This window comes from Carassius auratus, chromosome 28 (assembly GCF_003368295.1).
Source record: "Carassius auratus strain Wakin chromosome 28, ASM336829v1, whole genome shotgun sequence".
Classification (NCBI taxonomy): domain Eukaryota; kingdom Metazoa; phylum Chordata; class Actinopteri; order Cypriniformes; family Cyprinidae; genus Carassius; species Carassius auratus.
This window is the reverse complement of record NC_039270.1, coordinates 25,434,549-25,506,637: the sequence shown is the minus strand read 5'-3', so window position 1 is coordinate 25,506,637 and position 72,089 is coordinate 25,434,549. Positions and strand designations below refer to the sequence as shown.

Sequence of the window (72,089 nt, the reverse complement as noted above, 5' to 3'; positions counted from 1 at the left end):
CTTCAACGGGGTCATGGTGAGCCCAAATAGCAGCCACATAGACCTTGAGGGTGGAAGGAGACAGCCTTCGTTCCAACCCCTCTTGAAGAAAGGAAAGCACTGACCCAACCGGGCATCTCCAGGGGTCCTCACACAGTGAAGAACACCAAGTGACGAAGAGGTTCCACTTCAAAGCATAGGCATGTCTGGTGGACATGGCTCTAGCTGAAGTGATGGTAGCTACCACCTGTGGTGGCAAGGTACCTAAACCTTCCGTGACCCGTCCAGAACCCACACATGTAGGTTCCACAGATCGGGACGTGGGTGCCAGAGGGTGCCCCGTCTCTGAGAAAGAAGGTCCTTCCTCAAAGGAATTGGCCAGGGAGGGGCTGTCGTGAGGAGTACAAGTTCGGGGAACCAGGTCCGGCCGGGCCAAAAAGGCGCAACCATGAGGACCTGCTCCTCGTCCTCCCTGATCTTGCACAACGTCTGTGCAAGAAGGCTCACTGGGGGAAACGCATACTTGCGCAGGCCCAGCGGCCAGCTGTGTGCCAGGGCGTCCGTGCCGAGGGTGCCCTCGGTCAGGGAGTAAAACAACTGGCAGTGGGAATTTTCTGGAGAGGCAAACAGGTCTACCTGAGCATCTCCGAAGTGTTCCCAAATCAGCTGAGCCGACTGGGGGTGGAGTCTCCATTCCCCGGGGCGAGACTGCTGTCGTGAGAGCTCGTCGGCTGCACGATTGAGCCTGCCCGGAATGTGAATGGCACGAAGCGACCTCAGATGCTTGTGACTCCACAGGAGGAGATGGCGAGCGAGTTGCGACATGCGGCGGGAGCGTAGACCACCTTGACTGTTGATGTACGCTACGGTCGCAGTGTTGTCCGTACGGACCAGAACGTGCTTGTCCTTTAGCAGGGCCCTGAAGCGGTGCAGTGCAAGACGTACTGCTAGCAACTCAAGGCAATTGACATGCCACTGAAGTCGGGGTCCTGTCCAGGAGCCTGACGCAGCATGCCCGTTGCACATGGCACCCCAGCCCGTGGCAGAGGCATCTGTTGACACAACAACATGCCTGGACACCGGTTCTAGGGGCATGCCGGCCCGTAGAAACGAGGGGTCCAACCATGGGGTGAAGTATCGGCAGCAGGCCGGAGTGATGGTCACTTGGAGCATGCCCTGTTGCCATGCCCATCTAGGGACTCGGTCGTAAAGCCAGTGCTGAAGCGGTCTCATATGGAGAAGCCCGAGCGGTATGACTGCCGCCGCGGACGCCATATGCCCCAGGAGCCTCTGAAACAGTTTCAGTGGAACCGCTCTCTTGCCCTCGAATTGTCTGAGGCAATTCAGCAGTGACTGCGCGCGCTCTTTCGTAAGCTGCGCGAACATGGTGACCGAGTCTATTTCCATACCGAGAAAAGAGATCCTCTGCACAGGGGAGAGTTTGCTCTTTTCCCAGTTGACCTGAAGACCCAGTCGGGCGAGGTGTCTGAGCATCAGATCCCTGTGCTCGCACAACAGCTCTCGAGAGTGAGCTAGGATCAGCCAGTCGTCGAGGTAGTTGAGGATACGGACACCTTGTACCCTGAGAGGAGCCAGGGCTCCCTCCGCGACCTTCGTAAAGACGCGGGGAGACAGGGCCAACCCGAATGGGAGAACCTTGTACTGATATGCCTGCCCCTCGAAAGCAAACCGAAGAAACGGTCTGTGTCGAGGAAGAATGGAGACATGAAAGTACGCGTCCTTCAGGTCGATCACTGCAAACCAATCCATCGGACGAATGCATTCGAAAATGCGTTTAGGCGTTAGCATCTTGAACGGGAGTCTGTGCAGAGCTTGGTTCAAGGCACGCAGGTCCAGGATTGGCCGTAACCCACCTGTCTTCTTGGGTACTATGAAGTAAAAGCTGTAAAAGCCGGACTTCATGTCGGCTGGAGGGACCGGCTCTATTGCACCCTTTGCCAGCAGGGTCGCGACCTCCGCGTGCATGACAGGGGCGTCTTTGCCCACCATTGCCGCGTGGACACCCCGAAACCTGGGGGGACGCCGGGCGAACTGAATCGCGTAGCCGAGCCTGAGAGTCCGGATGAGCCAGCGGGAAGGCCTGGGGAGCTCTAGCCAGGCTCCCAGGAACCGAACCAGCGGGGTCAAGGGGACTACAGGCATACCCACAGTGGGGCAGCGTGGTGGAGCAGACAGCCCCGGCATGGGAGGCATAGCGTCCCTTAGCGGGGGCGGAGTGCGGGCACTCGTCTGACTCCAAGTGGCAAAGAGGGCATGAGAAGGCGAAGCGTTCTTGAGCCGTCTTTGCATGGAAACTGGCAAGGGGAGAGGAGAACAAGAGCGGCGAGGAAGCACCAGTGGTGGGCAGTGAAGGCGGAGGAAGAACCAGAACGGTTTCGGGCAGTTAAAGGTGCCTTCCATGAACTAGTTACTTCCTGGTGCACTTCCGGGAAGAAAGGAACCAGAGGGGGAACCAGAGGGGGGTGCTGGCGATCCGCATGAGCAGCCCCCAGGAACCAATCATCCAGCCTCGAGCGCTCGGGACAGGGTGGAGGATTCTACTCAAGCCCGATGCTCTCCGCTGCCCGGGAAAGCACGGCCGTCAGCTCGGGATCAGACTCAGACAACGCTGGCACTCCCGAGGGAGGCAACGCAGCCGAACCCTCATCTCCCGAGGACTCAAGCCCGCCTTGTGATGCGGCGATCGACATACGGTCCTCTTCGCGAGCCCCGAATGAGATGTCAGGAGCCTGAGAGGGTCCAGCAAACTCATCCGGGAACTCGACCGGCTGCTGCGTATGTGAGGGGGGTGTGGCCCGAGGAGGTTCGCTCGTCGGGGAAGCCCACACGGTAACCCTCAGATCACCCTGGCCACCAGCCGAAGTAGCTCTCTTACGAGAAGAAGAGCTAGAACGGGGTGTGGCAGAGGGGACTCTATACCTTTTAAGGTAATCGAGTCTCGGTCTCAACGCCGAGATGGTCATGTCCCCGCAATGAGAACATGAGCCATCCACGAACGCAGTCTCAGCGTGCTGGAAGCCCAGACACGTGACACAGCGATCGTGACCGTCCCGAGGAGCGATATATCGACCGCACCCAGAAACACACGGGCGAAATGACATCTTTAAAAAGACGCAAATCGGCCCGTATCTCTTTTGTGAGAGAAATTTGTCTCTTTTAGAGGTGTTGAAGCGCTCAGGGGAACGCGGGAGCGGTCGCAGGAAACCCAGACGAACCGCTGAATCGCGCCATCACACCAACACCAGCTCTTGCTTGTAAACACTCCGGTGATTGCAGCAAGCGATGTGCTCGGCTCCGAAGCGAAAGCTTGAATGCGAGTTGCTCGCGTTGCTCCTTATATACCCGCTCTGCGGGGCGGAGCTCGCGATGCAAATTCCGCAGACCAAGGTACTTTGTGTACCATTGGCTCGTTTTGTACCACTCGAAGGTGATTGGGCTCTCGGGCGAGATCCCCATTCGTAACGTCGAACGTGACCGACTGAAAGGGAACTCTGGGAATTAAATCTGTGAAACAAACTTAAAGCTACCACATTTTTGCAAGGATTTATATTTCAATAAAATTTATACAAAATTCAAAGCTCCTTATAATCAGGTTATTAGTTAATGGAGTGATGAGCTGTAAAATGACAGAGCTTAATCATATGGACACAAAGAAACCTCCCCACAATGTGTATCATCAATAAAAACAATTTCATTATATTCTTTTACAAATTTGCATTGTGATAAATGCAGAAGATATTATTTAAAAATTAAGTTTATACCATTAAAGAAATAATCATGACATAAGCATCAAATCCAATATTTTTTATATTACAGAGTGACACTGCGAATAAATAAAATATGAAAATATAGTAAAGACACAAATATCTTCAACATATAAAACAGCCTGCTGCTCCAAGTCCCCTCTCAATAATATCCAGAAAACGGTTTCCTCTTAGACTGTGTGAACAGAGAGACAATCTCCAAACCAGCACCAAGTCTGCATGCTAAATAATCTCAAACCAATATCTAACCTTCCCTTTCTATACAAACTACTTCAACAGCTAACTGCTTTCCTAGAAGGCAACAGTGGTGGATCTAGAAATTATTTTCATGGGGTGGCAAGGGGGTGGCATGCAGACTATGCGAGGTGTCAACACCGAACACCGAAGGAAGTGTCCATGCCTAGTTCTTATGGGCGATTATGATGTTAAACCTTGGTATGAGAATTTCTTGAGATCTGGGGCATTTTTATAAAAAATAAATAAATAAGAAAAATCGAAAATGTACATCTGAAATGCTAACTTGTGCAGCATATTTTTACAACAGCAAACGACTAAATTCCACCCGTGATCGCAAAAGGAAGTTATTACAAACACTTGGGGTTCAAAGTGAGTTTTGAGTAAAAGTTTACTAATAATTTACTAAATTGTCGGATAATGTGTCATACCAGGCGGAGGTGTGAAAGACTCGTTTGGTGAGAACAATAAAATCATGAATCAGGGAGTTTTAAGAGACAAAAACACAGACAAAGCACACAGGAGTGATTACGTGTGAGATCTTACAGAGATGACAAGTGCAATAAATCAATCAGATTAGCCTTCTCTAAAAACACACATCACATGGCCTTAGAAAATATTTACTAAAATTCACAGTTTTACAGATTAGATTGATGAAATTTTCATATGAAGCTTTGGTAGACTTGTGGCTTTAGCTACACTGTATTTCTAAACTCATATCTCACATCAAAATTTTTAAAATACATTTAAAAAATATGTTTTTAATATTTTTATTTTCGTTTTTATGTTTGAGCTTATATATATCTATTATCATAACAGTCTGGGTGATTCTGATTCCTGAACAGTAAACTTTAAAGTGTCAGCTTTGTGAACAAATGTTGATTATGTATATAGTCAGAAAGAATCATGAGAAGAAACCTTTTTATTTTGGGTATGTCATTTCTGTCTCCATGCCAAAAATGGTGGGTGACTGGTAGGGGGTTAAGTGTCTTGCTTAAGGACACATTGGCGTCACACAGTGGATTCGAACCCGGGTCTCTCACACCAAAGGCATGTGTCTTATCCACTGCGCCAACACCACCCGACTTTATTAAAGAGTTTGATTTTACATCTGAGTTAGTTCTGGCTGCAGATAAAGTTTTAATAGTTGGTGATTTTAATATCCATGTTGATAATGAAAAAGATGATTTTGGATCAGCATTTATAGACATTCTGATCTCTATTGGGGTTAGACAACACGTTTCAGGACCTACTCATTGTCGAAATCATACTCTAGATTTAATACTGTCACATGGAATTGATGATGATAGTGTTGAAATTATGCAGCCAAGTGATGATATCTCAGATCATTATTTAGTTTTGTGCAAACTTCATATAGCCAAAATTGTAAATTCTACTTATTGTTACAAGTATCGAAGAACCATCAATTCTACCACAAAAGACTGCTTTTTAAGTAATCTTCCTGATGTATCCAAATTCCTTAGCATATCCAAAACCTCAGAACAATCTTTTCTAGCACTTTAAATACAGTTGCTCCTTTACGCTTAAGTAAGGTTAAGGAAAACAGTTTGACACCATGGTATAATGAGCATACTTGTACCATAAAGAGAGCAGCCCGAAAAATGGAGCGCAGCTGGAGGAAAACAAAACTAGAGGTATTTTGTATTGCTTGGCGGGAAAGTAACATATCCTACAGAAAAGCATTAAAAACTGCTAGATCCGATTACTTTTCTTCTCTTTTAGAAGAAAACAAACATAACCCCAGGTATTTATTCAATACAGTGGCTAAATTAACGAAAAATAAAACCTCAACAAGTGTTGACATTTCCCAACATCACAGCAGTAATGACTTTATGAACTACTTTACTTCTAAAATCGATACTATTAGATATAAAATTGCAACCATTCAGCCGTCAGCTACAGTATTGCATCAGACAGTGCACTATAGACCCCCTGAGGAACAGTTCTACTCATTCTCTACTATAGGAGAGGAAAAATTGTATAAACTTGTTAAATCCTCTAAACCAACAACATGTATGTTAGACCCCATACCATCTAAGCTCCTAAAAGAGGTGCTTCCAGAAGTCATAGATCATGCAACGTCAACTGGCGGCCCGCGGGGCAAATCCGGCCCGCCAGAGATTTCCATCCGGCCCCCAGAATAATACTGAATTCAGGAATAGCCTTGTGAGAGGAAAAAGTTTAGGGCTGGTCCGAAAAATTTTTTTGAGCTTCGAAGCTTCGGTAGTAATGAACATCGACTATTCGCAGCTTAGTCAGGGCTGAACAGGTCTATTAAATTAAGCAATACTTTTAAGGTAGTCTAATATTTTTCTGACTAACAAATTGGCACAGTAAGGGTAGATTTAAATAAAGAAAAACGAAATTTAAATAAATAAAAACGAAATTTAAATAAAGAAAAACGAAATTTAAATAAAGAAAAACGAAATTTAAATAAAGAAAAAATTAATTTAAATAAAGAAAAAAAACGAAATTTAAACAAAGAAAAACGAAATTAAGTAAAACGAGATTAATTTAGATTGATAATAACGGGTAAAAAAAAAAAAAAAAAAAAAAAAGTTTCTATTATTCTATTTTCCCCAATGTCAAAGCGACAAAACACAAGCTCAGACATGCACTTCGGTCCATACAAACTCCGCTGTTCTACGCTCTAGCCAAAGAACAATGGCGTTGCTGGAACACGCGTCGGTTCTATTTCCAGCATGCACGCGTTTTCCGCGTGGCTCGAGTGCGCCTGAGACATGTGTTTCAGTGTGCAAACTCCAACCTGTTAAATGGGAGCCGAAATAAAAACGGACACGCCACGCAGCTGAGATGCTCAAGCAGCCAGAGTGTAGCAGGCCTTATTCAACATCCTAACCGTTTCGAGGGGGATCTCAGGTGTGCAAAATAAATAAATAAATAATAACAATAATAATATTCAAATGTCAAATTTTCCAATCGAATACCAACCCACCGAACGAATATTCGAATATTTGTGTCCGTTCCATATTTATTTATTTTTAAATCTAATGAGAAAAAAAGCAAATGAGGCACACAGGTACAGCATTTCTAACAGTATGAATACGTACTTATCAGTCCATTCTTCATTAAAACTACGGTTCTCTGAATCAACTTTTCGCTTAAGGCTCTTTGAGAGTGCCATTTTTCATTCAAATATATTCAGAAGGTCTTTCTTAGTGTTCTCCACAAACTTTGACCTGCATGTGACAGTGATGGACAGCTTGACAGCCTCACAAATATGAAGCCTAAAATATCGCTATCGCCCCCTGGTGGCTTGCTGCAGTACAGGTAATATGTAAAAAATAACATAAATTTGGAATTAGAATTAGTATGTCAAATAATAACATATTAGGATACAATTCGAATTTTATTTTATATTACAAGTATCTGGTCCTTACAGTGTCCGTAGAGAAAAATTCTGGCCCTTTGACAAATATAGTTGATGACCCCTGTCATAGATCCTCTTCTGACTATTATTAATTCCTCATTGTCATTATGATATGTCCCCAAAACCTTCAAACTGGCTGTTATTAAGCCTCTCATCAAAAAAACCCAACTTGACCCCAATAACTAGTTAATTATACACCAATCTCAAATCTCCCTTTTCTATCCAAGATACTAGAAAAGGTGTTATCCTCACAATTATATTCCTTCTTAGAGAAAAATGGTATATGTGAGGATTTCCAGTCAAGATTTAGACCATATCATTGTACTGAGACTGCTCTCCTTAGAGTTACAAATGATCTGCTCTTATCTTCTGATCGCGGATGTATCTCTCTATTATTTCTATTGGATCTTAGTGCTGCGTTTGACACAATTGACCACAACATTCTTTTGCATAGACTTGAACACTTTGTTGGCATCAGTGGAAGTGCATTAGCATGGTTTAAATCATACTTATATGACCGCCATCAGTTCGTAGCAGTGAATGAAGATGTATCATATCGATCATAAGTGCAGTATGGAGTACTAGGGCCGCTACTCTTCACGCTTTATATGTTACCCTTGAGAGATATCATCAGGAAACATGGTGTTAGCTTTCACTTTTATGCTGATGATACTCAGCTTTATATTTCTTCGCGAATCCGGTGTAACACACCAATTTGAAAAACTAATGGAATGCATAGTCAATATAAAAAACTGGATGACGAGTAATTTCTTACTACTAAATTCTGAAAGAGCAGAGGTGTTAATTATAGGACCCTAAAAACTCTGCTTGTAATAACCTAGAGCACTGTCTAAGCCTTGATGGCTGCTCTGTCAATTCTTCGTCATCAGTTAGGAACTTAGGTGTGCTATTTGTTCGCAATCTTTCCTTAGAAAGCTACGTTTCTAGCATTCGTAAAACTGCATTTTTCCATCTCAAAAATATATCTAAATTACGGCCTATGTTCTCAATGTCAAATGCAGAAATGTTAATCCATGCATTTATGACCTCAAGGTTGGATTATTGTAATGCTTTATTGGGTGGTTGTTCTGCACGCTTAGTAAACAAACTACAGCTAGTCCAAAATGCAGCAGCAAGAGTTCTTACTAGAACCAGGAAGTATGACCATATTAGCCCGGTCCTGTCAACACTGCACTGGCTCCCTATCAAACATCAGATAGATTTTAAAATATTGCTTATTACTTATAAAGCCCTGAATGGTTTAGCAGCTCAGTATTTGAATGAGCTCCTTTTACATTATAATCCTCTACGTCCGCTACGTTCTCAAAACTCAGGCAATTTGATAATACCTAGAATATCAAAATCAACTGCGGACGGCAGATAATTTTTTTATTTGGAGCCTAAACTCTGGAATAACCTACCTAACATTGTTCGGGAGGCAGACACACTCTTGCAGTTAAAATCTAGATTAAAGACACATATCTATAACCTGGCTTATACATAACATACTAATATGCTTTTAATATCCAAATCCGTTAAAGGATTTTTAGGCTTCATTAATTAGGTAAACCGGAACCGGGAACACTTCCCATAACACCCGATGTACTTGCTACATCATTAGAAGAATGACATCTACGCTAATATTAGTCTGTTTCTCTCTAATTCCGAGATCACCGTAGCCACCAGATCCAGTCTGTATCCAGATCAGAGGGTTACTGCAGTCATCCTGATCCAGTACGTATCCAGACCAGATGGTGGATCAGCACCTAGAGGACCACCAAGACAAGACCACAGGAAACAGATGATTCTTCTGCACAATCTGACTTTGCTGCAGCCTGGAATTGAACTATTGGTTTCGTCTGGTCAGAGGAGAACTGGCCCCCCAACTGAGCCTGGTTTCTCCCAAGTTTTTTTTTCTCCATTCTGTCACCGATGGAGTTTCGGTTCCTTGCCGCTGTCGCCTCTGGCTTGCTTAGTTGGGGTCACTTCATCTACAGCGATATCATTTACTTGATTGCAAATAAATGCACAAACACTATTTAACTGAACAGAGATGACATCACTGAATTCAATGATGAACTGCCTTTAACTATCATTTTGCATTATTGACACACTGTTTTCCTAATGAATGTTGTTCAGTTGCTTTGACGCAATTTATTTTGTTTAAAGCACTATATAAATAAAGGTGACCTGACTGTGATAACGTTTGTGCAATTTTTGAAACTACAAACACAAATACTGTGATAACGTTTGCTAAGTACAAACGAAACTATATTTATGCGAGGGAACGGTTGCGTCAACTTCAAGTCACTCCACATGTATGGTAGACCAGAATGGATCTAGTTTGTTTCAATGTGTTTTCGTTACAAAACGCTTTTAACATTTACAGGGCTGACTATGGTCCCCTGCGACTTTGTGGAGTACAACAGTGAGTGTTAATGATTAGCACATTTAAGAAAAAATGTCTATTTCTTCTAAATATTACAAATGTTTGAATTTTTTGTCTAATATTTCCCGGGTTATATTCAAAGAAAATTATAGTGAAAACAAGACACATTATAGCTTTAAATAAATAATTTCACAACAACTTGCATTTACATTTTTTTATTTACATTATGCATAAAGACACTGAACTGTACAAATAAGTTAAGAAACAAAATAGTTTTAATAAAAGTACATTCCTCCAAAAATAAATTGAACCATGATCAATTAAATATCAAATATTTCAACTCCAGACAACAAATGATAGATATTTGAAAGAAAAAAATCGTTACAGATTTTTAGCTTATCGGAGTTTTGTGAGCTGGTGCTGGGGTTTCCTTGGACGAAAAGTTTGAGTTGTGTTTCCAGCCTGTGTGGTCCTGAGGATTCAAAGAGAGTTTCCTGATGCCCAGGGTAGTTATGTAGGTTTTCGACCACCTATTGATTAAACCGAGATACCCTACTAGAGATGGCCTCCTCCTTCTCTGGCCGGTCATACTCTGCACACAATGCTGGTGGTATTGGTATCCTCAAAACATCATCCACATTTGGTGCAGGATCCGCAAAGACTTTATCAAATATGAGGTCCAGCAGGTCATCCACATATTCTGTGCATTTTATAACATTTTATTTTATTTTAAATGAGTAAAATATTGAGTTTTCAAATAGCTTGTAAGAAACAATGCAAAAAAGATATGTACATTTGTTGTAAATTTGTTAAGTAAACTCATTTTATACATACTGAATGTTGCTTGTGTCTTAACTTCTATGACCCGGTTATTATCCCTTCTTGGCCTTTGGAAAGGTCACTTTGAACACCGGTTGACTAGCTGCTGTTGTGGCTTGAGGACGCCCGGCATTCTCATTGTAATGTATTGCAGCCAGGTATAGTCTGTAAGCAATAAACACATTTTCAACATACAATGTCTACAGTGTATGTAAAAGTAAATTTATTTTTACAACAATAACATTACCTGCACAACATTCCCAGAAATGGAAAAATTAAAACAAATTTGGTGTAAACCTTAGTATTACACTGTGGAAAACCTCAATAGACGAAGTCTGGAAGTGCATACTTAGCTTGGCAATATCCTTCACAATTCTCTTGTTGGAGAGAAGTCTCTCCAACTTGAGATATGACAGTGTTCCTAAATTATTGGAAGTGTTACTATAGTATGATATGTAATTTTAAATAAAAAAGGCAAGCTATATGATCTGCATACATTTTTTTTTAAAGTAAGCATTGCTTCTTTAGCCTACATACCAGCAGCTAGCCACTTTTTTGTGTCTCGACTTCTCCTTGTTCCATGTAGACATGCTGGAAAATTCATGTGTGTGCTTATTTTGCATATGGTTTAGCATAGATGTCCATTTAGCCACTCTTTCAAATCCACTGCTTGATGATGCAGCAGTCCAATAGATGAGGTTTTTATACTATGCAACCATTTACATATTTTCTCACAACCCTTCAACTTGCACACTTTTTCAAGCTGCTTTGAAATTCCTGGAGACTGCAGTTAAATACAAACATGACAACACACAATAAGTAGAGCAATGTGTCTTTACATATAATATAATGGTGGTGATATATATATATATATATATATATATATATATATATATATATATATATATATATATATGATCCGCTAACACAATCATCCGCTAATACAGTTTCATCGCAATTATTAGTCTGTAAAAATCTAGAAAATTATATGATGGTAGTAAGGTTATTTACCTTTCTCTACGTGCCAGACATCATAGAATTGGTTGACATTGCATTCCCTGAGGAATTTTTGTATTTCCGGATGTCGGTCAATCACAATGCAGTCCAGAGTCACTCCATGAGCATCCAAAAAGTCAAGACCTCTCTTCAAACCTTCCTTTTCCATGTGGTAACTACCTTCCACTTCGTTACTCTGACAAGTGATTAAAATGTAATTATTTTTTTGCGTTTAAAATAAAATATTCAAGTTTTCCAGGATGTTGCATCAAAGTTTTCTGCTCATTTACCTGGACGAGTTGTACATCAACAACGGTGTTTGTCTCCAGGTCCATCATTGTGTAACTGCCATATTTGGCAGAGTGCCCTTCAAAAACAAAAATACATATTCTCTTATTACACAATGTGCCTTGTCTAGAAGATAAAATTTTATATATTTTTTTCTTTATAAAAAAACAATGTAAATTTGTCCCACAATGTACCTGGTGAGTCAGCCCTCATATCTCCTCCAACAATGACCTTTTCCCTTTGAGCCAACAGCTGTAGCATCTCATCCTGCCAGTTTCTCCACTTGTAAACAATAGCAGTGCATGACGACGAAAGGTGTCTTACTTGAAAAGATGTAACTTCTTAGCTGCAAATATCTGACAACACATAGAGAAGAGTTGGTAAGCAGTAAATTAATAAATGAATAAACAATTTTTTTTACATTATAAATGTTTAGTCTCAAGTAACTGCAGCTATTAATTATTTCATTTACAAATACCTTTTCAATTGTGAAAAATGAAGCACCACTGACATACACAGCAGCAGAAAGGTGAAGGTTTCCAGCTGGAGTACTGCCCAAAATCGTCTGACTGTTCCATTTCCATGAGAACGACAATGGTGGCAGAGTTGTTCACGTAGAAATGTTCCAATCCTTTGTGATCTTATATGACAGCTTCTATGACATACCGGGCACACCTCAAACACTTCCATGATGAGACAATATATTTACACATTTTTTGAATAGGGCTGGATTCTTGAGCTCTGGAAAAAAATAAATAAATAAACTAATTAATTAAAAAACACATTAATTTACATAAGCACTACATAAAAATTAGATATGCTATAATTAAAACAAACAATATTCTAAAGTATAATATAAACTTACGACAAGTCTTTTGGCTCTGTTATTGATGTGTCTGCCTCTGCAGGATTAAATGTTACATCAGTCTCTTGTGCTGTTAGTATTAAAGAACATTCCTGTAGGATATCTTCATCTTCCTCAAGGTCCAGACAAGGTCTCTTTGATTAAGTCTTGAGGGGCGTGGAAGATGCAACAGCTGTATGAGAAACTAATTTTGTGCGAACATCAAAACTTGACAATGTTGTCTCTGTCTGGACACCTGGAATATATAATTCAGCAAAGATTCACTTTCTCTATCGTGGCTATTAAATTGAAATCAAATTTATTTGATTAGTACTTTTCACAATACATTGTTTTAAAGCAACTTTACAGAAAATGAATTTCGAAATGTGCATATAAAAACACAATTAGTTAATACAATTATATAATATTATATTGTATACTATATAATATAAATATAGTAAAAAAAAAAAAACATAGTGATACTCCTGTGGTGTGTTTGAAGCGTCCTCATTGACAGTTGTGTACTGCATAGCGGTGATGTTTCTGTCTGCACGCCAATATCCCTCGTTCTACAGCTTCGTGTCGATGTGCTGGCCTTTGTATAAACATAGCAAGTTTGATGTCTTGTCTTTATAGAAAACATACAGTTTTTAATACAATATCTTTAAAAAAATATTATATACGTGTGGATACACACAATACATACAAGGTTTAAATTATATACACAGACATTCAATGACGACGACAACAACTTTAGACGCATTTGTTATTGAATTGGCTGACATCTTCTGAAATGACTATTTGCTCAAAAAACATTAAATACACTTACTTCTGGAGGTGACGTTGGATTGCGAACAGTAGGCAACGATCCGCACTTGAGGATTAACTTTGAAGCAAGACCTGCTTTGAATTGACCCTCGTTCTCAAAACAGTCAGTCAAAAAATGATTCGCGCAAACATAAACGTATTTTGGAATTTTGAGTGGCGCCATTTCCTTCGGAAATAAAATCCATCCACTGCGTTTTCGGTGGCTCTGATGTCGGAAGTAAGTGAAAACTACTATGTTCATTATTACAAACCACAACAGAACACTTATGTTTCTTAGGAGACATTACCGGCTGTTGTTGAAACAATGGAGGATGGTGTACAGATCACCGAGGGCAGGGTCTATGCCAAACCCAGATTGTCAATCAAACCACGTTGGTGGGGCTTAGCGCAATTCTACGTCACAGTGAGAGCAATCTTAGAACAGGGCGTTCTGAGACAGTGCTTATGAATTATTGAGATTGTAAAAAAACCACTGGGTGGATTTTTATCATTCTAGGGTGATTTTGCTCACACACTGCCAACACACATTTATGGTCAAACCTTTTGCATAATAGGTGCCCTCTAACATTTGTTTCTCTGTACAATGTTATATGAAGCACTATTTCTTAAAACGAGTTATACTTGAAGCCTGCCCTCTGAGAAATCCTCAAAACATTGTTATAAAATTGAATCAACACCCTCCCTTTAGCTTTCAGACGCGACTCGTGTTTATAACAGTTATCTTGGGGGGTAGACTCATTTAAAATAATGTAATCATCAGGTTTTAGCCAAGTTTCTGTCATCAGAGCACATCTAGATTAGGATCAGTGATAATTTTATTTACAAAAAGTGCTTTACAAAGTACAAACTCTAAGAATATGTGCCATATTGGCACTACCCCAGGAGGGATGAAGACCATCTCTTTTCAACAGGTCATGTCTGTCCCAAAAGCACATCAAATTGCCTATGAAACCTTACACAGTCTTACTGTGTGTTCGTCACTGAGTGGGGAGAACCTGTTAATTGTTTTGATAGGAACAGAAGAGCAGTGTTTTGACCCACGACTATGCTGCCTCACAGTCACCCAGTTGCCATGCTGTGATGGCTCTGTTACCCGAACCAAACAATGTACAGGACTCCCTGAGCTACAGCAGGTAGCCTACCAAACCGATGGTTCTACCACCGCACGTACCGCCGCGGCGTCTGTAAAGTGCATTTGCAGCTTTTGACCGCTGAGTGGCACTTTAACCACAAGTTATCAAACAACGCATCAAAGCACCTTTTTCGCAAATAGACGTCAGCTTTGCCTTACCGATGTGTTAAATTTGACAGCTGCAGTCAAGAAAAATGAAAGAAAAACGCTGTAGTTAAAATATTTAATATTCACAGATGAAAGTTTGTTACTTATGAAGCTATGTGCATTTCTTAGAATGAATTCAGGCAGAATTAAATGTCAAGTGCATGTGCTTATATTTTCTCTAAACTACACAGTATTAGACCATATTTTAGATTTGACACATTTACTAGGTGTGCAGTATTATTTCTAATATGAATAAAAAGATATTTGTCTGTACAATGATTAAGAAATTGTTGCGTGTTTTATAAATAATTTTCTTTATTTTAGTAAAACGTGAGGTCCTGTAATTTCGCTCCCATTATTTAGGCCTAATTAAAACAAGAAACGACTAAATTAAACCTGCATGATTTAGCTAAATCCTTAAAACTCTAAAGAATGGACTGATTAATAAAACGTCCTCACATTTAAAGTTCTCTCATTATAATAAGCAAAATGCACACAATGTAAAAAAGAGCTTCATTAATTGACAACTTCATTGATTTTAAAGGGAGCCTTCTTTACTTGCTTTCATATAATTTAAGTAAAAAAAATAATAATTCAGCCGCTTTTAAATGCAGATGTGTATCATATTCCTTGCTGCGTGCCTGATACTGAGTGTGACGCACATAATTTATTCTTATTGGTCTACTTATTTATTATTATTTTTATTATTATTTATTATGGATAATTGCATGTACAATTGATTTACTTCGTAATGCATATGCAAAATGTGATTAATTATTTATATTCAAGTGTTTGTGCGAAAATTATTAATGCGCATGCATGACAGGGAGGTGCCCTCTCGATCACTTGAATTTTTTCTGGTAATGAAATAACTGAAAATTGGGGTGTTTCACATACATGATAAATATATCTACAGAAAGTTTGAAATGTCTTTTAAACAAATTGATTTAAAACGAAAGCATTATGTAATCTGTGAAGGTTGCATTTCTCTCTAAAGCCGCGTCCATGTGGAGAGAGCCAGCACTGTGAATTTATACTTGCAGCCCGCAACAAAACGTGTTTATTAATAAATATTTAAAATGTCTCCTTTTTCACATTATTAAGCTACTTCTATCTGTACGTAACCTGGGACGTTCCGCCTGCAGGAACTTGAGCTGCGTATGAAAACGCTATGGGAACGAGAATGCCCACCCTGCCAGACTTGCAGGTCCCTGCCTAGTGTGTATACAAGGAGCATAGCTAAGGCAAGAGAAAGAAGAGTCGTGAGTGGCTCGCAGATCTAAACCATAAAATCTAATGAATATGAGGGGTGTGGACCGTCCAGCTGCGTTGCAGATGTCCTGTATAGACACACCTGACAAGAATGCTTTGGAGGCTGCCATCCTTCGGTTCAAGTGAGTCTTGACTCCCAGTAGTGAGGGGAGATCAGAGGACTCAAGGTTTTGGGATAGCATTCTGATCAACCACTTAGCATAAGCTTCTTCTGGCCAGAGGCCTCAGCACACCGCAGAGGAAACATGTAACCATAGGCTGTCTGCCCACCAAGAGGGGCATGGTAGCAGTGTTAATTTTGACACAAAATTTTAATTTAGTTTTAGTCTTAGTCTTTTGACTATAATTCTTTTTAGTTTTAGTCAAGTTTTAGTCATCTGATTTGTTTTAATTTTAGTCTTATTTTAGTCGACTAAAATTGCTTGGTATTTTAGTCGACTAAAATAAGACTAAAATCAATAACAGATTTACTAGACAATTTTTTACAGCTGGTATAGGAAACAAACTTAACCAAAATATATAAAACACAAATTCAACTTTATTTCAACACAACTGTGTCTTTATTTCAACTCAAAAGCTTTTATGCAGCAACAAACACTGTCATGATAATGTAAACAATAACTAGCTGCCAATTGACCATCGATAAAAGAAAAATAAAGTTAGGTCCAGGACCTTAAAGCTTACAGCTGAGCTGGACAATAAGTGCATACATTTAAAGTAAATATTTAATAAGTTGGGTGGATAAAAAAAGTAACAAGATTTTATAAGGTATTCATTTGTCTAGCAATATTGTATGTTTTAAATACTACAATATTGCTAGATTAGTATGTATAATGATAGGATGTGAACATTCACGTTTCACATGACTAATATAGAAATATTTGTGATATTGTCAACAAGTAGAACATTATAAAATATACTAAACATTAGTATTAATCAAATGTATGTATCATAATATTACGTATTAGCATCTAACTTGAAGAAGGGGCTATTTTACAGTACTTTTCAGTTCGTAATATTTAATGCTACAACATCTACGCACTGCAGTCTTCCAATTTTGCTTAGCTCAATAAACAAAAGAACATCGTTGTGAAATTACATTTGAGAAAATGTCCAGGTGGCTCGTCTGTAAATGTCTTTTCAAATTGGTTGTGTTCTTGCCATGAATGAGCGCTCCGCGTGCTTTACACTTTGTTTTGTTTTGTTCATTGAAGTGAGCTGTGGACATTCTGTCGCTCTTTTAGACATCACCTCTTCGAATGCCGACTTCCCGGGAGCTCATTTAAAAACTGAAAACCTTCGCTTCACGTCTCAATAAGTCGGGCTCGGATTGGTTCTCTTCTCTCATGCAGTCTCGCCTGTTCCGTTTTGCCGGTTCTTTTGTTCATTCCTCGCATCTCTCCCGTCTGTTGATTTGATTTTCGTCACAGTCTATTTTCGTCTCGTCCTTTATAAGTTGACGATAATGTCAATCAATTTAGTCATAGTTTTAGTCTCCATCAGTGCCTTCTTTTTTAGTTTTAGTTTAGTTTTCATCCGCAAAAATATTTTCGTGACGAAAATAATGCCGAAAATATTTAGTCAACGAAATTAACACTGCACGGTAGGCTGTAATGGCCACCACGTAGACCCTCAGGGTAGAGTGGGTAAACCCTGCAGAGAGGAGGGTTGCAGGAACTCCAGAACTGTACCAACTGGGCAAATAACTGGGTAGAGCTGGCAGTCTTCTCTCCAGAAGGTGAAAGGTTTCTAACTCAAGGCATACAGTTTCTTCATGGAGGGAGTTCTGGAGAACAGGGCTACTAATAGAAGACGGACCCCATCCCATCGTACTCTCAGCAGAACTCCTGAGGAAAAGAATGAAGAAGATCGAAGATGATGCCTCGGCCAAGTCTGCACCATGGCATCCAGCCCCAGTGGAGTTGGATGAATCAGAAAACCAAAGGGCACAGTGCAATGTCATCTGAGTCGCAAACAGATCCACCTGACGTTGGACACAGCTGCCATCAGATGCAGCAGTCAAGAACTGTTTGGCAGTGAATGACCGGCCTTCTCTTACTCTCATGGCTAAGGTGAGGATCGACTCCTCCGAACAGGAGACATCTGTTCCTACACCGTGGTCGAATCCCACATGATGCCCAGAAAAGTGGTTCTCTGTATTGAAGAAAGCACACCTTTCTTGGCATTAAGTCTTAACCCCAGGTCTTTCGTGTGAGCAAGAACGACATCGATGCCAAACCGCCATCCAATCTGATTGAGCTAATATAAACTAATCATCACACCATTTTCTTAAATCGTGAAAGTGTGGGGTGAGAATTCAAGGCTGAAGGAAGAACCGGTATTAATAGGCTTTTGCCCCCAAAAGCCAACTTCAGGAACTTCCTATGCATCTTTCTAGATCGATCATGACAACAGTCCTCAGACTTGATTGTCTGCTTTTAGTGTGAGTGTGCTGAACTTCAGTCCTCTGACTGAGCAGTTCAAAAGACGCAGATCTTAAAATAGGATGCAATCTTTTATCCTTTCTCGGAATGGTGAAGTATTGGCTGTATGACCTGGACACCGCTAAGCGAGGAGGGACTACCTCGATGGCCTCCATCCTCAAACAGTGTCTACTTCTGTTCCATTACCAGAGCCTGCTCGGGGCCCACCAGGGTGGAAAAAGTCCCGTTGAATTGAGGCAGAGGTGAACCGAACTGGATTCTGTGGCCTCTCACTTCAGTGACTACGTTTACATGCAGCCAATAACCCGTTCAAAACCGGGATATTAGCAATAATCCGGTCACGCACGGCCATGTAAACACCGGCAAAAACCCGGATATGCTCATATTATACCTGGGGTACCCCTTTTCTAACGCGAATTTTAGCAGCTTGTAAACGTTTTCACTGTGAAGGACCCACTGAGACATGTTTGGCAGTAGTTTTCACGATGCTAAATAGTCTACTAAGGGAACCAGTCTCTCGAGACTGAACTCTTGTGTAATCAGAGCTGCTGGCTCGGTGCCCTGAAGCTGCGAACCAGCAGGGGACAGTTGAACTAGCTGCTAAAGAGTCCCTCATGGAGGTAAGCACCGGTGAGTTTCCGGGCAGTAACTGAGAGAAGCGCTCGCCAGAAACTGCTGCGCCATAGAACACGGGCAGGGTTGGCAGATCAATCTCCTGAGGGCACTGAGGAGAGGTGGGCACCGTTTAATGCAGTGTACACCGCTCTTCCCCAGAGGGGCATGTCCTCCAAGGTTCTGAGCCAAAGCATCAGGACTCTCAAAGCTGAAGTCTCCTACTAGGAATGACGGCCCTCAGACCCACATTGTCTGCTAGGAAGACTCGATTGACCAGAGCCTGCTCAGACCAGGACCCAATGTAGCACACTTGGCAGGATGCAGGTTCAGAGCAGCTCGAAGCCTTTGGCCGGGGAGTGCCACTCTGACTCTAGACGAGAAGTGACACCCCAAGAATGAGGAGCTGGAACACGATAGGTTGGGAGTGCTCCACCGAGCAGCTCCTGCTGACCACCTCAACCTCCTCAGAGGAAGGGAGGTAAACATGTGCTCTTACTCAAATGTTATATCCAGTGAGCTCCTGTATATCTAACTTCTCAAAGTGAAATAAATGTCTTTATATTCCTCAAAATTAAAAGCCATCAAACAATCAGATGAGTAAACACGGTCTGGCTTGTGATACAATTCATATCGAAATGATATATCTAACTTCTCAATCAGATGAATACTGAATTTAATTCCTCAGAATTAAACACAAGTAAACAACCAGACGAGCATACATTGTCTAGCATAGTAAGGTTCATATCAAGAATCAAAAATTATTACTAACTTCTCAGTAGTCAGATAAATTACGGAGGGGAGGACCACAATGTGAGCTTCCAAAAAAAGCAAAAGCAAAACCCACGATCTAGGGGTGTAACAGTACGTGTATTCGTACCGGACCGTTTCAGTACAGGGCTTTCGGTACGGTGCACGTGTGTACCAAATGACCAAACGCAATATTTTGTGAGCGGAACATATACATTTGCATGTTTCCAAATGAATATATTCAGTGGTGGAAATCTCCGCGTTCTGCACAAATCCCGCCCTGCAGCTGATTCTAAGGCCGGCGACACACTGGCTGCGTGGCGTTTCTGCTGCATGTCAGTTTCGTGGCGCCTGCTTCGCGTTTTCTGTGTCTTTACAATCGTGCCTGCATCACTACATCACTACAGCTAGGAAAAAAAAACGATTGTAATTCAAACGCAGCTCCTGTCAGCATTTAAACAGACCTTTGCCCTTAATTCCGATCGGTCCAACGCAATAACGAAATCTGAGCAGGTCGAAAAACTAATGCTGAACTTTAATCGTAATCATAGTTATTTATTTATATTTTTCATTATATTTTAATATATGATATTGGTTTGAGACTGAGAGTATTTTATTTAGTGGAGAACTTTGCAGCAGTATTTTATTTCTTATTATCTTTTATTTTATATATATTTTATTAAAAGTTTTTTTGAAAGTGTAAACAAATTGTTAAGAATAGTTTATTAGTAATAAACAACCTGCAGTTTAATGTTTGCATTTCTTTCCCTTACTGTACCGAAAATGAACCGAACCGTGACTTGAAAACTGAGGTACGTACCGAATCGTGATTTTTGCGTACCGTCACACCCCTACCGCGAGCACAGCCACCGCTCCGCTCCGGCTCGGCAAAAGCAGGACGGGAACCGCGAGAAACACTAGTGAAGGCTCCCTCCTCAAAGAGAGCCTTCTAAGAGTGAAACAAAGCAGTAACAAACGGTCGCATCACGGGCCGTCAACTCCCTCGAGAGCTGATTCTGATTCTACATCCAAAGCCGTATCTAGAGCCTTTACATTCTTACTGTCCTCAATTAAAGTTTGGATACGTGTCTCTAATTTTGAAATCTTCTCCGTAAACCTAACTATTTCCCTGCATTTATCCCATTTGAATCAATCGAAGCAGACAGAGATAGATAAACTATACATGTGGCAAGTAGTGCAAATAACAATAGTAGGAGAAGCCATTACTCACCATGCTTGATGGAAGATTCTTACTAAAGTTGTTTGATGAACTTTTGAAAAGCTGGGGAGAGTAGTGAGAGAGAGCAGAGGAGAAAAGAAAACAGCGATTTACACGAATGGAAATACTATTGACAAGCTAATGAGTGCTAACTTGATGCAGGTGCACTGCACTTGCAGATTTAGAATAAAAGCGAAAGATCAAATTAGCAGTCAGATTAGATTGATTGATAATATCAGAAATATGGTGGCAATTAAGTTATATTTGATCACTTTAAACAACCAAGGGTGATAATAAGATTCTAACCAGCAGCAAGGCAAGCAGGAAGGCGGAAGGTAGTCTAAACTCAAATAGAATATAGACATTTTCACAAATAGAACACAGAAATAAAAACAGTATAAATAAAAAAATAAACAACAGTTCTTTGTTAGTCATAGTAAGTGCGAACAAACAATAAGTGCTCTCTCAATATTCAAAGTCAAATAGAGACCAATTTTTTTCAAGCATGATCCAGAGAGAGCTATAGACAACTACAAAACCTATCATAACCTACATACTTATAACAGCATATGTTATGTAGCCTAATTTGAACAGTTTGCAACTAGACGGATGCACTGTTACTTCCTCTACAGTCAAAAATCTTTGTGTTATATTAGACAGCAACTTGTCTTTTGAAAACCATATTACCCTTATTACAAAAACAGCATTATTCCATCTTAGAAACATTGCCAAGGTACGAAATATGTTATCTGTTTCTGATGCAGAAAAGCTAGTTCACGCATTCATGACCTCTAGACTGGACCATTGTAATGCAATTCTAGGTGGTTGTCCAGCATCTTCAATAAACAAGCTATAGGTAGTCCAAAATGCAGAGGCTAGAGTCCTTACCAGGTCAAGATAATATGATCATATTACCCCAATTTTACAGTCTCTGCACTGGCTACGTATTAAGTTCCGTATCAGTTACAAATTATTATTACTTGCCTATAAGTACCTAAATGGGTTAGCTCCATAGACTGTATAAAAACATGGACGTAGTATCTGTGACATCACCCATAGAGTCCTGAAGAGTGTTTTTGAAGCTTAAAGTGTGCGGAGCATATTGTTGCCATCTTGGCAGCGCATCACCACGCGACTCTCCCAGACAATCGAAAATGGGCAAAATGATGGGAGCTGATTGTTGCAGCCACGCCCACCTAGCTCATCAGCAGCGGCAAACCACATGTGACTCAAGTGACCACACCCTTAATTATGCAGAAATTAAAGGCTTAGTATAATTTAAACAGATGAGATATAAAAAAAAATCACCCCCCTCACAGTTGTCATGAAGGGCAAAATTAGCTATACTATAAACATGTTTTTTTTCTACTGTAAAGTTGGGCATTTTAATTTGGGGAGTCTATGGGATTGACTCCCTTTTGCAGCCAGCCTCAAGTGGCCAGTCGATGAATTGCAGTTTTAGTCACTTCCTTGTTGGCTTCACGAGAGGGAGAAGGAAGTTGGCGCTTGGTTAGCTCCTGTGTACCTAATAGGGGTTGCCCTGACTAATCGATTAGTCGACTTCAATGGTCTGCCATGACGCTTTAAGCCTGACGTCGACTAGTCGTCGGTCCTATAGAGGGCGCAACTAGATAAATCTTTGAAAGACTTCCACAATTACGCTCCATTTCCCAACAGTTAAAATAACAAATACATACATACTATGAAAGCACTCCACATGCATATGTGATTATATTACTGGACACTCGAAACTGGACAGGAGAACACACATTCTAAACAGCTTATTGTACAGGTAAGTTCATCGCTGTTCTAATCTAATGTGCTTCTGTACTGTAACACACACATAGGCTACAGACTCATTCAGGCTACAGAATCATTCAGCGTGGAAATGTACTGTCAACGCTGTTCTGTGATTTCTCAATAAAATTTCTTGGAAACTGAAAAGTTCTATAATTTATTTCTTAATAACTAAATCCCACAGCTTCGGTAGTAGAGATGCTCCCGGGTAGAATTAATTCACACACACAATCGCTCTCACTAATGTGTTCATAAGAATGTAATCTTTACTTTGCTACTTTATCTGTATCTGATTTAAAACGAGCAGAAATCTGTGAGAAATATAACGACCCAAAGACAAAATAACTGATAAAAAGCAGCACGGGCAGCGCTGTGTCATATATGCCATAGCTGTGCACAAGGTGTTTTTTTTTTTTTTACAGCTCCCAGCTTATGTTCATTAATGATGTCATTAGCAACTAGTCGACTTCGACTTAACTTTCATCACATTAAAGTCGACTTGAAAAAATCACTAGTCGTTCGCTGGATTTAGGAGGTAGAGCTTTTTCACATTTGGCTCCCAAAACTCTGGAATAGCCTTCCTGATAATGTTTGGGGTTCAGACACATTTTCTCTGTTTAAATCTAGATTAAAAACACTTCTCTTGGGGGGTGCTGTGGGTGCTGTAGAGTTGAACACTTGTTTTGTCAGCTGCGTGATTAGTCTCGGTTATTTATAAAAAATTTCATTGCGTGAATATTCTCGGTTATTTATACAAAATTTCCTTTTCATCTAGATAGAAGAGTAGCTCAGCCAAAAACGTTACCTTGCTAGAATGAGTCTGGACAAATATTTGAACAAATCATCTGGTATTTCTTTGCGGAGGGCGAAAAAAGCAGCACTTGGAGATGCAAAAAAGCAGCGGAAGCAAAAGCAATGTACGCATTGTTGGCTTACCGGAGGACACGGAGGGATAGTAAATTGAAGGCTGGTAAATTGAAACTGGAAAGAGCTCACCATTCCCTCGCTCCAAAGCAGGGGCCACCATCCTCAAACCTGTCATTGTTCAATTTTATAATTTCCAAAACAAACAAAGAGTGATGGCAGCCGCCAGTAAGCACGTCACACTCAACAGTAAGCAAGCGTCTTCGCAAGACACAGACACTCTGAGAGTCTCCTTTTTTAACGATTACTCAGCGGCTGTGGTGCAGAAGAGAAGAGCATTCAACGAGGTCAAAATTCTTCTTTGAGAGCTGCAGATGGATTATGCGCTGCTCTACCCTGCCACACTTAGTGTCAAAGTTGGCCACTTGAGCAAGAAATTTGTTTCCCCGGAGGTGGTGACTGCTTTTGTCAACTCTCGACAAGTACCGGCTTAGTTGTGGTGTAATTTTTCAGTGGTCATGGTTTAGACTTTGAGTTATACTTCTTATGTTTTATGACTGCATTAAGAAGAGACCGACAGCGCAGTTCTGCAGATGACTGATTTATGCTGAGCTGACGGTTGGACTATTTTTGGGTGTTCAAAAAGAATACATACCGAGTTAAAAACTGTGTTATTGAGCCAATAACCACTTCAGATCATAGCCCAGTACAAATGACATTTGATTTGGGATTGGAGTCGTGTATGAAATATTGGAGAATTAATATTTCATTATTGACAGATGTTAATATAAGAGAAGAAATAAGGTTAGTAATAATGAAATATTTTGATTGAACGACAATGAAATGGTCTCACCTACTGTTTTATGGGATGCAGGAAAAGCCACAATAAGGAGGAAATTAATATCTATAGGATCAAAGTTAAAGAAAGACAGGCTTAAAAAACAAGTAGAATTAGAAACTGAAATCAAGTGATTAGAAAATGAACATAAACGAAGTAGAAAACAAGAAATTTTTAATAAACGTAAAGAAAATAGAACCAAGTTAGATGAGATTCTAAGCTATAAGTGTCACGGTAGGAAATCCATTGTTTCCACTTACATACGAGTAAAAGTACTTCAAAATCAATCCTAAATGTAACTGGAAGCCAGTGTAAGGACCTGAGGACTGGTGTGATATGCTCAGATTTTCTGGTTCTAGTTCTAGTCAGAATCCTGGCAGCAGCGTTCTGGATGAGCTGCAGCTGTCTAATGGTCTTGTTGGGAAGGCCAGTGAGGAGCCCATTACAATAGTCCACCCTGCTGGTGATAAAGGCATGAACAAGTTTCTCCAAGTCTTGACTGGAAACAAAACATCTAATTCTTGCAATGTTTTTTAAATGATAGTATGCTGATTTAGTTACTGCTTTGACATGACTACTGAAACTATGGTCTGTCAGGTGACGTCCTAGGGGAGGGGGTACTGTCACGGTAGGAAATCCATTGTTTTCTCCGTGTCATGTTTTGCGTTTGTATTTGTACCTACGTAGTCTCCATGTGCTCGTTTGGTTGATTGTTGTCACCTGGGTGTTGATTGTCTCGCTCCAGCTGATCCTCATCTCCACTCAGCTACTTATACTCACTCATCTCTCTGTCTGTTGTCAGATCCTCATTCATGTTACAGCCTCACAAGTTGGATTACCGTCTTCCGTGTTCGTGTTCTGGATTGTGTTCGGGTTGTCGTCTTCGTGTGAGTGTTCCGGTCTGTTTCTGGGTTCATCCATTGACCGTCTTCACATTCACCACCGACTTCACCATCCAGCACTTCTCACGCCACCATAGACCTTCTATCACCATTGCCTACATTCTGGACTCAGTTTTCATCGTACCCATTGCTGTGTTTTACTACCATCTTCAATAAACCATTTCTGATTGCCTGCATTTGCTTCCTCCTCTTTTACGAGTCGTCACAGTAGGATCTGACCATCATGGAAGCAGCAGGCGATCGCTCCCCATCTCATCTGGAGGAATTTCTGCAGGGAGCCGTTGGTCGTATGGATCGCCAAGACAAGGCGATAGATGAGATGGGTCGAGCTTTCCAAGCAATGGTGACGAAGGTGTCCGAGCTCGCTCTCCAGGCTCAACAACAACAACAACCGCCACCGGCTGCGCCTCCCACGCCACCCACACCGCCGATCGTCTCCGGGGGGATTTCCCAGTCCGAACCACGCCTCCCCATTCCAGAGAAATATGCGGGTGAGCCTAAGTTTTGTCGATCATTTCTGTCACATTGTTCTCTGCACTTCGCCCTGCAGCCCTGCACGTTTACCACCGAGGAGATGAAGGTGGCATTCGTCTTGTCACTACTGACGGGGAGGGCTGCCCTCTGGGGGACGGCGGTGTGGGAGAACCAAGACAGCTGCTGTGCCTCGTTCCACGCCCTTTCGGAGGAGATGAGACGGGTCTTCGACCGCTCCGTCGCCGGGAGGGAGGCGGCTAGACTTCTCACGGACCTACGTCAGGAAGACAGGTCCGTATCGGACTATTCTATCGAGTTCCGCACCCTGGCGGCGGAGTGTAAGTGGAACGAAGAGGCGCATTGGGATCACTTCCTGCATGGGTTGGCTGACCGCATCCAACAGGAGATCCGCGCCGTTGAACTCCCCACTTCTCTCAATGGTCTGATTGACCTCGCCATCAGAGTAGACAACCGACTCGACCAAGCCGACAGACGGAGGGGGAGAGCAGTTCTCGCGACCAGACCGGAGGCTCAGCGTCAGCGCTCAGAGGTTGCGGTCAGCCCACCTGGAGATCTTGAACCCATGCAGGTGGGGTGAGCTCGGCTCTCCCGGGAGGAGAGGATCAGGCGGAGATCCCTGGGACTGTGTTTATACTGTGGCAGCCAAGAACATCACATCCAGCGCTGTCCGGTAAAAGACCAAGCCCGATAGTAAAACTGAGGCTACTATCGGGTGGGATCTCTGCTAGGAAGACCTCATCTACATCGACACTCCTTCCGGTGAGTCTACGGTGGTCCACCCACGCACTCGATCATCACGCTTTGTTGGATTCTGGGTCCGAGGGTAGTTTCATGGACTTCAAGTTTGCTAATAAGCTCAACAATCCTCTCACCTCCCTCAAACACCCCATTGCACCTTTTGCACTCAACGGACACAGACTGCCAGTCATCACACAGACCACTCTACCTGTTTCTCTCATCACATCTGGTAACCATACGGAGGAGATTTCATTTTTCATCACGGACTCACCTCTATCTCCCATTGTTCTCGGTCACACCTGGCTCCATAAACACAACGCCAGGATCGATTGGCGCCTCGGATCTGTGGTTAGCTGGAGCGAGGAGTGTCATTTGTCTTGTCTTTTGTCTGCTGGTGTTAATGTTTCGGAGTCTGTGTTTCAGGGGGAAGCAGTGGATTTAGCTAACGTGCCCGCGGAGTTCCCAGACCTGAAGGAGGTGTTCAGTAAGTCTCGGGCTGATTCTCTTCCTCCTCATCGTCCCTATGACTGTGCAATAGAGTTATTGCCAGGTACTTCTCCGCCTAAGGGCAAGTTATATTCTTTGTCTATTCTAGAGACGGCGGCCATGGAGAAATATATATCCAGTTCTCTAGCAACGGGGTTCATCCGCCCTTCTTCTTCTCCAGCGGGGGCGGGGTTCTTTTTTGTGGGAAAGAAGGACGGATCCTAGCGACCTTGCATTGACTACCGAGGGTTGAACAACATAACGGTAAAGAATACCTATCCTTTGCCGCTTATGTCTTCAGCTTTTGAGAGGTTGCAGGGAGCGTCCGTTTTCACTAAATTGGACTTACGTAATGCTTATCATTTGGTCCGCATCAGGGAGGGGGTTGAGTGGAAGACTGCCTTTAACACCCCTAGAGGCCATTTTGAGTACTGCGTGATGCCTTTCGGGCTAACGAACTCGCCGGCAGTCTTCCAAGCACTCGTTAATGATGTGTTGCGAGAAATGGTCGATCTGTTCATATGTTTACCTGGATGACATATTGATTTTTTCTTCGTCTCTCCAGGAACACGTGCAACACGTACGACGAGTGCTTCTGCGGTTGCTAGAGAATGGATTGTTTATCAAGGCGGAGAAATGCGTTTTTCATGCACAGTCTGTTTCTTTTCTAGGACACATCATTTCGACTGAGGGTGTTCGCATGGATCCTGAGAAGGTTAAGGCTGTGGCAGATTGGCCATCCCCAGAGTCTCGCAAGGCCCTGCAGAGATTTCTGGGGTTCGCCAATTTTTACCGGCGTTTCATTTGCAATTTCAGCCAACTAGCCGCGCCTCTGACCGCTTTGACCTCCCCTAGATTGACGTTCAGGTGGTCAGACGCAGCCGAGGCTGCGTTTGCCAAACTGAAGAGCTGCTTTGTTTCAGCTCCCATTCTCGTCACCCCTGATCGCTCACGTCAATTCATAGTGGAGGTCGACGCGTCAGAGGTGGGGGTAGGAGCAGTGTTGTCCCAGCGCGCATCCTCAGACGGAAAGGTGCATCCTTGCGCATATTATTCTCACCATTTATCTCCTGCGGAGGTTAATTATGACATTGGCAATCGAGAGTTGTTGGCAGTCAAACTTGCACTGGAAGAATGGCGTCACTGGCGTGAAGGGTCCTCCGTGTCATGTTTTGTGTTTGTATTTGTACTCACGTAGTCTCCATGTGCTCGTTTGGTTGATTGTTGTCACCTGGGTGTTGATTGTCTCGCTCCAGCTGATCCTCATCTCCACTCAGCTACTTTTACTCACTCATCTCTCTGTCTGTTTTCAGATCCTCATTCATGTTACAGCCTCACAAGTTGGATTACCGTCTCCCGTGTTCGTGTTCTGGATTGTGTTCGGGTTGTCGTCTTCGTGTGAGTGTTCCGGTCTGTTTCTGGGTTCATCCATTGACCGTCTTCACATTCACCACCGACTTCACCATCCAGCACTTCTCACGCCACCATAGACCTTCTATCACCATTGCCTACATTCAGGACTCAGTTTTCATCGTACTCATTGCTGTGTTTTACTACCATCTTCAATAAACCATTTCTGATTGCCTGCATTTGCTTCCTCCTCTTTTACGAGTCGTCACAATAAGGCAGAGGGTGCCCTTAGGTTTATCAATAGAACATACTATGAATTGGGAAACAAGGCTAGCAGGTTATTACCATTTCAACTACAAGAAAGCACAAGCTAGTCGAACAATTCCTAAAATTAAACAACCTAATTCCAGTGATGTAGAAACTAGTCCTAAAGCAGTGGCAAATACCTTTGCCAAATACTATGAACAACTATATAAGGGTCAACATCAGGAATCGAAAGAAGAAAAAAGACATGATTTCTTTAAAAATCTTAAATTAGGCAAGCTGACAATGGATGAAGCCTCTGCGTTAGTAGAGCCAATTAGAGAAGAGGAGGTGAAAGAAACAATTATTAAATTGAAAAATAACAAAACGCCAGGAATAGACGGGTTCGCAGGAGAATATTATAAAGTGTTTGTCGATGACCTCACTCCGGTATTATGTAAATTATATAATTATGTGTTAAATTCAGGGAACTCTCCAGAGGCATGGTCTGAGGCTATCATCACAGTCCTACATAAGGAAGGAAAAGATCCGCTGCAGTTTTCTAGTTATCATCCTATTAGACTCCTGTGTATGGGTTATAAAATACTAACATCTATTTTAGCAAAAAAGAGTACAAAAACATATTAGGAAATTAGTAAAACCAGACCAGACGGGGTTCATTTCAGGTCGCCAAGGGACAAATAATATATGAAGAGCATTAAACCTGCAGTCACAAATGGCAAAGGGTACTCAAACATCAATGCTTCTCAGCTTAGATGCTGAGAAAGCATTTGATCGTGTAGATTGGCAATTTTTAGAACAAACATTAATTTAGATGGGCTTCAGTGGAAAATGTATCTTCTGGAATCCCAAAACAAAAATTAGAGTAAACGGACACTGCTCTGACTTTTTTTAATATATAGAGAGGCGTAAGCCCTTTATTCTCTCTCACCCATTCTCTTTGCTCTCAGTATCGAGCCTCTTGCAGAGGCAATATGACAGGATGTCCAGATTGAGGGAGTTGAGGATGTGGAAGATTTTTATTAGTAAGATTTTAATCAATCAAGTAACCAATGTGAACCTAGCCATTTTTGTTGCTAATTATTATTCCATTATAATCTTATAGGTAAAGTATAGAAAGGAATTTGCCTACTTGCTGGAATGTACAAAACTGATGAGAAACATATGGTCAGACATATAGACAGGGCCTTTCTTTATAATAAATCAAGCAGGGGGACTCTTCTCGCTAGGGAGGTATTAAAATTGTAATCATAAGTAAAAGTTTGACTATGTGGAACCGCCCCATATAGTGTATATAAGGAGATACCAAATAACATTCGAGAGATCTCCTTGCAAGGAACTCTAAACTTTATACTCCTTGAAATAAAGTCTTTTCTTCTGAGAGAAAAACCCCAGACTGGGTGTGCTTCTTCAGAGAACCGGCAGACGACACTACAAGGGTGGGGTGGGGGGATTTCATAAAATTTCCCTTTTCGCTGACGATATCCTACTTTTTGTAAAACATCCCCTTACCTCAAAACCTTGACTAATGCAATGTCTAAAAGATTATGGAGACATTTCTGGATACAAAATTAATCAAAACAAATCAGAGGCAATGATGGTATCAGGAATCTGGCCCAAACAACTAAACGAGATGGTGTCATTTCACTGATCTAAACAAGGATTTAGGTATTTGGGGATTATTACATCTGAAATTACAATACTTTTTGAGGCAAACTATAATAAGCTATAGTAATGGCCGATTCGTGAACGAATTGTTCAATTTAACCGGTTCTTCTTAATGAACCGGTTTAACCAGTTCACCAAATCGAACTGAATCGTTTGAAACAATTCACGTCTCCAATAAGCATTTATCCACAAATTACTTAAGCTGTTAACTTTTTTAACGTGACTGACACTCCCTCTGAGTCAGAATAAACCAATATCCAGGAGTAATTCATTTACTCAAACAGTACACTTACTGAACTGCTGTGAAGACCGAACTGAAGATGAACCGAGCCAGGTAATGAACGAACACGCCCACTGCTGGAGCAGTTCTCATTTTCGAGTCAAGAACTGGTTGCTTTCGGTTAAACATCGGAAAGTGTGATAAAATAATCTTTTTTTTGGATGTTTTTGGATGTTTTTGGATGAATGTTTCCAATCTGTATATTGTATATAATGTATAGGCCAAATGGGTTTTCAGGGAAGTTGGACAATAATTAAGACTCTAAAGATTCTTATGTTTAATAGGAATAAGGGATGATTTATGAAATATCTGTACTGTATTTATAGTTAATGATGACACATTCACAAATTGAGTTTGTAGTAAACTGAACATGAACACGAGTAGAGCAGCTGATGACACTGAACTGCAGCACGTGCCGGTTAGAGCGTTTCTCGTTCTCGAGTCAAGAACCGGTAGCATCGGTTTTCGGATCATCAGTACACAGAACCGAAAACCATTTCTTTTGGACGCGTCCGATTCTACAACCGAGGAGCTGATTATACTGCGCCTGCATGATTCAGCGTGAAGCCAACTGACTCACAGCGTGTCTGAACCGAAGTGATTCTTTTGGTGATTGATTCTGATTCTGTGCTAATGTTATGAGCGCAGGTAATCCGAGGGATTGGATAAAGGGCAATCTGGCGAAACGTAAGTTCATTTAATAACAAATACATGGCAATGGATTATGTTTAGTAAGTGGATCATGGTTTCTGCGCTGATGACACCTAATTTATTTACTTTATATCTTCAAGACTTAAATCCTCATATGCACATTATTGCTGTTACTGTATTTGGGTGTTGTTGCAAAACTCAAATGTAAACTTTTCATGATTATGAGGTTTTTAACTGACTAGAGTTATGATTACTGACTTTATATTATTTAAATGTTTGTTAGACGTGACGCCATTATGTCGTTGCCAATGACGTCATTACGTCGAGCGTAAAAGAACCGCTGAACCGTTTTTTTTTTCGCCGAGCAGAGTGGCTTATGAGCACTTCCCGACCTCCCGATCATTTTTAAACATGTCTAAAAAGTTCGTGAGCTATCGGTTTGAATTCGTGCCATTTGTGCTGTTGAATGAGCCGATTTGTTGATTTATCTGAAGTTGACCAATCACGAACTAGGAAAACCACAGAAGAAGAAAGACGAAGATGGCAGCTGAAGTCTGACAGGAACAGCGAGCGCTGTATGATGTTTCTAGCAACGTATTCCAATGCCTTTTTAGTTCTCTCTCGCTCTCTCTCACACACGCATATGTAGTTTACAGGGACTCTCCATAAACGTAACGGTATTCTATACTGTATATCCCCATACACTACCTCTATCCATCACGAAAAATGCATGTTTAAAATTTCTATTAAACACCGTATAGTATTTTTTAAAGTCATTTGGTTTACGAGAGCACATTAATTGTCCTTATAAACCATGTTTACATTTTAATACCCATTTCAGATATTTATAAACCATATAGGCCTACAAGAACACACACACAGGGTAACCAAACGTCCCGGTTTCCTATTGCTGAAAAATAACCTGTACGTGTAGGAAACAGTCACGGCTCGTATCAATATTTTATTTGCAGTTATGAGAGAGGGAGAGCAGTTATATTAGGCACGTTCCACTTGAGGCACCGCTGCACGCACAGAATGATCACCTGTATGACATCACAGTACCGCGAGAGCGATTCGAATGCATTGGATATGTGTGCTCTCATACCGCTCTCGCGGTAATGTCATACAGTGATCCTTCTGTGCATGCAGCGCTGCTTCAAGTCGAACGCGTCTATCAACTTCGTGCGATTGCTTCTGGAATTCGCAGGTTGTAAAATTGTGTCGTATATCATGTCGTCCGTACAATTTTCAGATAAACTCACTCTTCGGACCATCCGAATTCGCACCGTGTACGCCCGCCTTGAGGAAAAAGAAAGAATTGGCAAAATCCCAAAGGGTTTAGAACAATATTTTATCACAACTTCAGAAAAACACCTTCCTTTTGGTAAACATATTTCTCATCTTTATAAAATATTGTTAAAAGACATGGTTGGAAACACTTATAATATTAAGGAAAAGTGGGAAATAGAAGCTAATACAGTAATAATGGGATAAACTCTATTATAGGTGCCATACAGGAATTAACAGTCAACAGTGGAAGGAATTTGACTGGAAATTTAAAATACGCTATTTTTATACTTTGGTTATCTTAAATTTTGTAAATGACTCATCTGCTGCTTTTTGCTGGAGAAAATGTGGTAAAACAGGTGACCATACAAATATATTTTGGGACTGTCCAGTAATCATTGGTTATTGGAAAAATCTTAAAGAAGAGATGGAGAAAATTGTAAAAAAAGAAGTTCCCTCAAATGTACAGTTTTTCTTACTGGATGTTATATCATTTGATGTTTACAATGTTGACCAAAGATACATCTGTACTAGTAATAATTGCCAAAAAAAGCATTACTGCTAATTGGAAGTCTGTGAAATCACCAACTGTAACTAAATGGAAACAGAGACTAAAACAGATTTATAAGATGGAAAAAATGACTGCATCATTACAATTGAAAACTGAACTCTTTAATCAAAGATGGCACATGGTTAAAGAATATTTAAATTATAATTTATTTATTTTATTTTTTTTCTCTCATTATATATCTTATATCATGATATGGTTGTGTATTAGTGTAACATGTTTGTTGAGATGTGAACATTCATATTAGGCGCAGCTACACATGTATACAGAATACCTATATTACAATTTTTTTTTATTAGTTTTGTTATTTTATCACTTCTGTTCTGTTCTGTTTTGTGGAAAATATAAAAAAAAAAGTAAAAAAAAAAAAAAAGGAACTGTAAAGTTTAATCATATATTTGCTAATAACTAAACTCTACAGCGTCACTACTACTAGAGAGACACTGCCATGTAGAAATAATTCACACACACAATCGATCTCACTAATGTATTCATATGAATGTAATCTGTAAAGCTCTCAACGGAGACGGTCGCATTTCTTTCCTCTCCTCCCTGCCTTCCCTGCTTCGCTTGTCTCTTGTCTCGTCTACTTTGAGAGACTCTCTCTACTCTGCTTTCCTAAACTGACACATGGATTTGATTAATTGGCCTCTCAATGCAATTGACACCATCTTCTCGACGAGAAGCCTGGGTTCGGGGGAACCTGACTGCCCTGCCGGAATGTTCACAGCTGGCTACACGATGGACGCGTGGGTGAATTGGCTGGTTGTGTGTCTGGCGGCTCTTTCCGTGGAGGACATTGAAGACATCTACCTATTCGGAACCATGATAACAGGTATCCTGCTGATTGGATTAGGCTTTGCCCTGGGTTATCGGAAAATTTAGAAGACGGGAACAGCTGTTCAAAGCCTCATAAGGCTGCCCGTCATGATTGAAGCAGTGGGCAGAGCGGCAATATTAGCCGCAAAGCTCACGGCTTTGGGAAGGAAATTGCAGAATTTGGAGAACACAAATGCACAATGAAACTACAAATGCACAATGAACAATCATAAGGACCGCCAAATGAAATGCGGCTACTAGACCAAACAACTGATATCTTATCTTCTTTCGGCTTTCTCTACCAGCACTGGCCTTGACAAGCTTGAACAAATCTCCCGACAAGCATTGCAGCAAGACTTTCTCTGTCCCAAAGACACAATAACTGATTAAAGCTGTTATAGGAGCAATGGGCTAGTTGCATATCACTGCCATCTAGGATTTCCGATCTTGCGAGTGTGTGCAAAGATACTTCTGGTTGTGCTAAACGCCAGTGCAGAGATCCGGAGAAGTCCAAATATTACCTTCTATATGTTTACAGGATTTATAATATCACTTCAAATGCAAATAAGATATTCACTGCTATTATTACTATACTATAAATGTTAACTGAGCCAGTGGATTTGAAACTTGTGTATGTTTGGGTCTGGTGAATTAATTAAATACACTAATGTTCACTACTGTCCACGAGATGAAAGTTGAACTTGTGTGTATACATAATGTATTTTTATCTTACCAATTATGTAAATGTACAAATGACTTATTTCTCGAAAATGTTTGTATTACATAGATTTTTTTTGTTTTTGAAATATTTACCTCATGAGACATGGGCGGTGACTTATAAGTTTCCATTTCTCAACTGTGCACATACATCAGTCCGTTTCATCATTATTTTCACAACATATTTAATTATTTTACACAGGTAACTAATACATAACTAATTTTAATATCTGTTCTATCTGATAGTTAATGCAAAAGAATAGCAATATACAGGTGCTGCTCATAGACAGTATTTATTAATTAAAATAAAATAATAATGATTTATGGTGCAGATATTTCACAAAACAAACATTGATTAAAACACGCATGAATGCAAACATCTATCTTTTAATTAATGCAAACCTACCATAATTACCTTAGGTTTAATTGTACAGTTACAGTCATAAATTATGTTATCAAATAAAGTTAATAAAACATACTTTATCAGAAATCTCTATGCGTCTCGTTTGACAATTAGAAACCGTGATCTTACATAACAGTCAGAACAAAATCAGCTCTTTGAAATTAAAAGTATTTGCATATTTGAGTGGTTTGTGGACCTGACCTGACGCTGATCCCCATAAATAAACAGAAGAATAAAGCAATCTCTGCGTTGTATCTTGATTAATTTCCACACAGAGGTACGTGAAAATGTAGGGAGGATGTTTCCCCATGTTTTTTATATACCCACTATTCACTGTTAAATTTGAAAATCATTAATTATATACATTTAGCCAAGTGTCGTATGCAAGTTTCCCTTACAGTGAATGCGAGCGTCGCAAGACTGGAAGAATGCATACACTCGTTTCACTGAAGCTCACCGGCGCCATGTTGTGCACCTTTTACAGCTCCATAAGTATTTGTTCATTAATGATGTCATCAGCAACTAGTCGACTTCGACTCGACTTTCATCAAATAAAAGTCGACTTTAAAAAATCAGTATTCGTTCAACCCCTAATATATATAAAAGTGTATATACAATAAAAGCAGTCAAAACTAACAAAAGAGCAACAATATATATATATAAGTGCAAATGACAAGTCTCGGTTAGCCTAAATGTAAAATTGTGCCCAGAATTTGCATTATTCCGATAGACATGAGGACAAGGTAAACAAATACAGTGTGTTTGTTTGAAACATGAGAGACAGTCAAGTTTGACTGAAGGGAGGAAACCAGGTTGGTCATGTGATTTAAACAGATCATCCACCATAAAACGAATATCACTCACACTCTTCATCCTAAAGAAAGACAGACTCCTTTAATCAGCCATGAAGAAGCTCTACAAGTGCCTGTGGATCTTACTGGGTAAAGTACAACATTCATGTTTCTGCTATTTTACTATATTCGTCAAGAATCGGCTTAAAACACATCTCTTCCATCTTTATTTGATCCTCTAACTTTAACACTCACTATTCTAATTCTATTCTTTAAAAAATCCAACTACCTTTCTAATCTTTTTATATTCTATTTTCTTTTCATTTATTATGCAATTGTACAGTATTGTTCAAAATAATAGCAGTACAATGTGACTAACCAGAATAATCAAGGTTTTTAGTATATTTTTTATTGCTACGTGGCAAACAAGTTACCAGTAGGTTCAGTAGATTGTCAGAAAACAAACAAGACCCAGCATTCATGATATGCACGCTCTTAAGGCTGTGCAATTGGGCAATTAGTTGAAAGGGGTGCGTTCAAAAAAATAGCAGTGTCTACCTTTGACTGTACAAACTCAAAACTATTTTGTACAAACATTTTTTTTTCTGGGATTTAGCAATCCTGTGAATCACTAAACTAATATTTAGTTGTATGACCACAGTTTTTTAAAACTGCTTGACATCTGTGTGGCATGGAGTCAACCAACTTGTGGCACCTCTCAGCTGTTATTCCACTCCATGATTCTTTAACAACATTCCACAATTCATTCACATTTCTTGGTTTTGCTTCAGAAACAGCATTTTTGATATCACCCCACAAGTTCTCAATTGGATTAAGGTCTGGAGATTGGGCTGGCCACTCCATAACATTAATTTTGTTGGTTTGGAACCAAGACTTTGCCCGTTTACTAGTGTGTTTTGGGTCATTGTCTTGTTGAAACAACCATTTCAAGGGCATGTCCTCTTCAGCATAGGGCAACATGACCTCTTCAAGTATTTTAACATATGCAAACTGATCCATGATCCCTGGTATGCGATAAATAGGCCCAACACCATAGTAGGAGAAACATGCCCATATCATGATGCTTGCACCTCCATGCTTCACTGTCTTCACTGTGGACTGTGGCTTGAATTCAGAGTTTGGGGGTCGTCTCACAAACTGCCTGTGGCCCTTGGACCCAAAAAGATCAATTTTACTCTCATCAGTCCACAAAATGTTCCTCCATTTCTCTTTAGGCCAGTTGATGTGTTCTTTGGCAAATTGTAACCTCTTCTGCACATGCCTTTTTTTTAACAGAGGGACTTTGCGGGGGATTCTTGAAAATAGATTAGCTTCACACAGACGTCTTCTAACTGTCACAGTACTTACAGGTAACTCCAGACTGTCTTTGATCATCCTGGAGGTGATCATTGGCTGAGCCTTTGCCATTCTGGTTATTCTTCTATCCATTTTGATGGTTGTCTTCCGTTTTCTTCCACGTCTCTCTGGTTTTGCTCTCCATTTTAAGGCATTGGAGATCATTTTAGCTGAACAGCCTATCATTTTTTGCACCTCTTTATAGGTTTTCCCCTCTCTAATCAACTTTTTAATCAAAGTACGCTGTTCTTCTGAACAATGTCTTGAACGACCCATTTTCCTCAGCTTTCAAATGCATGTTCAACAAGTGTTGGCTTCATCCTTAAATAGGGGCCACCTGATTCACACCTGTTTCTTCACAAAATTGATGACCTCAGTGATTGAATGCCACACTGCTATTTTTTTGAACACACCCCTTTCAATTAATTCAACTAATTGCCCAATTGCATAATCAAGGTTTTTCGTATATTTTTTTATTGCTACGTGGCAAACAAGTTACCAGTAGGTTCAGTAGATTCTCAGAAAACAAATGAGACCCAGCATTCATGATATGCACGCTCTTAAGGCTGTGCAATTGGGCAATTAGTTGAATTAGTTGAAAGGGTGTGTGTTCAAAAAAATAGCAGTGTGGCATTCAATCACTGAGGTCATCAATTTTGTGAAGAAACAGGTGTGAATCAGGTGGCCCCTATTTAAGGATGAAGCCAACACTTGTTGAACATGCATTTGAAAGCTGAGGAAAATGGGTCGTTCAAGACATTGTTCAGAAGAACAGCGTACTTTGATTAAAAAGTTGATTAGAGAGGGGAAAACCTATAAAGAGGTGCAAAAAATGATAGGCTGTTCAGCTAAAATGATCTCCAATGCCTTAAAATGGAGAGCAAAACCAGAGAGACGTGGAAGAAAACGGAAGACAACCATCAAAATGGATAGAAGAATAACCAGAATGGCAAAGGCTCAGCCAATGATCACCTCCAGGATGATCAAAGACAGTCTGGAGTTACCTGTAACTACTGTGACAGTTAGAAGACGTCTGTGTGAAGCTAATCTATTTTCAAGAATCCCCCGCAAAGTCCCTCTGTTAAAAAAAAGGCATGTGCAGAAGAGGTTACAATTTGCCAAAGAACACATCAACTGGCCTAAAGAGAAATGGAGGAACATTTTGTGGACTGATGAGAGTAAAATTGTTCTTTTTGGGTCCAAGGGCCACAGGCAGTTTGTGAGACGACCCCCAAACTCTGAATTCAAGCCACAGTACACAGTGAAGACAGTGAAGCATGGAGGTGCAAGCATCATGATATGGGCATGTTTCTCCTACTATGGTGTTGGGCCTATTTATCGCATACCAGGGATCATGGATCAGTTTGCATATGTTAAAATACTTGAAGAGGTCATGTTGCCCTATGCTGAAGAGGACATGCCCTTGAAATGGTTGTTTCAACAAGACAATGACCCAAAACACACTAGTAAACGGGCAAAGTCTTGGTTCCAAACCAACAAAATTAATGTTATGGAGTGGCCAGCCCAATCTCCAGACCTTAATCCAATTGAGAACTTTTGGGGTGATATCAAAAATGCTGTTTCTGAAGCAAAACCAAGAAATGTGAATGAATTGTGGAATGTTGTTAAAGAATCATGGAGTGGAATAACAGCTGAGAGGTGCCACAAGTTGGTTGACTCCATGCCACACAGATGTCAAGCAGTTTTAAAAAACTGTGGTCATACAACTAAATATTAGTTTAGTGATTCACAGGATTGCTAAATCCCAGAAAAAAAAAATGTTTGTACAAAATAGTTTTGAGTTTGTACAGTCAAAGGTAGACACTGCTATTTTTTTGAACACACCCCTTTCAACTAATTGCCCAATTGCACAGCCTTAAGAGCGTGCATATCATGAATGCTGGGTCTTGTTTGTTTTCTGACAATCTACTGAACCTACTGGTAACTTGTTTGCCACGTAGCAATAAAAAATATACTAAAAACCTTGATTATTCTGGTTAGTCACATTGTACTGCTATTATTTTGAACAATACTGTATGTGTGTGTGTGTATGTGTAAAGACCTCTAACTAGCTTGCTCTATTTTTTTTTTTTTATTCTTTCTGTTTTCTTTTTATTTATTATATTAGTCAAAAACCCATCCTACGTGTACTGTGTTAACCTAACTGAGACTTGTTATAGCACTTATATATCATTGCTCTTTTTGTTGTTTTTGATTGCTTCCACTGTCTTCATTTGTAAGTCGAGTTGGATAAAAGCATCTGCTAAATGAATAAATTTAATATATATTCACAGTAATACCTACGCTGAGTTTTCTGTATTTTTTTCCTTTGTTCAGAAATATTAACTCGTCCTCTAAAGTGGATTTACAGTATATTATAAAGTGTTTCTGTACTATTTCTGTCCAAACTAACCTAAACAATCAACATCAGTTGCTGTTTTGTACATTCATGCTTGTCTATAATTAAGTTGTTTTTTAAACTACACGTGAAAATATGTTCAAAGTTATTTATTTCTGTGATTTAAAGCTGAATTTTCAGTTAATCCAGTCTTCAGTGTCACATGATCTTCAGAAATCATTCTTTATGCTGATTTGCTGCTCAAGAAACATTTCTGATTATTATCAATGTTTAAAACAGTTGTGCTGCTTCATATTTTTGTGGAAAACGTGATGGATTCTATTTTTCAACATTCACAGATGAATAGAAAGTTCAAAAGACCAGCTTTTATTTGAAATAGATTTATTTGTACATCTCTTTTGTCAAATGATATTTTTCTCGCATTCAAAATGAAAAACATATTCAAATTCTGAACGAATTATATTTAGCCTAGAAAGTGCGCAAAGAGCAGTTCCTTTATAATCACTAAAAAGTTGTCACTTCAATTAATCTCACAAAGTTCCTTTATAATCAGTGAACCTCTTATTTACATCGTGTTACAGTGAGGATTCGTGAGCGTGCGAAAAAAAATTGGCTTTTCGAACCATTTTGAACTGCCAAAATGAACTCAAAGCGAAGTTAATTTGGCCTGATTTTATTTGAAATGACGTCATATCAATTCCTTTATTCAATTCCGTTTGAGGTATAGCGGGCCTTTAGCATTGGCTCTGATCCAAAAGGGACACAGAGGTCACTCAAAGGGGTTGTGAAGCTGCAGTGTGGTTCTCTCCTAGGCAGTGTGGAGCCACCAGATACTTGGCAGAACTGGCTGATGACTGTCGTTTGCTGGAGACCCTTCACAAAAATTTTATGTTTCTCACTTTTTGCATGAGACTCAGTGCCCGTACACCCAACGTTCCCAGTATAATTGTTTTTTTGCATATTGAGCAGTAGGCTTCAAATACGATGTTAGCAACCAACCTTAACTAAGCCCAAAATTCTGTTTTTTCAAGCCAAGTATCGTTAAACTTGCACTTCCCAATAGCTTAAAGGTAAAATCCGTTTTACGTCTATGGTGTAATCCAAGAGAAATTTGCGCCAATAACAGAAAGCTGATTGGCTGTTGCATGTTGGTCTCATTTGTAGTCGTAATAGAGCATATTATTTTTGGACTTGCGAACAAAAGATCGACAACACCACAGGGAAAAAAAAATTCTAAAGTGCTGCAGAAGCATTGAAATGAGCATTCGAGGTAGCGCTACATGGACAAAGGAAAATTAAGACCTGTTTACAATTATTTAAGACCTACAACAGCGAATTTAAGACTTTTTAATACCTAAAATTTAGATTTTTTAATTTTTGACTTTTTAAGACTTTTTAATACCCCGCAGAAACTGTCTACTTTACCAGACAAATCTTATGTTAAATATTTGTGTATGTAAATTGTTTGACAGTCTTAATGACTGTTTGTCCCTAATGTCTGATAATGATTCACAGGAACGTGTCCTCGTCCCACTTTTGATTTCATTCTTCTCCTTGATGTTGGATGAAACCATTGACACATGAATAATTATCTGTATTATTGTCAATGTTTTCATCCAACATGCTCATTATGCAGATTAATGTGTTATGTTTCCATTATCATTCAGACAATGTTTTGATTATTAGCGGCAATATCAAGGTGAATTAAATTAAAAATGCTCATTTGAATGTGATTCAACAAAACCTGGTTTTCACCTTTTTTTTCTTCAGGGTTTTTATTGATCGAGGAAATGGCACGTGGACAAGAAGGTGAGAAACCTTCAGTGTTTTAACACTTTTGTTCTGTTTTGTCTGTTAAATGGTCAGATGTAAAAGCTCTGATGCAGTTTGATGACCAGTTTTATAGTATTTCTATTGTTATAGTTCCCTAATACTGGATAGACTCAGAAAGTCCGAAAATTAACTTGTTATTAACCGGCAATATTTCCCTCAAAATTGGATCTTTCAGGAACAGCCTTTACAATTTTTTTTAATGTCAGATTATTCTGCTCTTTGTAGAATATAACATACCAAACCCATCATGATATATCGGCCAATATTAGTAATATAGTAAGTAACAAATGATTATCATCCAAAATAATAATTACAAAAAAATGCTCACTATCATTCTTTTACCTTTGCGTTTTAAATTCTTGTCGCTGTTTTGCATCCTTAACCCTTAATTTCTGACTCTGTGTGGACATGTTGCTGATAAAGAGTTTGGTAAAAGTCTTCTGCAGTAGTAGATGACTTCTTATTGACCTTTATCCATTAAATTTTTCCAGAGAATGCAGCACTATGGGGCAAAACTAGTCAGTCATCAACTTACGCAGGCTCTGTACCTGAATATGCTCTTGATGGGTTGTTAAACAGCTGGACCCACACTAATGAAGAGACCAACCCGTGGTGGAGAGTGGATCTACTGAAAGTATACAGAGTGAACAGAGTCACCATCACTAATAGAAATACTAATGCTGAAAGGATAAATGGAGCGGAGATTCGTATCGGGAATTTTCTTGATATTTATATCAATACCAAGTGAGGATTTCTTTCTTATGATTTGATTTCTGTGGCTGAAGTGAAGGATGAACAGAAATGGATAAAAGATAATTTTTATGTCTGTAGATGTGGTGTGATTTCTACTCTTGGAGCCGGTGCCACGGCCACTTTCTCATGCGGTGGGATGGTGGGACGTTATATGATTGTCTATATTCCTGGAAATCAGAAGATTCTTAGTATTGTTGAAGCTGGAGTCTATGGGACTTTGGCAGGTAATTTGTTGTTGTAGAACACTATATTGAATGCAATAGATACTTACTTAGAAACTTACTTTAAACACATAGTTAAAAAAAATCACACTCGTCCTTCCACACCACCATTATAGTATTCATGCTTTATTGGAATCTTATGTACAGATGATTCTGATAAACGCGGGGCTTAAGCATATTATGCTAACCACAAAGTGGGTAAAATATTAATATGGGAATTAAAACAATTCTGTTGATTTATCATGTTAAACAGTCCACATTTCAAGTGATCAGTCAACTTTCTTTTTATTCCAAATGGTTGTTATTGAAGATATTGGTTATATTTCCACCAGGTTGTTGGTACTAATGATGTAATGATTTTCTATGGACGTCTAATTATTTTGTGTATAGTTGTGAAGAACGTTGTTAGATAAAAAAATGATTGTATTTGTAGTTCTGTTTAGTAACAGTAGAGTAGTTGGTGCACAAATTACATGTTTCACCATCATCTCCTCCACTGTTGTTCTCAAATCTTATTTGAACTGTGCATAAACATGGGTCATGACCGATTTTTATTAATTTTCCAGGAAATCGAGCAGTGGGAGGAGCCACTATGCAGTCGTCAACATCTGCAGACTGGTTTGCTGAAAAGGCCATTGATGGTAATCGAGGTCTCCAGCAGTTGAATACGGGATGTTCCTCAACACTTAATGAGACTAACCCATGGTGGAGGCTGGATCTGCATGATGTCTACAGAGTTAGTGAAGTGGTCATCACTAATAGAAAAAACTGTTGTGCAGAATGGATAAACGGAGCAGAGATTCACATCGGAAACTCTTTGGAGAACAACGGCACCAACAATCCCATGTGAGAAACATGAGGTTGAAAGAGCACGAGACATCAAGCACAAACATGAAGGACTGAAACAGATATGACAGTATTTTTTATATCCCTTGTGTTTCTCTTTCTGTAGATGTGCTGTTATTCCTGATATTCCAGCAGGAAAGTCCAACAACTACTCGTGTAATAGATTGGAGGGACGTTATGTGATCATTCATATTCCTGGAGACTGGAAGATACTTACTCTTTGTGAGGTTGAAGTCTACGGGTATTTGGCAGGTAATTCATTGTTGTAAAGCATTATATTCAACATTCTACATTAATATATAATTCATGTAATAACATGTCATATTTAAAACGTACCATAAAAGAACACAAAATCATAATTTTCATAATTTGGTTTGGTGAGGGTAGTTGATGCAGTAATAACACCCTTCACCTCCAGTCACATTTCCTCAATAATCTTTTCCATGCTGCAAACTTTGTGCATCAAGACAAGTCATGACATTTTTATCATACATTTTTTAGAAAATCTGGCAGTAGATGGAGCTGCTATACAGTCGTCAACATCTGCGGACTGGTTTGCTGAAAAGGCCATTGATCGAGGTCTCCAGCAGTTGTATAATGGATGCTCCTCAACTATTCCTGAGAATAACCCGTGGTGGAGGCTGGATCTGCGTCATATCTACAGAGTTAGTAAAGTGGTCATCACTAATAGAAAAGACTGCTGTGCAGAACGAATAAACGGAACAGAGATTCGTATCGGAAACTCTTTGGAGAATAATGGCACCAACAATCCCATGTGAGAAACTTAAGGTTGAAAAAGCATGAGACGTTGAGCACAAATCTGAAGGATTAATGCAGATATGACAGTATTGTAATATCCCTCATCTCTTGCGGTCTGTAGATGTGCTGTTATTCCTGCTATTCCAGCAGGTGAGTCCTATAGCTACTCATGTGATGGGATGGAGGGACGTTACGTGAATCTGATCATTCCTGGAGACATGAAGACTCTCACTCTGTGTGAGGTGAAGGTCTATGGAGAAGGTATACATCTGTAAAATTGGTTTATAATTAGGGCTGGGACTTTAACACGTTAATTGAGATTAATTAATTACACAAAAAATAACGCGTTAATTAAGATTAATTAATTACAGAAAAAAAATTCCCGCATTTTTAATAACTTATTTTTGCACCGCGGAACGTTTCTCACTAGATGAGTTTCGGCGGACCGATTATACTGAAGCACCAACTAGCGTTCGCATATCACCGCAGCACATGATCGAACCTCAAGTATCACCTCAACGCAAAACATATAGCAGCTAGCGTGGACTTTACACTTTATGTTGAACTATGTATTATTTTGTTGGTGCAACTGGCAGTTTATGTTGAACTCTTTATTGTTTTGGCCAAGGTTATTGAGAGTTGGACTTAGTATTTTATGGCCTCTGAAGCAACAGAGAGAGGTTTTCTGATAGTCAGGGTTTCCAATGTTCTGAATGTAATTGACAGTATTGTGTATTACTTAAACACTTTACAGAAGGTTCCAGCACCTATAAGCTACCTGAATTTCTGAAATATGCTATTGCTACACTTAATGGCAAAAATTGCACTGGTCTGCTAGACTTGGTTGAACAAAAATAAACACTATTTTGTTGCTTAAGCTTATGTATTCAGTCATTATTCAATGGTATACTATAAATCCATGTGAAAAAAAAAATTACTTCTCACTGTTCTCAGGTGAAATATTTATATGCGATTAAAATGCGATTAATTCCGATTAATTAATTACAAAGCCTCTAATTAATTAGATTTTTTTTTTTAATCGAGTCCCGGCCCTATTTATAATATATAATGTGTTCACACCATCAAACCATGCAAACCATATTTCTAAAGATTTTTTCAATGAATTTCTTTATATATATATATATATATATATATATATATATATATATATATATATATATATATATATATATATATATATATATATATATATGAATATATTTTTCTAGGTCCCTTTTTAAAAAGATCATTTATAAAACTGATGTTTGACTCCAGCAAAGATTTGACCGACTCTACAATGAGAGAAAGCATTCTGAAACAGGTGAGAAAATAGTAACAAGTTTTGAGGAAACAAACACTAATTGCATTGTTAAATATTATGCCCTGAATTTATTAAAAACTAAATCAGCTTTTGTGCTCCTTTCATTTGCAAAGAAAGAAATGGTTTATATTATGATATAAAGTTAACTGACAGGAGCCAATCACCTATTGATTATCCAGTCAAACTTTACAATATACTCACATTTTAAAGAGACATGATTTTACAAAAGTACTATTTGGGACATGACAGGAGAGGAAATGTCTTGTCATATTCTGATATAATCAATTTAGTATGAATTTTATTTCCAGTTGGGATCTGCTCTGGCTGATAGAGGATTCACAGACCTGACATTGAGTTGGTCTCAAACCCCTTAAGAGAAAGTGATGCGGAAAGTGAATGCTGGCAAAAGTGAGTTTGTTCTCACATCTGTATAATAACATCTTAGTTACATATGGTAATCCTCCTTCCCTGAAGGAGGGAACAGAAATGCCACGTTGGATGACCAATGAATGGGGATCTTGCTTAGAGAGACCAATCCACTTTGAGTGTAAACTAAACGAGTCAATGCACATTGGCATGCGATTATTGCATCCAGTTGTCGCTGATCACATGGCATATGTAACCGAGACATACCCTTTCAGCCGGTCACTCTCGACATCACGTTGGATAACCGACGAATTGGGATCCCTACCAAAGGGCAATAGCTACTGCCCCTTCCAGTGTCCTGTGGAAGCCTCCTGTGCCCCTATTTTTTAGCACAGGCCAGGGCTTACCATAAAAAGATTGCTATTGCTGCTATGGCACTACCCACTCAGTAGGACTGGATAACACTGGGAAAACGTACCTGTATCACGTGGGGCAGGAACGTTGCAGAAGCCCCATCCTTACAGAAGGAGGTTTCAGAAACACTTACACATATGAACAACCGTTTAGCCGCAAATGGAAGATTAGAGGTGATTTTAACCCTCTTGGAAAAATAGCAAAAATTTGATGGGGAAACAGAGCTCTGAGACTATACCACGGATTTTACACATATTGGATCCACTTAGGTCTCTGCATATGGAAACTAGCCCTCTACGGTGCATTGAGTGAGGGCCTGTTGCCAGATGCTTCTCCACGTCTGGCTGCCGAGGGGACAGAAGAGCTCGACAGGGCCTACGGATATGGACTCTCTGGAGCAGTTTTAGCAAGCCGATCCGAAGCCGGGGCCTCTCAATGCTACTACCCGTTTCAATTGAGAACACAGGATACCGGCTCCACACAAAGTCTATAGAATTTAGCTAACGTGTTGGGGTCACCCAGTCCGCAGCTTTAGATACCTGCCAGTGAGGTGCCACGAGCCAGCGCCAAGGATGATGCAACACTTCTAGTTGAGTGAGGTCGCAACCTAAATGGGCCTTATAAGCCAGGGTGATGGCATCCACTATTCAGTGGGCCATCCTCTGCTTAGAGACGGCATTCTCAAAGCTAAGGCTGGGTCTGCCGCCTCTGGGGACAGCCCTAGCAGGTTCACCACTTGATCCCTGAAGGGAGTAGTAGAATCTTGGGGCACCTGGGAGTGAACTAGCCCGAACTCTAGGCACAATTCAATGACCCACAATGCGTGCGGGTCCCCTACCCTCTTGATGGAGGCCAATGCAAGCAGTAGAAAAGTTTTCAGTGACAGAAACTTTAGCTTGACTGTCTGCAAGGCTCAAATGGGTCCTGCTGTAGTGCTGTGAGCACAAGAGTCAGGTCCCAAGAGAGTATAGTGGGGGGCCGTTGAGGATTTAGCCTTCTCTCCCCCCTAAGGAACCTGATGATTAGGTCATGCTTCCCTAGCGACTTCCCTTCTACGGGGTAATGGTTTGCAGCAATAGCAGCAACAAATATTTATTTATTAGTTTAAACTAATGTCTATGATAATGAAAGATTGTTACAATTGTGTGAAAAAAGTCACAATGCGTAAAAGGATTTGTTTTGTTTATTTTTTTTCACATGATTTGAAATCAAAATAATGAACAATTGTTGCGTCTTTGGCCTAAACAGGACTGCAACAGCAGTTTTTGGCCTAAACAGCTCTGTTTAGGGCCTAAACGAATCAGTAGCGGACTGCAAACAAGTCCGTGCTGCTCCCTGTGTTCGCACAACTGATCCTGAGACTTAGCCAGTATGACCTAGTCATTGAGGTAGATGAGAATGTGAATGCCTCCGCAACTTTCGTGAAGATACGGGGTGACAGGGACTGCCCAAAGGGCAGGACCCTGTACTGATATGCCCGTCCTTCGAACGCAAACCGCAGGAATGGCCTGTGGTGCGGAAGGATTGACACATGGAAGTACGCTTCTTTCAGGTTAATCACCACAAACCAATCTCGGGGACGGATGCATATGCACTTCTGCATGAGCATCTTGAATGTGAATCTTGTGAAGGGCCCCATTCAAGACGCGCAAATCCAAGATTGGTCTCAACCCACTGCCTTTTTTGGGCATAATGAAGTCTGGGACTGTTCAAGAAGCCTGTCTTGTCCATCTTGCGCATGTCAGCCAGACACACCATAGTGGACCACCATAGTGGACACTGGACCCCCATAGTGAACATTGCACAGCCCAAAGACCGAGCAGTGACCTTCATTGCTCGTAGTGCAAGATCAGTAGCAGTACAGAGTTCTTTGAGAACTTCTGGGTTGTGACCACCCTCATGCAGGTCCTTTCGTGCCTTGGGCTGATGAACATGCAACAACACCATGGCGTGTAGGGCAGAGGCAGCTTCTCTGCAAGCCACATAAGCACTGCCGATCAGGGCAGACGAGTACCTACAGCCCCAGGAGTGGAGTGACACCATGGCCCGCCAGGTGGCAGTGGAATTTGGATATAATCACATCGTAACCAACCAAGTTACGTTCAACCAAGTTTCTGCATTTCTTACACAGAACAACCTCCTTGACAGCAACCAATCTGGCTTCAGATGTGGACATTCAGCTGAGACTGCCTTGCTCTCAGTTGTTGAAGCTCTAAGACTGTCAAGTGCGGAATCCAAGTCTTCAGTACTTATCCTGCTTGATCTGTCCACTGCTTTTGACATTGTGCAATTATGCGTGAAATATATATATATATATATATATATATATATATATATATATATATATATATATATATATTAGATTAGATTCAACTTTATTGTCACTGCACATGTAGGTACAAGGCAACGAAATGCAGTTAGCATCTAACCAGAAGTGCAATAAGCAGTAAGTACAGAATAAAGGTCTATAATATGTACAATAACTATACAGGTAAGTATTATGGACATAATTTCCAGATATTAAATACTATAAGCACGATATACAGATAGGTGTACTATGAACATACTATACAGATAGGCTATGTAAAAGTGTATGTACACTATAGGCAGAACTATGAACATAATTTACAGTATTGCAATGGACAGTAAAGTGCATAGAAAAAATATTTCAATGTGCAAATGGATTATACAGTGTTCCTGGATGAACAGGCAGTAGTGCAAGTAATAACAAGTTACTTTTTGCTTGTTGTGAGTAAATAAATAAATCAGAATGTTGAAGAGGGGGAGGAGTCTATGTGTGGTGTGGGGGGTGTTGAGGGGTGTCAGAGGGCAGAGTTCAGCAAGGAGACAGCTTTAGGGAAAAAGCTGTTCCTGAATCTTGTGGTCCTTGTCCGGAGGCTCCCTAAACGCCTCCCGGAGGGGAGGAGGTTAAACAGTTCGTGGTCAGGGTGAGAGGAGTCCTTGAGAATGCTGCAAGCTCGACGTAGACAGCGTTTCCTCTGGATGTCCTCAAGAGCAGGAAGTGGTGTCCCTGTGATTCGTTGGGCAGTTTTCACCACCCTCTGCAGTGTATATATTAGGGATGTCAACGATTAATCGATGATCGATTAATTGTCGATAAGAGATGCAATCGATTAAGGCTATCGATGGTCGGTTAACCGATTCAATGTTGGGCTGCGTGCGGCTCATGCGCACTCAACACGTGCGAGCGGCTGTGAGTGACGGTGACAATATATAAAAGCATCATCATTCATTCACAATGTACAAATTAAGCTTTTAGTGTGATTTAAACTTTAAAGTACATTAAAATAGAAACAACATAAAAGTTCTTCAACATTAAATGCAATAGAAATGTAGTTACTAATCATTTCATCAGATAACTGTTTTATATCGTGCGCTTTGCAGGGCTGCGGGACACAGTGACAGGACAGGTAGTCTATTCATTCCTACAACTTGTTAATTCATTCCTACGAATTATTAATGTGGCAATTGTCCATGTTTCATTAATTTTGTTCCCTAAATAACCCATGATTTAAGTGAAATAAGGGAGCAAATTAATAAATCGAACGAATTCTTAATTCATGAAATCTTTAATTTCCCTTCCCATGTTTACCACAGTAAGAGATGCGAAAACAGTTATTAAAAGCGAAAGATAATAAAATAAACCTGGGAAATTAGAGGGTTAGACTATGAAGATTTAGGAAAAGAAACAATGCCTAAATATACTGAATTTGTGGAAATTCGTGACCAACCGGCAAACCAGAACAAAGCCGCGTAAATGAAGACTATGGGGTCCAAAAGCATGGTCGCGATCTAACATTTTCCAGTTAACCTATTATTCCTCTAATAAACAAAGCTTTTATACCACACTTGTCATAATCAGATCTTATCATTTCTAAATAAATAATTGCTGGATTCAAAACAGCGATTAATAGGCACTGTGACCGACACATTCCTGGAGCATTCAGTTTAAATAGACCGTAGTATACCGGTCCACTCTGCTGTTATGCCAAGGACGTTTTTGCTCATATGAAGAGGATCATCTTTTCCGTCTATATGCGAATGTGTGTTAAGTACAAGCCTAGTTTACATTATAAATAATAGTTTAACATTCAAATACATTGCGAATATGGAAACATTTCGATTTGTGCCGAATGAGACATGAGCAATAACCTCCAAATAAATCTAGCCTAAGCCGCGCTCGCTCATCCTCGTCTGCACGCATGCACTGTCACGATCTAATGCGCTGTATGCCGGATTTTTAAAAATCTGACATTTTCTAGGACAGAATCCAGCAGGATCAAATTAATGTGAGCAACTGTGTTTTGGTGCAGCAGCGCCGATGTAGTTCACTTAATGTGCAGCGCAGTCACACGCGCTCCACATTTCGGATAATTTTATACAATAATGTCAGTTGAAAACATTGCAATTGTGCTTTAAAATACAACAACGAGCACCACAAAACCATTTAAAGAGGCGCGTTCAGCGTTCTCCGTGCGGGATTGGAAACTGTCAACAAAGTAAAATGACCTCAAAAGTATGGCGCGCTCTCTTCATTTTATCAAATGATCATAATCGCATCTATTCATTTTATAATCCTGCTACTAGCATTTTATTCAGACTAAAACCTCTTTAATTCAAGTGAGAAAGCGTTTTGTGTGTGTGTGTGGCTTTTGCACACCCTGTCATACCGCTGACTGCGTGCCTTTAATAGACGCATTTTGCAGTATTATGGTTAACGATTAATCGATTAATTGATCGTTAATTTAAACGACGATCGATCATGGAAATAATCGAAATTTGACATCCCTAGTATATATATATATTAGGGGTGTAACGATACGCGTTATTCGTATTGAACCGTTCGATACGAGGCTTTCGGTTCGTTACGTGGTACGTATTATGTACCGAACGGTTCGTTGGACAGTAACCAAAACGACATAACAGGCAACGCCCCTGACACCCCCGAAGAAAAAAAAACACCAACTTATATGTTAATGTTAGGCTACTCAGTCTGGCGCTCGCTCACTCAGTACGCGCTGAGTGAGCGAGCAGTTCATGCACGGTACACGGTGGCCAATGCGTTTAACAGACCAAAAAAAGAAGATCCTCCAATAACCAACAGGTCTGGTGTTTGGGTGCACTTTGGATTCCCTGTAAGCCATGGTGATGGCAAGAGAGCGCATCTACATGACAATAGGGTACACCAGCGAAAGAAAAAAAAAACACCAGCGGGAATACTTGAAACAATTCAACTCATTTACGCCGACATCACCTTAGTGTGTCAGTATCTGGGAAAAGACGAAAAAAAGGAGAAACATACACGCAACAAACTATCCTCGCAGCATTTAGACAGACATTTCCAACGGATTCAAACAGGGCAAAAGACATCACCGTGGCGATTCGAAGGCTTCATTTACATTATAGACGCGGATATGAGACCTTATTAATTCTACCATTCATTCTATCATCATCATTATAGCTTACAGGGAATCCAAAGTGCACCCAAACACCAGACCTGTTGGTTATTGGAGGATCTTCTTTTTCTGGTCTGTTAAACGCATTAGCCATTTTGCAGCGAGCCTTCAGCGCGTACTGAGTGAGCGAGCACCTATAGTGGAAAACGCAGGTTTTAAGAACATGCTTTATGTAATTGAGCCCCGTTACAATATTCCTTCACGAGCCCATTTCAGCCAGACCATAATTCCTGCTTTGTTCCAAAAAACATAAGCCCTATAGAGAACCAATTGAGTAAAAACACACTCAATATAAAGAGTTATAGAGTTCCATATAAAAAGTTACATCTTTGTATTTGTTCATAACTACTACAACAATATAACATTTACTATTTTTTTTATAAGGATCTGTTTTTGTTTTATACAGTATGCTGCTAAGAAAACACCATAGAAGATGGGTAAATAATAGCTCCATCATTGTTCAATGTAAAAAAAAAACATACTTTGTTAGTTTTAATAAATAAAACATTTTTTAAAAAAATCAAGGAAATTTATCTGCCAATTTTTTTATTTTGCTGTATCTAAAACGTACCGAACCGAACCGTGACACCAGTGTATCGTACCGAACCGTGAATTTTGTGAACCGTTACACCCCTAATTGGGGGGGGTGAAAGGTGCCATCCACAACCCTAGTGAGCTCATCATGCCCCTCTGGGAAGAAAGGCACTGGAGTGGTGCCCCAAGAATGAGCAACAGCCACTCCGAGAAACCAACTGTCCAGCCTCGAGGGTTTGGGATGCTGTGGAGGTTTCCACTCGAGCACGACGCTCTAGGCAGCCCAGGAAATCATAGCTATCATTCCAGATCCGAATCCTCTCCAGAAAAGTCTGGCTCACACCTCCAATGCAGCGATCGACATTTGATCATCGGGGGGAACCAGTGGCTGTGAAGAGCTGGTGGCAGGAGGAGCCTAGACCTGGGCAGCAGCATGGGCACCCCTGCCCCTTTGCAGGATATTAAGTCTGGTACCCAATTCTGAGACAGTAATTTTCCTGCAATTTTCAGCATGCTAAATGCCCAGACGCAAATGTGACCATCACCAGGCACCAGGTAAAGACCGCATCCAGAAATGCATGGATGAAAAGACACGTCTTCAAAAAGATGTTCCACTCGTGAATGCTGTATTAGAACTGCTATTTTATTGTGCTGGAGCTCACAGGGGAGATAGCGGCTGCAACACAAACGGGGTAGTGCAGCCTGATGTGTGCAACAAACTTGACATGAGAAGAATTACTGCCATACCACCAGCACAGGAGCTTCCTAAGAGTGAGCTTGTACTCGAACTTGTCATTTCATTTGAAGCAGAAGATCAGGAGCAGAACTATGAGACCGCTCGGCTCAGAAAAGCTGAATATGCACTGCACCGGCTGCCAACTTAAACTAACGTTGTGATCAGTGACAGCTGGATACAATAATCACATGCCAATGTGCATTGGTTCAATTTGTTTACACTCAAAGTGGATTGGTCTCTCTCTCTGGTCTCTCGGGAGCCCAATTCATCTGTCATCCGACGTGATGTTGAGAGTGACCGACTGAAAGGAAACTTATGACATATGTTGCACAAATAGGAATGTTCATAAAATTATAATTGTAAAAGCAAAAATTTTTCATTTGCAGGTTGCTGTGATACAAGAAGAACGCCCTGGAAATCAACAGTCTTTGACAAACTAAATTCACATTCATATTAAATTTATTCATAATTTATTACATTCATAAAACCAGGTAATTCTAAATAAAAAGTCAGAATTGTGAGAAGTCGCAATTATCTTATTTTTTTTATTCAGTGGTGGAAAGGGCTTCTATAAGAATTACTTGTTTACAAAGTAGTAACAAAAACTTGTAAAAAACTCTTGTGCTTCATTGTTACTCTTTATTTAAATCTTGTAGAACTTAACATTTTGTATAATTGTGTAATGTCATCAAAGCATTAGAAAATATAAAGGCTATATAGAATAGGTGTTGGTAACCTACGGCACGCAGAGGGATAATTGCTAACACGCGAGCAATAGCGAAGACTGCATACTGACGTACATTTTGAGATAATAACTTCTCATAGTCACACAGCCTGTTACGAGCTGTACATACTATTACATTATGATAATTAACTTTCGCTAGTTTACGGATGTGCACGAGACCACTGCACATACTACCCTGCTGAAAAAAACAGCATATTTTGGTTAGGTATGTTTTGACTCCGGGATGTTGGTTTAAGCTGGTCCTTTGCTGGTTTATGCTGCATAAACCAGCAAACGACCAGCATCCCAGTGTCAAAACATACCTAACCAAAATATGCTGTTTTTTTTCAGCAGGGTAGGCGCTTCAGATCAAAGCCTCAGTGGTCTAACAGCGCTCGTCAATGTCAAAATGACTGAGATGGCCGATCAAATCAACGTAGCCGGGATTCACTGTTGACAAGGAGAGTGTGACACATCAGTTTAACGTTAAAGAAAGCGAGGTGAGATGAAGTTGCAAATAATTTAATATTAGTCAACTTTTAACAATACATTTACGATATAAATGTTAAATGATTTACAGCTATATCCAGTGACTTAAGCTACTCTGATTTATTTTATTCATTTTGAGAGAGAGAGAGAGAGATGTATTAATTGTCTGCCTCTGTCTCGCTCTACAAACAATGAAGCTGAGTTTAATTACCTAAAAGCAATGAATTTTTCACCCCTCCTTGCTGAAAAATATGATGTATTGATTCAGTATCGATTAATAAATGTCGCTGACAACGGGTTTATGAGCTTCTGAATGTTGCACTTTGCACAGTGCGATCTCAGATCTGTGTACCAGTGGTGTGTGTAAATCAGGGTATTAATATAAACGGTGATTAAACTGAAGGATTTTAATGCACTGGGATTGTCACACACATATCTGTTATTCAAGAAACTTGTAAAGTTTAGTTTAGTCATAGTAAAAAACTATGAAAAAATATTCAGAAACTGTTAGCATTAAAGTCAAATAAGCCTATTGTTTTTTTTTTTGTTTTTTTTTTTTCATATCACTTAAAATATGTATGTCCTGTACAAAGTATCAAAGCATTAAAGGGGGGAGGGGGGTTACAGTTGTTAACCAGAAATGTTTTAAATGGTGCGTCATTCTGAAAAGGTTGCCGACCCCTGCTATAGATAATAATAAATATAATGAAAATGAGTTAATGTCAAATTCATATAACCCGCATAATAAAACATAATGTGATATTTTACTGGCATTAATATTTTATTTTGTTTTACCCCTCTGGGGTCTGAGGTGATTTTGGGGGTCTTGAGATGTTTTGACATGCCCTGACATTGTGCTTATTTCAGCTACTTATAACATACTATTGGTCAACATGTAATTTTTTTTGTATTCAGCACAAACTATGCTAAAATAACATTACATTAAATTACATTTACATTTATTCATTTAGCAGACACTTTTATCCAAAGCGACTTACAGAAGAATACAGTGGAAGCAATCAAAAACAACAAAAAGAGCAATGATAAATAAGTGCTATAACAAGTCTCAGTTAGGTTAACACAGTACACGTAGCATGGGTTTTAACTAATATAATAAATAAAAAGAAAACAGATAGAATAAAAAATAAAAGAATAGAGCAAGCTAGTTAGAGGTTAGATTTTTAAAGAATAGAATTAGAATAGTGAGTGTTAAAGTTAGAGGGTCAAATAAAGATGGAAGAGATGTGTTTTAAGCCGATTCTTGAAGATGGCTAAGGACTCAGCTGCTCGGATTGAGTTGGGGAGTTCATTCCACCAGAAGGGAACATTTAATTTAAAACTCCGTAAAAGTGACTTTGTGCTTCTTTGGGATGGCACAATCAAGCGACGTTCACTTGCAGAATGCAAGCTTCTAGAGGGAACATAAGTCTGAAGTAACAAATTTAGGTAAATGGGTGCAGAGCCAGTGGTAGTTTTGTAGACAAACATCAATGCCTTGAATTTTATGCGAGCAGATATTGGAAGCCAGTGCAAATTGATAAACAGAGGTGTGACGTGTATTCTTTTTGGCTCATTAAAAATTAATCTTGCTGCCGCGTTCTGAATTAATTGTAAAGGTTTGATAGAATTGGCTGGAAGACCTGCCAAGAGGGCATTGCAATAGTCCAGCCTGGACAGAACAAGAGCTTGAACAAGGAGTTGTGCAGCATGTTCCGAAAGAAAGGGCTTGATCTTCTTGATGTTGAATAAAGCAAATCTGCAGGATCGGACAGTTTTAGCAATGTGGTCTGAGAAAGTCAGCTGATCATCAATCATAACTCCAAGTCTTCTAGCTGTTTTTGAAGGAGTTATGGTTTATGTGCCTAATTTGATGGTGAAATTGTGATGAAACGATGGGTTTGCTGGAATCACAAGCAGTTCTGTCTTGGCAAGGTTGAGTTGAAGGTGATGGTCCATCATCCAGGAAGAAATGTAAGTTAGACAAGCTGAGATGCGAATAGCTACCGTCGGATCATCAGGATGGAATGAGAGGTAGAGTTGAGTGTCATAGCAGTGGTATGAAAAGCCATGTTTCTGAATGACAGAACCTAATGATGCCATGTAGACAGAGAAGAGAAGTGGTCCAAGAACTGAGCCCTGAGGCACCCCAGTAGTTAGATGTTGAGACTTGGACACCTCACCTCTCCAAGATACTTTGAAGGACCTATTTGATAGGTAAGACTCAAAGCATTGAAGTGCGGTTCCTGAGATGCCTTTCGCCAGTAGCGTTGATAGGAGGATCTGGTGGTTAATCGTGTCAAAAGCAGCGGACAGATCAAGCAGGATAAGTACTGACGATTTGGATTCTGCTCTTGCCAGTCTTAGAGCTTCAACAACTGAGAGCAAGATTGTCTCAGCTGAATGTCCACTTCTGAAGCCAGATTGGTTGCTGTCAAGGAGATTGTTGTGTGTGAGAAATGTAGAGACTTGTTGAACACAACTCGTTCAAGTGTTTTTGCAATAAAAGGAAGAAGGGAAACTGGTCTGTAGCTCTCTAAAAGAGATGGGTTGAGGTTGGGTTTCTTAAGTAAGGTTTCTTGACACTTCTGCCTCAGAGAGTGAAGAGAAGGATGTAAATGAGTGTAAGTTTGCTGGTGATATGAGCTTGACTGATTGTGGTATGGAAAATTGTGCACTAATGTGTTTAATTTTATTAATGAAAAACGTTGCAAAGTCGTCAGCTATTAGAGATGAAGCAGGAGGAGGAGGAGGAGGACAAAGAAGTATGGAAAATGTTTTAAAAAGCATGCGAGAGTTAGATGAATTGTTAATTTTGTTTTGGTAGTATGTCCTTTTAGCAGAGGAGACATTAGCAGAGAAAGAAGATAGGAATGTGGATAACATGTGGGCAAGACTGATCTACATCTTTGCATTTTTTAGAAATGCACGGTAAGTAAGTTCTGGGGGAAAAATGTAGCTGAAATAAGGCCATAAAACAAGTCAAGTTTATCTTGGGCCTCCGCCCATTTATCAAAATTACCATATTCACCATACATGCTAAATGACATGCAAAAATCATCCATTTTGGCTAATCAAGTCAAGTCACCTTTATTCAAATAGCGCTTTTAACAAAATACATTGCGTCAAAGCAACTGAACAACATTCATAATAAAATACAAAATGTTTTCAATTGCTGTGCAACTTTCACTGAGCTACTATGGTTACTAATGTTTTGTGTGTGTTTGTGTGCATGATGTGTGTGGGTTTGTGTGCATCAATTAAGGCAGCACATTATTACAGAATGGTGACTAAACAACCTTGGAACTACCTGTACATTAAACGGTTTTACTGCATACCTGCCAGCCAATCAGAATCCAGTATTCAGACAGACCATGGAATAGATAGCATGAAAACATCAACACGCCATAAAATTTTTTTAATACAATGAAGAATTCACGTTAAACATATTTAGCTATGGCTCAAACTTTCAAAAATTTACAAAAGGAAGCTTGTTCATTGTGAAATGAGAAAACAAAAGTTGTGAAAACCATTGTGACACTTCATGGTTCTCAAACATTTGTTGAGCATTCCATAAATAATATAATTATTAATAATTTAAGGGGAACTGACTGATGATAATCAGTGTGACACCGGTTACTTCACCTTCAAACATGGCTCATTAAAGAAAAGCCCTAGCATTATTGGCTTGATATTTGTATTCCCTAGTTTTCAAACGTTTGGAATAAAGAAGTTTCCTATGCCGAGGGTGTGTTTTTTAGTAAAGTAGAACAAAAACAGTAATGATAATAATAATAATACATTGTAATACATTTTAACAGTGGTTTATTGAAAAACTTTTGTTAATAAACACTTGTCTCTTGACATACTGTATGACATACCTGTATTATAGTTGGCTGCGCTTTCCACCGCAGGGTATTATTATTATTTTTAATTTTAACCCATTTGCATTCAAACATCGCCGACGGCCCCAGTTTATTATTCTTTCACTTTCACAGCACATTAAACATCACTCTTTTACTTGATCTGGACAAACTGTGCATCAATTGAAAGTTTAAAGACTCTAGCTTTGATATTTTACCAATATTTTGATAAAACATTGTTGCAGTGACAGTTATTTAGTAATTCATGTCAGGAGTGCAAAATAATAAATCCGTATTATGCCAAATTTTTAATAGAAATTCACCACTCATTCATATTCAGTCACGTCAGCAGCGGTTTATTTGTGTTCACATAGACTCACTGAACAGCGTTAATAAGGATTTATAGACCAAAGATGCATATCTGCGGAGATATATGGATATATTTACTGATGTTTACTTCATATTTCTTCAGACAGAATCATAATTTCTATTCATTTTCCACTGATTTACGCGATCTGATGATAAATAGCCTCTCCCAGCGATCTGTGTGTGTGTGTGCAGACCCGTGTGCTCGTGGCTCACCCTTACGAAAAATAACCATGGTTTTATTATAGTAAAACTGTAGTAACCCATGGTTTTTTGGCATATTGACTGCCATTTGTAAAACCACAGATTTACTACAAATACCATGGTTAAACTATGGTTAATATAGCAAAACCATGGTTAATTTGTGGTTACCATGGTTTAACTACAGTAACCATGGTTTTTTGGTTTTATTTGTAGTAAAACCATGGTTAATTTTCCTAAGGGCAGATGGACTCTGATTGGTCCTTCGCCTTGTCAATCTTTAGAGTGTCATAACTGGACACCGCCAGATGCTTTCTGTACACTTCCTGGGTGATATGTGACCAATACAAAACTGATACACCTCTGTACACATGAAATATCCGAATAATAAACCCACGATTACCATAGTAAAGCTTGGTATGAGATTTTCTTTATATCTTGGGCGTTTTTATATATAAAATTGCAAATTGCTAACTTGTGCAGCGATTTAAAAGGCTACAAATAGCATATTTTTACAACAGTTAACGACCAAATTCCACCTCTGATCACAAAAGGATGTTATTACAAACACTCGATCGGAGTTTAAAGTGACTTGTGAAAGTGTACTAATAATTTCATAAATGGTCTGATGTAGCTTGATGCTAATGCTAGCTCTAATGCTACCAAAGGTGCAATAAAAGCAAAAGAATAATGATAAAAGAATAATGCGGATAAAGTTTCATACCTGGCGGAGGTTTGAAAGACTCATTTGGTGAGAACAATATAATCATGAATCGGGGAGTTTTTAAAGCTAACACACGTATAGAGAGCACACAGGAGTGTTTACATGTGAGATCTTACAGAGATGGCAAGTGCCATAATTTAATCTGATTAGCCTTCTCTAAAAACACACGTGACATGGCCTTAGAAAATATTTAATAAAATTCACAGTTTTACAGATTAGATTATGAAATTTCTATTGAAGTTTTGAAAGACTTGTGGCCTTAGCTATAAAAAATGTTTTTAATATTTTTATTTTTATGTTTGAGCTTATCTCTATTATCATAACAGTTTGAGTGAATCTGATTCCTGAACAGTAAACTTTTAAGTGTCAGCTTTGTGAACAAATCGAGCATTACATTAGTTTAGTCAGGTCATGTTAGTCACGCTTGCATCAGCTGACAGTCAGCTGTTCCTGACGTGTACCAATCCAGTCTTGACACCTATCGAGCCTGTCCTCCAACAAAAAAATGACCATATAGGTCATTTGTGCAAGCATTTATTATGACCTATATTTACGTTTTAAAGTTAAGTGTCCTCTAGCGGGCGTAAAAATAATGGCAGTATCGCGTTGCGTCTGTCGTCATGAATTGACGTATAATGTCTTTACCAATCAAAACAAAATAATAAAAAGGCAGTCCCTTTTTAAGCATTCTGCAGTTGACAACAAAACATATTTAATGAAAACCCCAGTCTTTAGACTCAAAAACATGTTAACAGTATTTTAGTCAGGGCCATACACGTATAAACTTATAGAAAGTCCACCCAATGTTTGCAAAAATGTTGTTTAAATATACTTGCATATTTAAACTACACATATATTATACACATATATGGTCTTAACATACAGTACCATATAAACATTAATTTAAATGTATTTAAACTAGTTTTACTATGGGTTTTTAATGTATGGTATGAATGTATAACTTAATATATCTCAATGATGATTGGAATAATAATATATTGTCTCATAAGACCATATAAATGACAAGCCCAATCACAATACATGTACATATATATATTGCATTTTTGTATTTTTAAATTAAGTGATGATGTGTTTCTAGGAAAGTCAAAGGGCAGTTTCACTTCGCTGTAAAGACCCACACTTCCCATAATCCTGAGGAGAGCAGAGACTCCTTACTCAGGCAACCTATCAGCATCGTACAGTAAGAAATTATTCTATTAGTAATGTTTTTTTTGTTTTTACAGCAGCTCATGACTCTTTTGTACCCCAAATGACAAGACAGCAGACATGTTGTGTAACAACACTGCATGACTAACAGGTGGATGGAAGCAAACATGCAAATCTTTCACCTTCTGCATGTCACTTTGCATCCAAAAAAACATCCTCGATGGCTCGGGATAACTTCCCCAGCGAGGGCTCCCGGGAATGGGGAAAACTGGGCTCATTTGTTATTCAAAGCTGCTCCGTTTTCACTTGAACTTATCGCATGGCCCGTCATTTGTCATTTGTCATTTGTTTCCACCTGTTCTCAATCAGACTGTATCATCAGTGACATGTCGTGATCTGAGACACTTGCTTTATGTCCCAAGAGGAAGGAGATGCAGAATGAAATGAAAACCCACCACAGTACACCACTCAGGTGTACAAACACACTCCTTTCTGACCTATAATAAGAGCCTTTTCTGCTTGTGTCTCAATTATATATGCAAGAATCAAAACAGTTTCCCTGAGTCATCATATAAAACTCCCCTTTCATCAAGCAGTTTCTGTGAGGCCCTTCATCACTGAAGCATGTTGGGATGTGGCCTGCGTCCCCCTGCCAGAATACCAAGTGTGCTGGAAACACTGGAGTCTTTCAGGACCCTCAGGGACTACTGTGCAGGTCACGTCGCTCAGCCATAATGCAAGCAAGCAGAAGTGATGACAGAAGGCCAGATGCCACAGAGAAGCCAGAGCTGTTAATACACTGTGGGTAACTGCTCACGGCCAGCGGCCACAGAGCAGCCAGAGCCAGCGTTTACACTGGTAACATTCCCCTGTCCCTCATTTCCACTGGCTCTTATGATCATCACAGAAGCAGCTTATGAAACATGACTACAGAATGCAGAATGTGTGAGTGTGTGTATGTTAAATGGGAATGAGTGTCACGGCCTCATCCACTCTTCTCTGACTGTTTGAAAGAAGAAAGACATGCTAATGTGGTCGTGTGGTCGTGCACCGCTCTACTGGGACATGTGGATTGAAGAAAAAAATGAATGAATGGATATTTAATACGCCTTTTTTCATTTCCTATCCTCTTTCAAAGTCGGATGAAGGTTGTGTTTTCTGTTGTGCAACCCTGTAACTTGTTAACATCCAAAATTCATCTGAAGAGCCGTTTTCACTGCTATTCAGGAAACTAGAGTGATATGCTGGTATTTGCTTACTGTAAATGAGTAGCTGCTGCTTTCCTCAGTGCAATGACAGAGTGAAGATAGCCATTGACCTTTATAGTATTTCTTCCCCTAGTATGGAAGCCAATGGCCTACGTCAATGATTTGGCTACCAACATTCTTCAAAATAACAGGCACACTTTATTTTAAGGTCCAATTCCCACTCTTGACTCTGAGTTCTGCCTCAATAAACTCCTGATTTGCTGCTTATTAATAGTTAATGAGCTAGTTGTTAAATTTAGGCATTGGGTTTAGGATTAGGGATGTAGAATATGGACATGAAGCTTTATAATGACTATTAAAAAGGCTAATATTTTAATAACAGGCATGCTAATAAGCAACTAGTTAATATGCAGGCAAGGCAAGTTTATTTATATAGCACATTTCGTACACAATGGTAATTCAAAGTGCTTTACATAAAAGAAAGTAAAATAATCATGAAGAAAAATAATAACAAAAATAAAACAAGCAATTTTAAAACTTTTAAAACGATTAAAGCATTTAAAAACAGTTATAAAAGGTTTTTACATAAAAAAATAATATAAAACAGTGAAAATATAGTGCAGTCAGTTTGGACATTGCACAGTGCTCATTCAATAAATGCACAACCAAAAAGATGCGTTTTGAGTCTAGATTTAAATGTGACTAGTGTTTTAGCACATCTGATCTCTTCTGGAAGCTGATTCCAACTGTGGGCAGCATAGTAACTAAAGGCGGACTGCCCTTGTTTTGTGTGAACCCTTGGTATTTCTAACTGACTCGATCCAGATGATCTGAGTGCTCTGTTAGGTTTATATTCAGTGAACATATCTGCAATATATTTTGGTTCTAGGTCATTTAGTGACTTATATACGAGTAAAAGTATATAAAATTAAAAGTAAGAGCCGGCAGCCATATCACCCTGGAGCCCAAGACCGGTTGCCCACTGAAGCTAAGCAGGGTTGAGCTGGTCAGTACCTGGATGGGAGACTTCCTGAGAAAACTAGGTTGCTGCTGGAAGAGGTGCTAGTGAGGCCAGCAGGGGGTGCTCACCCTGTGGTCTGTGTGGGTCCTAGCGCCCCAGTGTAGTGATGGGGACACTATACTGTCAACAAGCACCGTCCTTCAGATGAGACGTTAAACCGAGGTCCTGACTCTCTGTGGTCATTAAAAAATCCCAGGATGTCTTTCGAAAAGAGTAGAGGTGTGACCTCGGCATCCTGGCTCAATTCGCCCATTGGCCTCTGACCATCATGGCCTCCTAACAATCCCCATATCTGCTGAATGGCTTCTTCACTCTGTCTCCTCTCCACCAGTAAGCTGGTGTGTGGTGGGCGTTCTGGAGCAATATGGCTGCCGTCGCATCATCCAGGTGGATGCTGCACACTGGTGGTGGATGAGGAGATACCCCCTGTCTATGTAAGCGCTTTGAGTGTCTAGAAAAGCGCTATATAAATGTAAGGAATTATTATTATTATTATTTAAAATCAATCCTAAATGTAACTGGAAGCCAGTGTAAGGACCTGAGGACTGCTGTGATGTGCTCAGATTTTCTGGTTCTAGTCAGAATCCTGGCAGCAGCGTTCTGGATGAGCTGCAGCTGTCTAATGCTCTTTTTGGGAAGGCCGGTGAGGAGCCCATTACAATAGTCCACCCTGCTGGTGAAAAAGGCATGAACAAGTTTCTCCAAGTCTTGACTGGAAACAAAACATCTAATTCTTGCGATGTTTTTTAAATGATAGTATGCTGATTTAGTTACTGCTTTGACATGAATATTGAAACTAAGGTCTGTCTCCAGAATCACACCAAGATTCCTGACTTGATTGTTAGTTGTTTGACCCCTAGAGTCAAGGTATGCATTCACCTTGAACACTTCATCTTTGTTTCCAAATGCAATGACTTCAGTTTTTTCCTTGTTTAACTGAAGAAAGTTCTGGCACATCCAACTATTAATTTCATCAATGCATTGGCAGAGGGAGTCAATGGGGCTGTAGTCATTTGGAGATAAGGCTACGTAAATCTGGGTTTCATCATCATAGCTGTGGTAGGCAATTTGGATCTTTCTCATCATTTGACTTAGTGGAAGCATATACAGGCTAAACAAGAGCGGTGCAAGAATTGACCCTTGTGGGACTCTGCATGTCATGGACGTCCACTTAGACTTATGCTCTCCTATACTCACATAATAGCCTCTCCCTTCTAAGTATGATCTGAACCATTTGAGTACCATCCCAGAAAGCCCGACCCAGTTTTCCAGTCTCTCTAGTAGTATGTTATGATCGACAGTGTCAAACGCAGCACTGAGATCTAGCAATACTAGCACCGATATTTTGCCAGAGTCACAATTTAAGCAAATATCATTTATTATCTCAATGAGTGCTGTCTCTGTGCTGTGATGCGGTCGGAAACCAGATTGAGTTTAATATTTGTTCATCCGATTTAAAAACTACCTTTTCTATAATTTTGCCTATAAAAGGAAGATTAGATATTGGTCTAAAATTGCTAAAAATTGTGTTATCAAGATTGGTCTTTTTCAGGAGGGGCTTAACAACTGCAGTTTTTAGGGAGTTTGGAAATGTCCCAGAAAGAAGTGAGGCATTCACAACTTCTAAGACACTTTTGAAAAAAGATGTGGGAAGTGTGTCAAGACAACAGGTTGACGATTTTAGTTGCTGCACTGTCTTCCAGAATTTTGCTATCAATTTTTTCAAAAATAGACATAGTATCTTTTTGATATTTTGGCTGAATCTGTCTGACCTCTGCATTACTTGAGGATGTGCTAATCGCCTTCCTGATATTTATGATCTTCTCAGAAAAGAAAGAAGCAAACTCATTGCATTTGTTGTCTGATAGCATATCAGTGGGAATCTGACTTGGGGGGTCTGTCAGTCTCTCAACAGTGGCAAAAAGAGTACGAGTGTTATTCAAGTTACTGTTTATAAGGTTTGAGAAGAAATTCTGTCTAGCTGTGGCTAGTTTCACATTAAAAGCATGAAGGATGTCTTTATAGATGCTATAGTGAATTTCAAGTTTCGTCTTCCTCCACATCCGCTCTTCTTTTCTGCATTGTCTTTTCATAGTCTGAACTGCTGTTGATCTTCTCCAAACTGATTTCTGTCTGTTTGTTTTCTTACTGACTATTATTGGAGCAATATCATCAACAACATACTTAACTTTTGAGTTGAAGGAATCAAGGAGAATATCAACAGAGTCTGCAGAAATGCTTGCTGTTAAAGATATAGCCTCCATAAATAGTACACTTGTGTTCTCGTTTATGCATCCCCTTCTGACAGGGACAGATCTAGATGATTCAGTGTGGCTGCATGGTGTTATCATTGTCCTTGTGGGATATGTCAACCACATGATGACTCGGACCTGGTGTGTGTGTGCTGAATGGATTTACATACTCTGCTGAAGGATGACGAAGGGAGAAGAAGATATTGTCCTTAAACACTCTTGCACCAAGTTTGTTTGGGTGGAGGCCATCCGGTTTAAACAATTGTCTATGGCCCCAGAAAAGATTGAAGTTGTCGATGAAATTTACTCCTTTTATATTACAAGATCTTTGTAGCCATGTGTTCAGCCCAAGCAACCGTGAAAACATATTTGTTCCCCTTGCTGGGAGTGGTCCACTGATGAACGACTGAACTTTGAGTCTTTGAAGTGTTTCAAAGAGTTCACTGAAGTCCTTCTTCAGGAGTTCTGACTGCTCTTTCTGAATATCATTCTTCCCCACATGGATGATGATTTGATTTGCAGTCTTGTGCTTCATCAGAATGTTCTGAAGTTCCTTGTTCACATCAGAGACTGTTGCTTGAGGAAGGCAGCATGTTGTTGTAGTCCTGCTACGGATGTTTCTGATAACAGAGTCACCCACTATCAGAGTCCTTGGCTCGGCTGCGCTCTGAGCTTGAAGCCACTGTCTGCTCGTCCTTGAGCGCCTGTTAGTAGCGGTGTTAGCTGCTGGCTGATCCGTTCCATGTTTAATCACATTTGGGGATTCCTCACCCACATTTATTAATGCTTCAAATCTGTTCTCCAGATGTATAGGGGGTGGTAGAATACCAGTATTTACAAGCCTTGTCATTGTCGAATCTGGGGTAGAGGAAGCAATGGCAGCAATACGAGAAACTCGTGACAATCTGATATCTCATGTTCCTTTGGGTCTCGCTCCCTGTTTGTGCCATCGATTAGTGTGGTGATCAGTTGCGGCTTGTTCCTCTACACTTGGTATAAACTGTTGAGATTCAGCAGATTCATGGGACTCACCGGCTGTTTGCTGAGGGGGTCCATGACGACGGTCTGCTGAGTGTTCCGTCTGTTTTGGAAGGCCAGAAAGTAACTTTGTTTCAAGAATCACAATCGTTTGTAGAAGTTTGCAGCAGTTCATGCAACAAGTAGATCCAACAGGAGGCATTTTCTCTCTCTTCTGTTTGAATGTAGGCAGTTGTTATCCCATCACAGGAATGGAAGCTGTTAGTAGTGGGAGACAAAGTCTTCTTTTTGTAGTATTATTCCAGTCCCAATGTTTTTAGTTTTAGTGTTTGTGCCAAAAATCTGTTGTTTGAGTACTGTGCTGATCTGCTGAATTAAAAATCTTAGAAAGATCAGAGAAAATTACGGAAATAAGAAGCAAAGCGCAAGAGCAATAAGCTAGAATGTCCGTACGGTAGCAAAGCCGGAAGCAATAATAGTGAGGCTTGGTCCCTCTACTAAAGTGTTACAAATGTTTTGTGTTCAACAGAACATTCAGAACAGCTTATGATGACCTGATTTTCATTTTTTGGGTGAACTGCCTTTTTAATCTTGCTATAATTCTGACATTAAACAAGCCCGTTTTTAATAAGAATGAAATATGTAGGCACAGTTTGTTTTTCTGTGCCATTAATTTCATTCATCTGAGCATGAGACTGTAGATTACAGATGAAAGAAACAGATGAATTCGGTCCAGTTTGGCCGTTACGCACACTCAAGTGTGGCCTGTGTGTTTACTACACTGAGCTAAATATGACACAACCTCCATTTGGGAACATCTTGTAGGGTAAAAGAAGGAGGAATTCAACAAACCTTTTATTTTTCTTCTAGTTCTAGTTTTAGGCAGTTGGGTTTTGGAATGGGTTATTATGTAGTCATTATAAACAGCTTTCTCTGTGAAAAATAGGCATGGTTTAGAAAACTCTATGCATCCAAAGAACCTGTGCAAATGTGACCAAGGCACCTGTTTGCTGCACTTTAGTCAAATTTTTTGAATGTTGTAAGAATGTTTGCTTCAGCATTTTTGTGTAACAAATACTTGCTTGTCAAATGTATCAAAATAAAATACAAAATACTGCTGTGAGAAATGTATCGGATTAAAATACAAGTAATTTGTCATTTGAAAATATAGAATGACTCACAAGCACACCATTTGTAGAAGGTGAATGAAATTAAACACGGCTCCTGGAAAACATGCACACACTTTCTACTTTGAGGTGAAAACCTCTCTTGTGTTGTGGTTGTTTAGTTCTGCTCCGGAAATATTCAGCGCAGAGAAGAAAGCAGACAAATGTTTTTTTTCTTTCAGGTTTTTCGGGCAGTTTGTTCTGATTGATCATGATTTTCTGTGCTTTCTCATCATGTGGGATATCTCTGTGGTGCTTTACGTTTAAAGACCCTCTTCATTAGGCCTGAAGCTGGTCACTCACATTATATGGATGAGCATAAGCAGGACATTTTTAATTTCTCTTTTCATGTCAGAAAAATAAAGGTCATATCTTTAAGGCAGGATGAGTAAATCATGACTAGACTTTTCCCTTCACATGCTATCAGAAGTATTGTAAATACAAGTTTCCTAGTCAGAGTTTGGACATGAATGGCCTCACAAGTCACATTTACAACAAATGTTTTTTTTTTTTTTTTGATACCTGAATTTCTAAATTGGGCGGTAAACTTTATAATACTGCAGCTATGTAAAGTTTTTTTTTACAGTTTCCCCACAACATCTTCATAGCCTTATCGTGTCTTTACAGTCATATATCTTTATATATACAAACAAACATTGTATGCATCTTAAACCAAGCAAAAATAGCATTTATTTGACTGAAATGTAGGAATTGTCATTCAGCTGAATATCATGCTTTCATCTATAGTCACCTGTTTCTTCAAAGAGACTCACCTTGTGGCTTTATTTTGAGAAATACCAAAATAAAACAGAACCAAACATCACCGTGTCTGTAAGACATGGACTAATATGAAGTACTAGATTAGCTTGGTTCATTAAAATGACAGATTTGAAAAATTTGACAATTCATGAAGGCATGGACACTTAGACTAACATGTATTGCTTAGATTTTATATATATATATATATATATATATATATATATATATATATATATATATTCCTTCAAACATTCATCAAAAATTACATGAGCATGTATAAAATATGAAAATCTAATCATGGATTAGCATTTATTAGTTTAATGTATTGTAAACTGATTGATAGATGCTAAAGGGGTTTATCATAAATTAATGCACCAAATTATGGTTGAAATGAAAGATAACTGCTGAAAAATGCTGAGATTTAAAAGCCACAATTAAAGTAACATAAAATTATGCTGAGGATGATGGGGATGGATCAGAAACAGTTGTTTTTGTCCCTTTTAATAATCTTACCTCTTAGCAGCTCACAGGAAATGTGCAGGAAGTGACATGTCTCCCACACGTGTCAGCTGGACTGGGCTGCCGCCAATCAAACACACACACACACACACACACACACACACACACACTCACACACGTTTGTTTTTGTGAAAAGTGGGGACATCCCATAGGTGTAATGTTTTTTATACTGTACAAACTGTATATTATATGGCCCTACACCAACCCTACACCTAACCCTAACCCTCACAGGAAACTTTCTGCATTTTTACTTTCACCAAAAAACTAATTCTGTATGATTTATAAGCGTTTTAAAAAATGGGGACATGGGTTATGTCCTCATAAGTCACCCTCTCCTTGTAATACCTGTGTCATACACTGTTAAAAAATGACTGTAAATTTTACAGTAAAATACTGGCAGCAGGGTTGCCAGCCAGTTACTTTAAATTTTACAGTAGTTCTCAATTACAGTAAATTTCAGTAAATTAAATGACAGTAAGACTACTGTAAAATTTACAGTAACTGGCTGGCAACCCTGCTGCCAGTATTTTACTGTTTACAGGCATATTTTAACAGTATACTGCATTTTTAGAAAAAAATATATTGTATACTGCATTTTTAATATATTGTATATGGCATTTAACATACTTATTTAAATAGCAAATGCACACATTCAAGTAGTTTACTGTGAAAAGCAATTATTTTAAAAAAAAAAGTTTATTTGCTATATTTAAAGTATGTAAAATGATGGCATACAATATATTTTCCCTATTGCTGACTTAATGACTGGCAGTTGAATTTTAAATGTAAACTATTAACTGCATATGCTTTAAAAAAATATATATTTTTGTAAAATGCAAAACTTAATTCACCAAAAAATAATTAAATCTTAAAAAAAAACAGGTCAAAATATAATATATCACTTTAAAATTTACATGAAAAAATGCCATAAAAAGTATATTTTTAACTAATTTTTATGTTTATAATATAAGTTTAGTTATGATGAGCCAACCCTTACGAGAATTAACCATGGTTTTAATACAGATAAAACCAAAAAACCATGGTTACTGTAGTTAAACCATGGTAACCACAAATTAACCATTACTATAATAAAACCATGGTTATTTTTCGTAAGGGAAGTGTTTATATTTCCTCTTTACAATTTAAATTAGGCCTAGTTAGCAAACGCACTTGATTGTATGTGGGTACATTGGGTTATGTATGTGTATGGGTGGGAATTTGGGGAGGTCACTCACCCTGGCTTTTTGGTTTTCTTATTTATTCTAAATGTGTTCTGCTAATGTTAATTTGAATCCTATTCAAGCCAATTCGTTTTCTCACTTGGAATATACGAGGTATGAGCAATCCTGTTAAAAGATCCAGGGTTTTTACCCATCTGAAGCGGCTTAGCGCTGACATTGTGTTTTTGCAGGAAACCCATCTTAGACTTAAAGACCATCATAGGCTCCGGTCTTCCTGGATAGGTCAGATCCACCATTCCAATTTTAACTCCAAAGTCAGAGGAGTTGCTATTTTAATTGGTAAAAAAGTTAAATTTCTATCTAGTGAGGTTATTGCAGATAAAAATGTCAGATATCTCATAGTGGCAGGTACATTAATGCAGACCAAGCTGTTGCTTGTTAATGTTTATGCACCTAATTTTGATGATGTTGATTTTGCCAATAGACTACTTAGCAGCATACCTCATTTAAACACCCATTTGTTGATTTTGGGAGATGATCTGAATTGTGTGTTTGACCCAGTGTTAGACAGATATAGGCCTCGCACAATATCCCAATCTTGTATGTCAAGATCCTTCGCTGATTTCATGACTCAGAGTGGTTTGGTTGATCCTTGGAGGCATCGTCATCCCTCAGCTAAAAAGTTTTCTTTCTTCTCCCAGGTACATCAGTCTTACTCAAGAATTGAATACTTTTTTATAGATAACAGTATTAATCGTTGTGTTGTTTCCACTGATTATTCAGCCATTCTAATATCCGATCATGCTCCATTGTTTCTTGATGTTCAATTATCCATACATAAATGTACTGCACCGCTTTGGAGACTAAATTCTTTATTACTGGCATATAAAACATTTTGTGATTTTATTTCCAATTCTATTGATGAGTTTCTTTCTTTTAGTCAGAATGAGGATACATCATATTCACTGCTTTGGGAGTCATTGAAAGCATTTCTCAGGGTACACATTATCTCGTATTCCTTCTACTCCAATAAAAAACATAAAACAAGGCTGTCAGAACTTTTAGTAGCTATCGGTAACCTTGATCAAGAATGTGCATCTGACCCCTCCCCAGAGCTATTTAAGAAGCATCTTGATCTCCAGACAGAGTTCGATCTAATTTCATCTAAAAGCGCAGAGCGAATGTTATTATTAACTCGTGGTACTTTTTATGAACACGGTGATAAAGCTAATCGGTTATTGGCACACCAGTTAAAACGGCAATCCACCTCGCGTCTCATACCCCAAATTAAGAATTCTTGTGGTATACATGTCACAGATCCTAAGGAAATTAGTGCGTCATTTAAGTTATTCTATTCTGCTCTGTACAAATCAGAATTTCCGACAAATACCACTAAGATGAATCAGTTTCTGGATAACCTTGAAAATCCTACTATTGATTGTGATCGTGTGAAGGAATTGGATGATCCTCTTTCCTTGGAAGAATTACTGCTTTCTATCAAAGCAATGCAGTCAAATAAAGCCCCTGGTCCTGATTGATTTACAGTAGAGTGTTTTAAGAAATTCAGTGTCACGGAAAAGAAGACTGGATGCAAATGCAAGTTAATATCTCTTTAATGAGAGCTTTCCACAGATAATCAGATGTTCAGGGATAGACAAGACAAACAAGCAGCAGGAGAGATGGCAACACAGGGACCTTGATGGGCGTTGGTGTTCGTGGTGAGTGGAGTCCGTGAAGTGACTGGGGCTGAAGTAATGAACGAGGTAATCCAGAACGAATATCCACAGGAACTAACAGGCAACAGGAAAAAGCGCCGAGCAATCCAGAGCAGGAACACTACACGAGAGACACAACAACACCAGGACTCCAAACAATGATCTGACAAACATGAGACGAAAGACAAGGCGTTAATATAGGCAAGATGTAATAAGCCGCAGCTGCCGCTGATCAGTGAAAAGCGGCGACGCCCACACAGAACAATCAGGTGATACACCCCGCAACCTACACACAGACAACAAGATGACACTATGTATCAATGAACCGTGACAGTACCCCTCTCGGCGTTCCCACCACCCCTTACCTGTCGATTGTAATCATCGATAAGGGAGTGATCCAGAATGTCCCAGGCAGGTACCCAACTTCTCTCCTCCGGACCGTAACCTTCCCAGTCCAACAAGTACTGAAATCCACGTCCCCTCCGCCTCAAGTCCAGAATACGGTTAACCGAATAGGTGGGTTCCCCGGCTACGAGTCGCTGCGGTGGAGGAACCGGGACAGGCGGATTAAGCGGTGAGTGAAAAACTGGTTTAATTTTGGAAACATGAAAGGCGGGATGAATCCTCCTGTACGCTGGAGGCAGTTTGAGGCGGACTGCCACCGGACTAATGATTTTGGTGACAGTAAACGGGCCAATGAATTTGGGAGCAAGTTT

At 39.7% G+C, this 72,089-nt stretch overlaps 1 protein-coding gene and 3 long non-coding RNA genes across 4 annotated transcripts; 3 read left to right on the top strand and 1 right to left on the bottom strand.

Moving 5' to 3' along the window:
* Nucleotides 1-11,877: 11,877 nt before the first annotated feature.
* LOC113047322 (uncharacterized) lies at nucleotides 11,878-12,442 on the bottom strand. The gene is made up of 3 exons (XR_003276236.1): nucleotides 12,381-12,442; nucleotides 12,097-12,258; nucleotides 11,878-11,981 (listed from the first exon to the last, which is right to left on the bottom strand). It is a non-coding gene; the product is annotated as an uncharacterized LOC113047322 (long non-coding RNA).
* Nucleotides 12,443-36,134: 23,692 nt separating this feature from the next.
* On the top strand, nucleotides 36,135-42,182 carry LOC113047330 (uncharacterized). The gene is made up of 3 exons (XR_003276244.1): nucleotides 36,135-36,218; nucleotides 41,554-41,592; nucleotides 42,108-42,182. It is a non-coding gene; the product is annotated as an uncharacterized LOC113047330 (long non-coding RNA).
* Nucleotides 42,183-43,162: 980 nt separating this feature from the next.
* On the top strand, nucleotides 43,163-43,705 carry LOC113047416 (fucolectin-5-like). Its single transcript, XM_026208763.1, has 2 exons — nucleotides 43,163-43,436; nucleotides 43,543-43,705. Exons 1-2 carry the CDS (start codon nucleotides 43,183-43,185, stop codon nucleotides 43,703-43,705), a joined length of 417 nt encoding a protein of 138 aa, XP_026064548.1. The 5' UTR covers nucleotides 43,163-43,182.
* A 344-nt stretch (nucleotides 43,706-44,049) lies between these two features.
* On the top strand, nucleotides 44,050-46,111 carry LOC113047326 (uncharacterized). The gene is made up of 4 exons (XR_003276240.1): nucleotides 44,050-44,211; nucleotides 44,317-44,456; nucleotides 45,425-45,516; nucleotides 45,825-46,111. It is a non-coding gene; the product is annotated as an uncharacterized LOC113047326 (long non-coding RNA).
* Nucleotides 46,112-72,089: the final 25,978 nt, after the last annotated feature.

Coding starts and splice junctions, on each gene's coding strand:
- LOC113047416 (XM_026208763.1), top strand. CDS start 43,183: ATGCAGTCGTCAACATCTGCAGACTGGTTTGCTGAAAAGGCCATTGAT. Junction 43,437..43,542: donor AACGGCACCAACAATCCCAT/GTGAGAAACATG, acceptor CTCTTTCTGTAG/ATGTGCTGTTATTCCTGATA.